Source organism: Nelumbo lutea, chromosome 8, assembly GCF_056320005.1.
Source record: "Nelumbo lutea isolate HS-2025 chromosome 8, American lotus-T2T, whole genome shotgun sequence".
Lineage (NCBI taxonomy): Eukaryota > Viridiplantae > Streptophyta > Magnoliopsida > Proteales > Nelumbonaceae > Nelumbo > Nelumbo lutea.
In genome coordinates this window covers 10,385,133-10,457,221 of record NC_142691.1, presented here as the reverse complement: position 1 = coordinate 10,457,221, position 72,089 = coordinate 10,385,133, and the positions used below count along the sequence as shown (strand labels likewise).

Here is a 72,089-nt window from a genome sequence, read left to right as displayed (position 1 = left end):
TGCAATTTAATAGAGTAACTGAGATGAGAGAGAAGTAGTGACATGAGTTATGGAAGGAGAGAGTTAATGGCATAATTAATGAACATATATTATTAAAAGAGTTAATGGGAGAGAGAGAAAAGAAAAGTTCCTTTTGAAATAGAAATGGTTGTTTATTGCAACACTCTTGCAGGTTTAGGATATTCTTCATAGACTTACTCAAGTCCTTGTGTGTCCAAGATATGGGTACCTGATATTTTTCCAAATCCAAATTTAGTTGTTCAATGATATGGACAGACGAACCCAGAAAAATGAGAAACCATTAGAAACATCTGCATATGCAAAAGTGGAACTTGAAGAAAGATACCCATTTATTCTAGAAGTTGGACGATAAATCTAGCCACTTGGATATTAAATCTTCACGCTCAATTATAAATGCCTCCTTTGATGGTTCCAAAATAAACATTGTAGTATTCACCAATGTACTACTCAATTTGTGCAATAACACAACGAAAATTGCGAAAAGCGGTTGTGTTGCTCAAAACACCCAAGCAATTTAGAAATATCAGTTGCAGATGAAAGATTTAATTCATTAAGCACATTTCCAGTGAGCTGGGCAAGTAACCTAACAATTGAAATTTTACCAGATGATGATGGACCAACCAAAATGCACAACCATTGATTTGATTTTATACACAGTGTAAAGTAGCTTCCAAGCTATTACAAATTCCAGCCAATATGAACAGGTGAAGTATTGAAAAGTATTGAAAGTAGAGTGGGGAGATATTTTGCCTTTGTTGAGAAGTATTGAAAGTAGAGTCGCAGAAAAGGGGGAGAGTAGACAAGGACAAGAGGTGGATGGGGTTGAAGGGGCAAAGGAAACGAGGGATGTAGAAGAGTTGTTGGGGAGCATAGGAGGAAAAGGCGATAAAGGTTCAGTAGAGGAGAATGGAGGGGAGAAAGAATTAGGGATTGAAGGAGGGGGGAAGCGAGGGTGAAGGAGGCAAGATTAGAGGTGAGGTTAGAACATATAAAAGGAAAAATATAGAACATTTCCTTTGTTGTCCATTTAGTTCGTGCAATATGGATGAGAAAATAGGAATATTTGTCAAATATTTCTATTTTCTCATGTTCGTTTTGAGAGATAAGATACGATGAGATGGGATTAGTATTCTCAAAATAAGGGACGTGGGGTCTCACCAAATAGGTGCAACCCCAGTGAGACACAAAAGTTGCATGACGAGTGAGAAAATTTTGTCAATGTTGGACTATTCTCATCTCCCACCTCTGCAACGGTCCGAACTCCAACCACTTTATCTTTCATCTCTAGTGAGATTTACGGCCTCCGGTAAATACTCACATCCCCTTTCAGGCTTTCATGTTATTTGGTGTTTTGTTCTACCAAAAATACCATTCTCTTCCTCCATCAACTTTGATCTTAGATCTCAGACAAGGAGATAGGATATTGTCTTTGCCTTCTCTAGCGAAGGTAACCTTGTCTTTGTCTTCTCAGACGGCAAGGAGACAGGATTCCATTTCACACATCATCCATGTTTTATTTTTGCATTTTTTTATCAAGAATGTTTTTCCTTCCATGTGTTTTAGGTGCTTAGCAGACAAGGAGCACAGGTTCGTCTCTGTAAATTGGAGTTCTCATCCTCATCTTCTACGAATGTTTGTTTTCATCCTCATCATCTTCTCATATCTTCTCCATTTGCTAACCCTTCGTAATTGGGTTGATCCTAATCTGATCCACTTTCTGGTCGGATCATATTATCCGATGTAAAGATTTGAATAGAGGTGAACCAAATTCAATCAAATAGGATCGAATTGGATCATGATCCGATCCATTTGCACCCCTAGTTATGTTACTGCACCATGCAGCCCCATGGCTTTCATCACCCTCCTCTCTTGGAAAATTTTCCCTTGAAAATCAGTAAAAAGTTTAAAATTTAATCTAGTTTGGTCCACATGAAGTTATAACAAATAGTTGGATGTAGGTTCTTCAAAATTGGTAACCTTTGTCAAATCTAACAATGGAATGTAAACGGTGTTAAGTTGGGTGTAGGTTCTTGAAATTGGTGACCCTTGAAAATTGGGTTTTAAAAAGTTACAACAATCACGTGCCAATGGAATGTAACAGTATTGATACAATTAGTCAATTGTTAGAATGTAAAGGCATTTTAAAGGATTTGGCAAACAATCGGGTGTATAACATATAAGTCTAATTCCTAAAACTTGGTTATAATTTAAGCCCATTTGGTGGAACCGAAGCCTATGTTTTCTAGACACGGTGATGGCTAAATATAAGTTATTTTAAACATGAAAATTGAGTAATTAACAATGGTAAATATCTTAGTTGGTAATGTTTGGATCAGTTCTTTTCAGACTCGAACCTGATACAAAACCAAAATCCTTGTCGGGTCATGGGTAAAATCTTTTGAGAATTATATTCATGTGTCAAGGGCGAATCTAGGATATGTGACTTCTGCCTAGGAGTTGATCTAGGCTAAAGTGTGGGCATGTTTGTTTCCTCTTAACTCTTATTTCTTAAGAGGATCCCCAGTCCCCTCTTGTTACTTGTTAGTTTGCTATACGATTTCATTTCCATGCTTGTAAACAAATTGATTATTGAGTGCAAATTCTGGTTTATTTTAGTTTTGAATTTCAGCATGAGTTAGTTTGTTTGCAGTATGGATCAATGAAAATAAAAGATGAAGCAAAGTAAAGAAAGAAATAGACTAGATTGCACTCAAATGAAACTACAATGAGAGAGTGACAAGAAAATGCAATATAAGCGTCCAATATTTTAACAATTTGCTGGAGTTCATCAATCTCACACTCAAATCGATAATTGATACGTCTTAAACTCGCCAAACCATAATCTTTATAGTTAGTAGTTAATACTTTTGTTTATTCATAAACGCCAACTGAGAATAAGCACGATCACTCAATGAATTTATACTAATTCTGCTCTTATTTCAACTTTCAAACACAAACACACTGATGAAATGCAAATGGGAAACAACTAAAGAAGAAGCTATGAAGACATGTCATCCTAACAGCAAACTTACCCGAGAAAATATAAGGGAAGAATAATGGTAGACTTATCATTGTACATACACACAAAAAGCTTATGATGTTAAGTACAACAAGGTAGTGCAAAACTGCAAATATAATTTTTGAAACGTTGGATGAAACTTGATCAGAGGCACTTTCTTTCTGTTTCTTCTTTTTAGTTATTTTTGATATAATGTTATGCCCCCAAAAAATAGGAAAATCATGAGGAATGCAATCAATACAACGATTATCTTAATCATCAGCCACTGGTTGGATGAGATACTATTGAGGTTGAATTCCCATCAATCCATGTTCTCATTTGCCAGTGTGTCATCCATGTTCTCTGATCAATCCCGTCAGGTTGAGTTCAAACAGAAGGTTAGATATCATCAACATATCCTTGACCACAGATTATGAATCACAGATTCCATTCTATATTTTAATGCAAGAAAAATAAAATAACCATCAAATCAACGTCATTAACATATCCAACTACTACTTCTGTATGGGATTTCTTAAGAATAAGAATGGATATTTAATGGTCAGACATTCAGACTGCCTACATATTTATGTGAAAGAACACAGTAATTTCTACCCACAGACTGGAGATTGTTCAATCTGGCCATGAATATATTTGCTAAGCATATAAACAAATCATTCTGGGGCCATAGTTTAGTTGAATTGCTAGCAAAACAGGGGGTGACGAGTTCTATGTTTTGGGGAATGCAACAAGGGGGATTTGTACTTAACAATGAACCTGAATTTGAAGGTTAGTTGAGGCTGACCATCCTTTCAATCTTTATTTACTTTCTCTCTACTCCATGTAATAAAATTATTCTTCGTTGCAGAGTTTCTATACTTTAAGTTTACACTTATGAAAATCATGGACAATTATCACAGAAATACAGTTGCTAGTTGCTATGGAACCTAGTGAGCTACCCTAGGATAATTTTTACTTAAAAAAAAATCACTTAGGCAACTGCAGATCAAGATACCAGAACAGTATTAATAAGTAATATTTCAGATTTAGGTGAAGGTCGTTAAATGATCCATAATACAATCTAAACAGTTCAACAATTTGAGATGTTTGTAGCAGTCTCGCAAATGTGCACACATATTGAATGGGACCAACTTGAGAGATTGGATGGGCTAATAATAAGCCAAGCCAACCTGTAACTATATAACTATATACATATTATTGGGTTCATTGGTCTGGTGGGAAAGAGCTCTACTGCAACTCAAAGGAAACTTGGAAATGCGTAGGTTGATTATAATATATGCAGTCTCCTATGAAACTATGGGACGCGTGGTGTATTAGGGTCCCAAACCATCTACAAGACTTAGAACATTTCAGTTGATAAGGTTAGAAATGAATAATAAATACACTAAAGGAAACAAATAGTTTGGTTTACTTTTGAGCAATAAATACCGTAAGTTCAAGAGTAGAAACGTAGAATATAAAACCTGATTGCAAGCTCTCCATGCTTGACCTCTAAAGTATGACCCATAGGCCAACACGGTACGACCCACCAAGCACATGCGAGGGCAAAGTCGTATCGTGCTGGCCCTACACAACCTGATTTACACCTCCATGCAAGAAATCAACTATATCACTAGCAGATCTTCCTTCTATACCTTGATCCCCCACAAGACTATACAATAACAAATCAACTACAAAAGGTTCAAATTCAATTGACCCAAAAAGGTTCATGTCAATGAGAATCGCCAAATATGTTTGATGTAGTCACTGGTTTCCTGTTTCTTGAAAATAGAATCATGTTCGATAGCAACCAATTTCTCGGAATCAATTCTCTAGATGACTGAAGCTACATTGTCATCAAATACATATGAAAAATGAGATAAGTCACATGTTCATGTCCAAGGGTCCCTTTGAAGGTTGAGGCCTCTACAACCATGTCCATAGGGTCCTTTGATGCTCATTATATACATAATGACAATTAGTAATTTTCTCCATACACAACTCAGCACCAACGCAGTTGGACCAATGAAAAGCTTTTATCATGTTTTGGCATATTCAACGAGTAGGGCTGTGACTTCTTCTACAGGTTTCTAAGGTGGTTGTCCAACCTCAGACTAGGAGTTGAAAGGTTGAAATTACAAAACTGAGAATTAAAGTAACTCTCTTATCCAACCTCCGAAGCTGTTGCCCAACCTTAGTAGTGGTGTTCATTACAAGTAACTACTTGTGGCTTCAATTGTATTCTCTCTCTCTCTTCAACACCTTAAACACCAAAGATCTACAACAATATCAAAAAAATTTACCCCAACATATTTAATACTAGAACCTTTATTGAATGCAAACAACGAATACCCAAAATTGACTTGATAAGCTACTAGCTTCCCACCACTCATTGTCTTGGCTTCCCACTTACAATGATTTATCAATGAACTAATTATGAATTTTTCCGTATTTGCCATTGAGTAATTGATCAACTTCACTCACAAACAACAGGAAAATTCACAACAAACCGCGTAGGACTACAAGTTTATGGTAATCAGAAGCCTGGCATACAAGGCCTCCCTGATATTCACAGCCAAATAAGAGAATATAAATATCTTAGAACACAACTCTGTATAGATCCTATAGAACTGAAAATTCAGATAAACTAAGTTTTGTGTGAAACGCCAATAATTTGGGATGAGCTTCTGAAATTTTGGCCAAACAAATTCACCCAATGTATCATGATCCATTGGAAAAATAAAATGTCATCAAACTAACATTTTTTAATTAACTGGTAAAAATTCTAGTTATAAAAAGCTATTTTGTACAGTAAATACTTGCAACTTGCAAGAGAATTCAGCTTCTAAAATTTACTACTCTAATGTCATCAAAGGGAAATTTACATCATAGACTGCTTGGATTGATATCCATTAGAAAGGGTGAAAAACCATTCACCTTGATGAGAGCTAACCAATTGTAGAAAGCTGTTAAATAGTTCACTATTTTATTTTCTTACATAGGTGTCTAAGAGTGTTTTGGCACCAAATAAAGATACACAGCATTTTTTGTACTTAGTTTTGTGCTAAAATACAGGAAATGAATAAAAGAAAACCGGTGACTTTTGAAGACATGATAGCTTCTAAGTGGTAGGAAAAACTAGTACTACCTAGTGTCTATGTCATCTAAGAGTGTTTTGGCACCAAATAAAGATACACAGCATTTTTTTACTTAGTTTTGTGCTAAAATACAGGAAATGAATAAAAGAAAATCGGTGACTTTTGAAGACATGATAGCTTCTAAGTGGTAGGAAAAACTAGTACTACCTAGTGTCTATGTCATCTAAGAGTGTTTTGGCACCAAATAAAGATACACAGCATTTTTTTACTTAGTTTTGTGCTAAAATACAGGAAATGAATAAAAGAAAATCGGTGACTTTTGAAGACATGATAGCTTCTAAGTGGTAGGAAAAACTAGTACTACCTAGTGTCTATGTCATCTACCTTCATGGAATTTAGTAATGGAAATAAAAGAGGTTAATCTCCATGTAGAATTCCATAACAATGGGTAACTTCTGAGTTTATGATTGTGCTACTTTTGCATTGCAGTTGGGAATATTTTCAGTATAATTTTGTACTTTTTTATGATTAACAAAGTATAGTTACGGACTTTACCCTTAATAAATTAGACAACTTGCAAAACTTATTAGTTCCCCTCATTTATTTTGTATCAATAGGTATCCTCATTTATGATTCATTAACCTCATTGAACAATAAAATGACTATTATGTATATGCATTGCATCAAGACTACATTTGCTAGGATCACATGCCAAATAAGCACAAGAACACAAATATCATCCCACAAATGTAGGAAAAACAAATATGCACAATTGCATCAATGTTGCATGGATTTTCCTAAATAGATGGCATACCCATGACAATCAGAGTCCAATAATCCTTTCTCAATGACACTTCAACGAAACATTCTATTTTTTATTTAACATAAATGTACAGACAATGTTCAAGATTACTATAATTTTTTTATATCAAATGTTGCATAGTAACAAAGTCAACATTTTTTGCTGGCATACAATGTCAGAATTCAGAAGAAAATAACTATTTTCTTCTGCTCGCTTAGTAAAGAAGTGAACTACTTTGATGATATATCATATATGAACTATTGTCGTGAGTCTATGTTTTCTCATCTTGCCAAGCCAGACTCTTGGACAAGCATTGGATTCTGACTCCCATATCCTTGTAATGCAACATCAGTTTGCCCTAAATAAACACACTCATTCTCTTGTCGTTTAGAGTTTTGGTATTTTGATACACTTAAATCACACTATCCATATCAGATCCGATTAGGAAATAGTGAAATGCGTTAAAGATACGTATTCATTGGAAGTGGGTTCGTTCAGCACTTACAACTGACGTATGCAAACAAGAAAACAGCCTTCTTCAGAGATATAACGACCACAAGCATCAATTTTTTCCATCCGTATCAGAAGTATCAATATTGAGTTCCAATCAGTATTGGATATCAAAATTATTTCTAGGAACAACATTTATAGAAGAATAAACAAGTAAACGTCCGTTTCTTCTGGTTCATTAACGAGTTGTTACAATGCAAACGTCTTTTACATAGACAAGTTCACGGCCACCCTTAACAGCATGCAAAATCACCACATAGAACGGGATAATTACTTGCATTAAAATATACATATCCAAATCAGATATTAGCATTGCATATTGTAAACAGACAAGAATTTGCAGATAAGGCTGAAGAAAAATCTTGACATAAGGTTTTTGAGATCAAAGAGTGACTGTTTCAACAGAAAATGAATCAATAATGTACCCCCATAACAAATCCGTCACAACAGTAAAACTGAATTAAACATCGCCCAGAAAGCATATCTCTGGAAGGAAACAGAAAGGTAAAAAGTTGATCGAACTACACGCCTCAACGGGAGCTGAACAATCCTTACTTTGTTGTGGTTGTGTTGAACCCCAAGCACTAGGCGGAGCTGTTGTTGCATAGTAATCGTCATCATCATCAACATCGGCCCAAGATTTAACCGTCAGAGGCGCCGGTCAGATTTCTTCGACGACCCATGCTCCTTGTCAGATTTCTTCTTTCTCCTAAGGCCTTCGAGAGAAGCAAAAACGTTCGTATTGCTTATCCCCAAGGGCCCATCGTCCATCCTGCTTCCACCTCCAACCATTTTCTAGCCCGATATCAAACAAGCCACAGCTGTGTTATTCTGTATTGGAGCAAAGGCCTCCGAAGACTAGAAGCATCAGTTCTATTTGCCAGATTGAAACTAAGATAACAAATATCTAGCCTTGCAAGGATTCAAGACTAGGGTTACAGAGTAACGTCCAAACCAATTAGATTTTCCTACAGAAAATAAATAGGGCTCAACAGACTGGGGCAAAAAACACCTAAGAAGGACTCGGTAACCTTGTAACCTCACCACACTCGATGTCGCAAAAAAAAAATACCAGAGTTCTGATGAAGAAATTAGGGTTTCGAAACAAATGAATCAAAAGAAACCCAGAGAAAATTAGAGTTCCCCCCGGAGCTATCAAAGCCGGTAAAGAGAGCTAGAGATTCAGAGGCCGTGATTTACAGATTACTAGCTACAGAATAGGGTTCTGAAAGGCTAGGGGGCATTCGAGCGAAAATGGAGACATTGATAGGATATGGAGTTAGGGTTTCCAGAGAGATGGTGTAGATGAGTTTTTTCCGTCTCTCAAAGGACTTCAGGACCTCTCTAGATAACGCAGGTGACGATCACGAGTTCCGTCCTTTTATACCAACAACAGACATGACGAAACCCTCTCCTTCCCTTTCCCTCTCGCCGAGATAATTTTAAGGTGTTTCCAACGTGTGACGATATCATACTACTTACGAACTTCCAAACTCTTCTATAATTACTCCAACGGCAAACAATTGCCTACAGCGTGGATTCCTGGGACCCACAAGAAGGTATCCTTTGTCTTCTTAACTTCATCTGGCCCGTTCATACCAGTTTTAATGTAAGGTGGGCCAGTGGAATAGTTGTTTGGTCCACAACCCAAGTCCACGTGTTTGAGTGCCGCTGTAAAGTCTGCTGATGGCGGTTACAGATACGTGGAATTTGAGGACACGTGGCTTGGAAGCATAGAATTTGGAGACGCGTCCTCTGAGAGATCAAGCAGGGATGCTGCCTACCGTCGGATCTGTTGACCAAACTACTCAGTAAAGTTTTTTCACGAGTTTGATGCATGCCACGTGTCCTTTCAACAGGTATTTCTATCAAGCATCATTGCAGCCGAGCTGCCTCGCGAGCACGCTTCAGACAAAGGTGGGCCCAACAGTGCTTTTAAAGGAAACTATGCATTGGTACTTGGTAGGCCTCGTCGCGCTATCTTTTTCTTTTTATATTCAAATAAAAAAATTCCTCTTCGCTTTTTCCTCTTTTTCCCTTTTCTGTAGCAGACCCGACTGAACAGTCAGGACTCGGGATAAGCAGGACAAGTAGTGATATGCTACCAACGAGTCTTTACTATTCCTGTCCCAACAGGCCACTGCAGCCCCACATTGGGAATATCTCTTTGTCATTCATTGAAGATGTTCCCGGTGTACGGTTGGAACTTTTTAGTACCGTGTATCGATAGCTGACCCGAAGTGCGAACCAATACTGGACGGTGATGGAAATGGGCTTTGATCAGACATTAAACAGAATCGTTGACCAGGCGATTCTCCCGTAAAAGGCAAAAAAACATAAAACGAAACCGTTTCGAGTTTCGACAACCAAATTTAGACACGGTTCACCAGTCGACTGATCATTCAAACCAGAAAGATCCCAAAACTGCTTGGCCTATTTTAGCCGACCACCTAAAAAATAATCTTGTAGGTTAGTTTGAAAGAGTATAAATACAATTTGCAAAGCCTTGTATTTTGTATATATTTGCATTGTATATATTTGTATTTATATTTTTCGAAGTTCAGAATAATACAAATAAAAATATATTCAATACAAAATTTTGTATATAATATTTATAAACCTTATATTTGCACGGTAAATATTGGTATTTACACTCTTTCCAAACTACGTCATAAGCAATACATGTATGCATTCTAGGGCTACCAACGGATCGAGTCCCGCTAGAATCAGAATCAACTTGACATGAAATATTAAGGACCCATGACTGAATTGGACCTGATAGAGTCTGTAGTTTTTAGACCTGAAACCGAACCAATTGGTTCTTAGAACAACCAGGTATCCCGATAAAACCAATTAATATATATTGAATTGGTCCCGGCCCATTGACAGTCCTACTGCATTATTTTCTTTTTTTTTTTAATGTTAGCAGTTTGAAATTAATCTATATCTATATCTAGGTGGCTTGTTTTACAGAATATTGTAGCTTCTAGGTGGCTTCGACTGATGTTAACTGCCAAGTGCCAAGTAACTGATGCTAAACTGTTAAGTGGCTTGTTTCTTTGGAGCTATTAATTCTGTTTTCTCAATAAGGTTGATCGCATGTCTTAGTTTGGGACTGATGCTAAACTGTTAAGTGACAAATATTATTCTGGTAATAGAAAACTTAAATGGAGGAATGGAGGATGTCAATCATGAGGAATTTGATAAAAAAAGATTGCTATGTTTCAAAAAACATATGTTTCATCCAAAAAAAAAAAAAAAAAAAGAAAAGTACAGAAAAATACAGAAATTAATACAAAAATAATAAATGTATATTTCATCCAAAAATAGCAGAAATTGCAAAAAGTACAGAAATTGATAAAAATAAAAAGAATGTATATTTGAGCCAAAAATATATTTCAGACAAAAAAAAAGCAGAAATTGTAGAAAATACAGGAATTGATAAAAAAAAATCACAAAATATGTTTCAGACAAAAAATAGAACCTTGGAAAAAACAGAGAAATTTATTAAAAATAAAAATATTACATTAAAAAAACAGAAATTCAAAATAAACAGAGGAATTTATAAAAACATTAAGAAATGCTAACATACTAACATACTATTTATTTACTTCCAAAACAAAATAGTGAAAATCTTTCTTTCTTAGCAAGAAGTCAGTAGCTAAGTACAAATTAAAGAATTGCAAAATATGAAAATTAATATTAAATTTGAAATATTTTTTCTAATAGAAAAAGAGAGAATTCAAGAAGTAGAATCAGATTTGTCTTGATACAAGATGCTATTGATATCTAGAAATTCAAAATTTATGCAAATACTTATAGTGATTCACCAAGTATATCCAATGTTCAAAATATTGGAAATGCTATGCATATCGGAAAGGCAAATTTAAAAGATGTATCGGGATACACCTTGGATACGCATGGATACGGACGAAAAATTAAGATACACATGGAAATGTTATAAATACTCCAATAAATCATAAATAAACATCAATATCACTAAATATAAGACATAAATGGGCTATTATGTATAAAATTAACATGCTTTAGTGGGTTTTATGAAAAAAATATATTATAATCATTATATGGGAACAAAAACATACTATTTAATAAAGTACTCAATTCAGTTCTAATGTGTTTGCTTGTTTTACTCTAAAAATTAAATTAAAATTAAGAAAAGTAAATATGTAATGGCAAAATTGAATGGATTTATGGACATAATATATCAAGTAATTATTTTGCATGTTTTTTTTTCTAATTTTCTAAAAACTAAATAATTATTTATGTTTATTCAAATAATTATTTTGGATGTTTTATTCAATTATTCTAAAAATTAAATTAAAATTAAGAAAAATAAACATGTAACAAAAAAATTGAATGGATTTATGGACATAATAGATCAAGTAGTTATTTTGCATGTTTCATTCTAATTTTTTAAAAACTGAACAATTAGTTGTTTTTATTCAAATAATTATTTTGGATGTTTTATTTTAAAAATTAAATTAAAAATAAGAAAAGTAAATATATAATATAAAAATTGAATGAATTTATGGACATAATAGATCAAGTAATTATTTTGCATGTTTCATTCTAATTTTCTAAATACTTTATAATTATTTATTTTTATTCAAATAATTATTTTGGATGTTTTATTCTAAATATTAAATTAAAATTAAGAAAAATAAATATCTAACAGAAAAATTGAATGGATTTATGGATATAATAGACCAAGTAAATATTTTGCATGTTTCATTCTAATTTTCTAAAATCCGAATAATTATTTATTTATATTCAAATAATTATTTTGGATGTTTTATTATAAATATCAAATTATAATTAAGAAAAGTAAATATGTAACAGAAAAATTGAATGGATTTATGGACATAATATATCATGTAATTATTTTGCATTTTCATTCTAATTTTCTAAAAACTGAATAGTTATTTATTTTTATATATTCAAATAATTATTCTGTTGTTTTATTCTAAAAATTAAATTAAAATTAGGAAAAGTAAATATGTAACAGAAAAAATGAATGGATTTATGAACATAATAGATCAAGTAATCATTTTGCATGTTTCATTCTAATTTCCTAGAAACTAAATAATTATTTATTTTTATTCACGTAATTATTTTTCATGTTTTATTCTAAAATTTAAATTAAAATTAAGAAAAGTAAATATGTAACAGAAAAAATGAATGAATTTGACCAATGGACATGGTAGATCATCCATAGATTTACAACATACTCAGCCTATAGCGTTAAATTACATAAAATTACAGAAATTATAAACATTTTTTATTATAAAAATTAAAAAATATGTATGTAAAATCAATTGTTTATAAAAAAATTCAATTGATCTATAGACATGGTAGATCATCCATAGATCTACAACATACTCATCCTATAGGGTTAGATCATATAAAATTAAAGAAATTATATATATTATTCCAAAAATAAAAAAAATCAATTATTTAGAAAAAAATTCATTTGATCTATGGACATGGTAGATCATCCATAAATCTACAACATAATCAGCCTATAGGGTTAGATCACATAAAATTAAAGAAATTATATATATATATTATTTTTTCTGAAAATTAAAAAATAAAAAAATCAATTATTTAGAAAAATTCAATTGATTTATGGATATGGTAGATCATCCATATATCTACAACATAATCAATTTCTAAAGGTAGATCAAAAGAAAAACCTAAAATTTTCAATTTTTTTCAGATTTTTTATTATTCTGGAATTTCTTCAAATGTTCACAAAGATTTACATATAGGAGCAAAATAAGTGGGATTTTTTGCACAAGAATAGAAGATCAACATATATAAAGATGCTTTCAAGAATCCAAATTAAAAAAAAAAAAAGAAAAAGAAAAACCCAAAAACATTGGTTGAAAATGTAAAAAATTTTGAAAAAAAAATCATATTTTCGCTATTTTTTAAGAAACATTGAAAAACTTGTTGAATATTTCAATTTTGTAGGTGCTTTGATGGGTTTTTTCTATATTTGAGTCTCTAGGAATGTAAAGAAAGTTTCTGGATGGGTTGGGGAAGAAAGAGGACTTCTGAAATGGGTTTAGAAGCCCTCTTTTGAAGGCTATTCTATTTGTAACAGTGAATTCGTCGCGTATCAGCCGAAACATACCGAAACGGGCCGATACCAGCCCGATACGTATCGACCGATACAGGCCGGTACGTGATGAAATTTTAAACCTTGAGTATATCTTCTAAACAATAATTGTTTTCTTAAACCAAAATACCAGATCCAAGAATTCTGGAAACAAAATGTTTTCTTAACTAATGAAAATTTTGGAATGTGTTAGTTGTTCATGAGGGTTACATTACATTTTTTGGAAGAGTAACTTATTGAACAATGTTGGTCTGTTGAATTTGAAAGGGGCTAAATAGAAAACCAATGGGCATATATATTTTACCAAGTTAGCTAGCTGACATCTTTAAGACTGATACCCAAAAATAAAATAAGTATAGGGTCCAGAAATCAAATAAGTAGCCAGCATAAGTCATTTTAACACCAATGAAGAAAATGGTGAAACACTGGATTGACTGTTGGAAGCCATAATTGATCAGTTGTTTTGTCTTGTTTGTCTGTCAAAACACTCGCATGATAGGTATTTTGTTAAATAAACTCAGATTTTTCTATTATCATAATTTTGATATATTATTTTTTTTTTCAAAGATTTTTTTCTTTTGCTTTAGTGGTTCATGCAATCTTTAGTTGTTTCATTCCTCTTGTTCCTTAATAATTAAAACCTTTGCTGACATTTTACTTTATTGTTTGTGTTTCTATAGGCACATGCTGCTTCAGCAGTCCTGAACTTCAGTGAAGTTTGTACAACAGATATCTTAACCCTTAATTGGAATTGTGAGAAAATTGCTTATGCTTGTACAGGTATATAATTGTCAAAATAATCATCCACATAGAAATCTTTTCATGCATAAATGTATAATAAAACCTGTATCCGGATGCATTTATATTGGTAGATGTATTTGTGTGCATGTATTTATATGTTATGTATATAAACTTTCCATATTCTCTAGTTTCTATAGGTTAGGGAATAGTTATTTATTTCTATGCCTCTTTTTCAGAATAGTAAGCAAATGGTGCAAGAGGGGGCACTGGCAACTTTGGTATAAGTTGTTGACTCATCACATTTACTTGAAGCCTTCTGTAATGTTTGATTACATATTTTTGTTTGAAATTATTTGATTTGACATGGCTTACATTTCTGTAGGACCACTTCCAAAAATATTATGATGTTTTTATGCCTTATTTGAAAGCTATATTGATGAATGCCACTGATCAATCTAACTCAGTTGGTCTGCTGTTGAATATTGATTGAAAAGATAAGAGAGCACTAAATTGATTCGATATTAATATGCCTATGTGGCAGATATCATGGTTGAACATGACTATTCATTAGATAAAAAAAGATGAACATGGACAAGGCAAGATATTTGATTATTTATGATTGCTAGTCTCATATGTGGTTTGTTATGTCTTGCAAGGTTATGGATGTCCTTATGACACTTCAAGGATCTCAGATGGAAACAGATGATCTGACAACAAGTTATATGCTGCAGGTGTGGTTTTGTTGTATCAACTATCTACATGATAACCCGTGCTTTCTATACAAATGTTTTCTAACTGATGGCACTATTGAACAATAAATGGTTAACTATATTGCAGGCACGGGCTAGACTCTACAAGTGCCTGGGGCAAAATGGTTGTACTAAACTTACCTGATTGTAAATGAATCTAGTCAAGGTTTGGAGTTGGTAAGACAAGTCAATCTAACAAGTTCTACCAATTAAAACATTTTGTATAATGAGATGATTCACCATAAAGCTATTAATTAATAAAAGAATACGAACATATATCATAATTTGCTGTAAACATGAAAAAAACCAATTATGTAGTTAGAGCTTCCTTAAATAGTTTCTAAGTTAATTTTATAGAAAGAAAACCAAAAAAAGAAAAAAAAAAACAGCTTTATTTAGTTCAACAACCATCTGACACATTGTATCACCAACTATATTGCAGGCATGAAGTTTAGAATATCTTGAACATATGAGATTACTTGTATTGGACTTGATTGAGTTCTATGAAAAAGCTTCAAATATCTTGAAATTTAGTGGGTTTTGATCACCATAAAAAACAGTTTTATCTTGGGTCCAGAGTCTAGACCCATGTAAGAAATTGATTAGGGAAGGAATCAGCTTGTATTGAAATGACTTATGTAAATGAAAGATTGAAGTTTATGAAAGAAATTAATTAGCTAATTAATTATTGATATTAATCCTTATATATTATTTTTTTGTTGAATTTGGCAGATTGAAGTTTATTACCCAAAACGAAGGTCTTGAGTATAATGCACGTGTATACAAGCAAATGTTCAGACGACGATGAAAAATTTGTCTTTTTTATTTTTTGTTTTAAAATGATTTGTGTAAATGTGAATATTGAACAAATACTACTATCGATATTTTTTTGTAAATGTGTAAAGGTTTTCTTTGTAAAGATCACTTTTACCATACAGATATAGGTGAAAGTAATCTTTCTTTAAAGTTGCAATGGCATTCATTAAATTTTAAAATGAAATAATAAAACTTTAGCGACGGTTTACGTAAATCGTTGCTAAAAGTATCATTCAAACAATACTGCGCCAACAGTTCATTATAGTTGTAATAGACTATACATTTAGCCACGGACGCACCCGTTGCTATATCAACTTGCAGCAACATTTCATATTAAAACCGTAGCAATAAATGTTACAATTAGCAACAGTATAAACCGTGGCTATATATACTTTTAGCCATGGTGTACAATATCCATTGCTATAAGTTTTAGCCACGCCAATATCCACCACAGACAAAATACTGTTGCTATAACTTTTAGCAACGGTTTTTTAATTTTTTGCAACAGTTTGGTCCGTTGCTAAAACTGATTTTTCTTATAATGAAAACAGTCAAAATAAAAAGGAAATAAATGAAATAGTAATAAAAGAGGACCAATAAGATGCATTATTGGATAAAAAAAGAGATGCATTATGTACATCACCGATTCTTACCATTTCAATGGAGAAAAAAATAGTGAGCAGCGAGCAGCTCAATGGTATCGGCAACAGAGTGGAGGAGGATGAAGCATCAACGGTGGAGCCGATTACTATATTAAGCGGAACAACAACTGAGAGAACCAATAGCCGATGACTTGATTAAGTGGAACAACAACTAAGAGGACCAATGCCGCACAACAAGATTATGGAGTGGAAGAGGAGAAACACAATGTGGTTTTTGGAGAAGTAGAATGGAGGAGGAGAAAAACGTAGTGGAGGAGAAGAAATGCAGAGCCGAGAGGTGAGAGGAGAAACGTAGAGCCGTGATCTGGGCTCATCTTGTGGGGGCAATTTTGAGATTTTACTTTTTATTTATTTACCCTCCACTCGGGAAACCAATTTATCCAAGTATCCCAAGTGTATCATTTACTCGGGGAACTGATACCCAGGAAAATAAAACTTTGTGTGGGTCCCACATAAATTTAAAATTCGAACACAGGTAAATTGGTCAATGGGATTCATAGTCCCATTGACCAAACTTTCCTCCCTCCACTTTACAAAAAACGAACATGGCTTTAGAGATACTGTCACATGTAAATGCATGTACATGTTTACTAGTTAATAAAAAAACCGAAAACAATGAAGATTAGAGAGAGAGAATGAGAGAGAGAGAGATAATAAGTAAGAACGAGGTGGTTACGTTTGGGATCATAGTTCAAAGTATTGTTGTGTATATTTTTTCAAACCCATGGATGTAAAAAAAAAAAAAAAACTTGTAACCAATCAACCAATATCATAAACATGTTGACCAATAGGATGGTATTTATCAAAATTAAGGGGAGCTTTGATTGGTCAAAGCTTTTTTGGTACATGTCTTTCCAGCATGAGTTACCAAAGGTCTGAAAACAATCAGCCCATTGAAACAGATCCCTTGGAGTTATGAAACCATGCTTTCCAGCAAAAACTTTGCTACTCTGGCGTTGCAACTGCAAGTTTTTCATAATTTCAACCATTTTTTCGCATAACTTTCAGGAATTTTGCACCTCCCATCTAGTATTGTGCTCAGTTCATCTTCAGGAATCTCATCAACATGTATTTCAACAATTTCCCCTTATCCAAGAAAGCATCATCACTCAATTTCCCCTTATCCAAGAAGTAAACAATCAAAGGGAACATTTGGAGGCATATTTCCACCTTACAAATATGATAGTATCATACTGTTCATAAACTTGAAACAAGGACTATCCAGTGCACAGTATAGAGACCTTAAACTGAACTGGGGCTTCTGATTAGCCTCTCTTCAGGTTCCTTCTTAGCTTCTTTGTAAAAACACACAATTTTATTTACCAATTCTCTATTGGGACTGCTGTAATCCATAAATTGTTTCACAAATGGAGTCAAATATTCATCATCTAACACATCATCAACAAAATACTATGTAAACCTGCTTCTCAACGAATATGGAAAGTCCCTCTTTCCAGCATCAGTAGCAGGATTCATACAAGCAAATATACGAAAATCAGGATGTCAATGAATATAATCAACATCTCCCCTTTCAGATAAACAAATTAAACTATCGTCTCCTTCCAAAACCCCTGTAATTCTCTGTAGCATCTCAGGAGGAGCCAAATTTATTTCATCAAGTAATATCCAATGACCATTTTTAATTGCTGTCACGAATGCTCTTTCCACAAACAAAAAAACCATAGCTGAAGAGCCAATCTGCCTACGTGCTGTCTCAAGTTTCATGGAAAAACGCTCCCAAGCTTGGATGAGTTCTTCACTCAAGTCGCTTTCGCTTTGTACCAGATAGAGATTTACCAACCTCACAAACTTGCTTCCTGGAAAAACCAAGGCCTTTCTGACATCCATTTAATACCATTTTCCAGTTCCTATCAGACACATGTTTTCTCAGACAAACAAGAAAATCCCCATTGTCCTGCATACAAGCACAGAAGAGTACTGTCATATTTTGCCTCTTATCAACAAAAAAAGAAGCTATAAAGAAAAAAAAATGCAATCAAGGTTATTATCATCCAATCATAGTGGAGGAATGGTGAAACGGGATTCATGTTGACCAATCCTATATAGTTGGCGTAAGGCTTGGATCATGATGATCATCATCCAATCATAGTGGAGGAAAGTTTCAATTATCAAACAAATTATCCAAAAAAAAGTTGCAATTATCAAACACCAAGTCCCTGATGGAAAAAATCAGGACACATATGATATCACCAGTCACAACAAGATAATGTTTATAGCTAACCAACTGATAAAAGATTGTAATAACAACAATAAGAAGACAACACTACAATTTCAGGATAGATGATCCTTAGTACAGTTGGCTCCTACCTTCCACATTATGGCAAATTGAAGTATAAGTACAAGCAGAAATTTAGAAAAGGAGATTGAGTTTGGGGATGGGAATAGATAAGCAAATTATAAACAGGTATTCATATAAATCTTGGATCTGTAGGCTTAAAGCCACCCAATAAGTCTGAAATGTCACTTTGTTGGCTTAAGTTCTGCAAGATAAGCAAATTAGCATTCAATTTCTAGTCCACATGATAAGAGTCCCGTACACAAAAGAACCATCATAATGACAAACTGCCTAGACAGAATACCAAGACTGTATGTGATTAACCAAGCCTCACTGCAAGATTCTGTACAAGAGTTGTTTTTCCAGTACCAGTTTCACCAACCAAAAGAATTGGCTCATTGCACTTAACAGAACATGCTACCCTCTCAAGAACATGTAGTGAACTACAGATATCCACAAAAGGTTTCTTTTAGTGATGTAACTGCAGAAAACACATCAAGAAAGTCAACCAATGTCAGAAAGTAAGCAACAAGTAATATAAAACAGAGTAAGTGCTTACATGTAATGCAGCTTCAGTGCATTTGAGGGTAACCCTTCCAACTCATAAATCTGATTGAAAATCCTGCAGGAAAAAAATTTTCAGATTTTTGTACTTGATGCTCATAGCACAAACGTATCAGACACAATGATTAGAAAAGACAGACACCTGAACTATGGGCTTATTAAGAGGATATAATGTTTCTGCTTCTTACATCGGTACTCCCCACATCTTTGCTATTTGTCTCATTATTAACAGTCGACTTTCAGAAGAAATTGAGGAAGATGCAAAAATAAATACAGACCCACAGTTTATTAAGTAACCAGTAGAAACAAGTCAATAGTCATCCATCACATTATCACAAGAAGGAATAAAAAGTGGAAATCAAATACAACCTCTTGACAAATGCTTTTACTTTCATAAGCTGATAAGCTAAGCCCCATAAAGTTAAAACCTTGACCTGTGATTCTTTTGCACCATTTCAGCAGATCCCTGTAAATATATAACAAAACATGAAAAATAATGACATCTGTTGGGGTCTTATTATGCACAGAGTTGCTAGAGAGGCACTATCTACCTTAAAGAGAACCTGCTTAAAACAGCAGAAGAAGCAGGAAAACCAACACATCCTCCAGGCTGGTAAGATGGAGAAGAGTTGATCTTTCCAAATGTCTCTGACACAACAGAAATCAATTTTGTAAGGATTATATTAGTCTTGAAAGCACCAGCATATAAGAACAGCAGAGAATACCTATAAGTTTCTCAGCAATAGCCTCCAAATTTGGATACCATGCATTCACTATATCAAACAGATCTTCACGGTTTGACAGTCCAATCATCACTCTTATCAAAAGGACACCAAAGGAGATATTGCCTGTTACTAAAAAGTACTCTTTGGTCAATAAACAAAATACTAATGTACTAAGTGTTAACTAGCAACCATTGCTTTAATCTATCATCATAAGTTGAGCAAACTACAAACATTCAGACCCAAATAAAAGAACTGTAACAAACATGGAGTTAAAATATTTGACTCTCATTTCTAAGGATAGTGGCTCTGTGTTATCATAGAAGTTAAAACAACAGACCTAATAGTTCCAGATAGTCTTGCATTTTTCAAAATGTATATACTACCAAATATTTTAAAAAGTAGGTTTATTGTCAAATTACAGGCTAAAAGTATAGCTGTCAATTGTAATCAGGTGTTATCAGGTCAGACCCAATAGTCCCAATTAATAATTACATAGGTTCTGGGTTTGTTACCACAGACACATATGGAGCCCGATTTCAAACTGGTTCTGCACATTTACAATACTAAGTCAGGTCAAGCCTGACCAAAACCAAATCCAACCCCATTGACAGAGCACCAAGTCATATCCATTTGTCCAGGCAAAGGACACTAATAAGACTGCTAGTGGAGAAATTTCTAATTCCACAGCACTCATATTGCTTTCACAAAATAGAAAACTGGAATAAAGCTACTCAGAGTAATGAAACTGATTAAGTGTTTTGTGTTTACTGTATGAAACCAAAATAGGTTATAGTTGTTAAAATCCTGTCTCTAATAAATGTTTTGTTACCAGGGATTTGTCCTTTTTGAGTCTCGCCTTTCTATGCTACTTCCATCTCTCTTCAGGAGGAGATTTTACACTAAGAGAGAGGAGTGCTTATTTCTACCTACTCTAGTACCTATGTCCAACAACTCACTTTCTACTAGTCCACTTCCTACTTACGGCTCTGACTCTAGCTCTAATATGCAGCGAAAAGATTTGCAGGTGCACAGTTGTCACCAGAAAGTAGTCCCCAAAATTGATCTATGACAACCATCAAATACCTTGACCCAAAGTGACTCAGGTGCTTCCCTTACTGCTCCAAGACCTCCTTCTAATCATGTTGTTCCTTTTGATATCTACTTACCTGTGTTTGGTTCGACAGAAAATAGGAGAGAAATAAAAAGTTCAAATTTCCTTATGAAATTTCCCTCAATCCAACTTTAAGGATACCATGAATCAGAAAATGAAGACACTAATAAATAATAAGACAAGGATATCATCAATCTTCCTCAGGATAAAAAACCAGTCAGCTCTAAGTGGAACATTATTGTGAAGTATAAAGCTAATGGATCCATAGAGATATACAAAGCAAGGCTGATTGCGAAGGGGTATAAATAGATCTATGAGGTTTACTATCAAGACATGCTCACACTAGTGACATAAATAAACTTGATCCATATTCTGCTTCCTCTAGCTGCTTATTATTATTTTTCCTCTAGCAACTACATGTCAAAAATGCATTATTGAATGGAGCTATCCCAAAAGTCCCAAAACAGGTGTATGTATAGTTACCTCCAGGAGTTGAACTAGTTGAACAAGGATTACAAGAAAAAAGTGTGCATGCTAAAGAAGTCAATATATGGGCTGAAGCAATTGTTGGTAAAGAGGGGTGATGACTCCTAAACAATCATGATTAGAATAATGACGGCATTCTGGTTACATGGAAACATCCTACTAAGATAGACAACTTAAGGGAAGCCCTGGCTTCTAAATTTGAAATTAAGGATCTAGGCATAGTTGTCAAGAGAAGACATCGCATTCCCTATCCTGAACACCTTGATTTTCTTTCTTGAGTATATAAATTTTTACCAAAAACAATAAGGACAAAATACAACGCCGGATGAAGAAATATCACTGAGGCAAGAAGAACCCAAAGAGAACCCAACTTAAGCACCCTCACCACTCACTACCCTGCCACCTACCAAAAAGTAAGATGTAGAAGTACAACGATCACCCAACAAAACCCCCACCCACCTTTATCCTTGTGCCCAACTGATCAGTCACACGACTCACACCACCTTGCACATTCAAACACCTCTTAACACCACTGACCACCTCCCAATAAGACTTCACAACCCTCCATTAATAACCAAATCCCTTTTTAAACATCTCCAAATCCAAACCTGTATTACCTTTTTTTCTTCTTTCTCCCTTTCTCTTATAGCTCCAAGAAAGTTGTCCTTGCAGAGTCTTCACCTCCTACAAAGTACAAACACAGTCTCCTACTCATGTCTACTGCTTTCACAGTTACCCTATTGAACACCACTTTCTCATTTCTTGAACACCTTATCAATAAGTATGGTATCAACCCCATACTCAATACCCTCCTTCTCTAACCTAACCACATCACCCACACAACCTCTGATGCACATTCATGAACTCGTCAATTAATCTTGTTACATACTTAAATTTTTAAGAGTCTTCTCTTCCTCTCCCTTTCAACACCTCAACCTCTTTCCTTTGACCTCCACCCACCTCTACCTTTTCTTCCATAGTGTAAGTATCAACCCCCCCCCACCCCAAATCATCTCTGTAAATTCATGTTACCCCATCCAATACACCCCTTTCTTGCCCATAACTGATTCCATTTTCATACACATGACCATCCTTTTCACTTCTTGATATTATCGATTTGTCAAATAACTGGAATTTAAAGCACAATCTTTTTAATTGGAAATGGTAATGTTCATTTAATGATTAATAAAAAATACAGAAAAAGCACCCCATTTTATGGATGCTACCCTACAAAGACATCCACTATCACGGTGCTGCCCAAAAAAGTTCCCTGGTTGACCCTTGTTTGACTAATCCATCAATTTCCTTTACTTTTTGTTTTTTGTTTTTCTTTTTTTGATAATATCCCTTGTTAGACACCAAATTTCAGGCATGGCGTCTATGGATCCAGATTCCTAGACTTCCTTCCTGCATCTAGCCTATCACAAGCTTTTGAGTACCCCTCCACTTCAATTTGATGGAGTCCCAATTGTTTAAAATTCTCAACCCTTGAAGGAGGGCCAACACCTTAACTCTAATCAAGTATCCCATGCCTATTGGTCCCAAGTATAGATCAATGATTTTTTCAGGCATGGCTTGTCTATGGATCCAGATTCCTAGACTTCCTTCCTGCATCTAGCCTATCACCAGCTTTGAGTACCCCTCCACTTCAATTTGATGGAATCCCAATTGTTTAACCAATCTCAACCCTTGAAGGAGGGCCAACACCTTAACTCTTAACAAGTATCCCATGCCTATTGGTCCCAAGTATAGAGCAATGGTTTTTTCCTTCTTCATCTCTTAAAGCTCCCCTATACCTAATTACGCCAGATTGCCAAATGAACTCCCATCAAAATTCAGTTTAAACCTTCGTTGTGTCGATGGTGCCCAAGTTTCTTGGATAATACGCTTGGAATGTGAAGAATTTGCTATTGTGTTCCATCCCCTGATTACTATCATCAACTGGGAACACCTTAAACAAATCAATAATTTCTACCCAATGAACCACTTTAATGTTAATGCAATCTAACTATTCCTCAGATTTTCCTCGCCCTTGAACAATCTGATTATTCCTTTCTTCCCATACCACCCATATTGTTGCTCTTGAAGTTCTCCATAAAGTTCTTCCCCTTGCCTTCATTTGCCTAAAGAAACTTCCTTCAAAGAGTCCGCCAACAACCAAAGAAAGAAGAAAACCACTCCCAAATACAAGTGACAAAAGGGCAGGAATAATCAGATTTTTCCTTGCCCTTGAAAAATCTGATTATTCCTTTCTTCCCATACCACCCATAGTATTGTTGCTCTTGAAGCTCTCCATAAAGTTCTTCCCCTTGCCTTCATTTGCCTAAAGAAACTTCCTTCAAAGAGTCCACCAGCAACCAAAGAAAGAAGAAAACCACTCCCAAATACAAGTGACAAAAGGGCAGGAAATAAGTAGGTGCTTAACTCTCTCACCACAACTAAAACACGTGAAGCAAATATTGGGCAAAAGGCACCATTTTTTTTTATCAATAAAAGGAAAATTCATTAAGAAAAAAGGAAATATTACAGATTATAAGTAGCCTCAGCTACCCCACTAGAATTTAAAGATGCAAACTATCAACTTTGACTTATCAGCCTTACAACTGAGCTCAGAAACAATGTCACCTGTTAGCCCCTCGTTTAGCTAGCTGGTCTGCAAATCCATTTGCCACTCTTGGAGTCCACTGAATTAATAGCTGCATGTCCTTGGATAGGCTTTTAATCTTCTCAAAAGGCACCAGTTTGGCCTTCTTCTTTGAAGCACATCACAAGTGAGATGTAATTTCTTTTCCACCCAGCGAGCTTCTTTCTAAACCTTTCCAAGACCAGGTAGCCAAAACTCTCCAAATTTGGGTTCTCCCCAAGATGTAGGCCCAAATAATTCTAAGGCCAACCACTAACCTCACAGCCCAAAACTCTAGCTAGGCTAGTGACTTCCTCCTCTAGGCCAGTGACTTTTACACCAATTTACATTTAAGTTGGAGATCTTTCCAGATTGATTGATAAGATTTTTAAGGTTATTTAATTATTCCATCTCTCCATCACAAAAACTATGATATCATCCTCAAATTGTAAATGAGTAACCACTATCCCTTCTCTTCCAAATTCCTACTCTCCAACCATTTAATAGGGTGCTAGCATCAGCACTTGAAATCAATCCACTCAAAACATCTGATACTAGTGTCAACAGGAATGGGGAGATAGGATCTCCTTGTCAAAGGACTCTTTTTGCTAGAAAGAAAACCCTAGCATACCATTAACCAAGATGGAATAATGACATGTCAAAATACATCCTTTAATCCATTTACACCACTTTTCACCAAAACCTTTCCTCCTTAAGATAGAACAATGCCATCTCGAATTTAAAGCATAATCTTTGGAACTAAAAATCACTTTCTTGAGCATTTTCCCTGCGCCCTTGTTGGCAGAACAGAATGTCTCCTCTTCTGAACAACTTCACTCATATCAAAAGGCACTCATCTAGGAAAGTAGGTGCCAGCCTAGGCAACAAAAATCATAAGGTAGGTGCCTTATGATAATGTTATTAACCATGGCTGCATGGCTGCATATCATTGTTTTTTATCATCAGAAAATATATTTTATTTTATTATATTTGATTAAAGTTGTGGCTAGTACAACTTGGTGACAAGAATGTCATCCCCAAATTTCAAACCCAAGTTACATAGAAGCACAAAACGGTTGTTGCCACATAACCCCTTGTTTGGCAAGGGAATCAGCAAACCCATTTGTACTCCTTATCCACTTAAATTCAGCCTCCATATCCTTTGCAATCTTTTCCACTTCCCTAAACACATGTTTAAGAGTCCAAGGAGTATGTATATTGCAATTTTCCCATGAAATAACAACTTTTGAATCCCCTTCCACCTCAAGCATCCTAAAACCCAGCTGCTTTGCTAACCGGAGACCTTGTAGCAGAGCCAATAGTTCAGCCTTCAAAGTGTTTCCCATACCAATTAGCCCTGAAAATAAAGCCAAACCCTCCTCTTAGAATTCCTGATTACCCCTCCTATTCCTACCATATCCTGGTTTCCAAGGGAACTTCCACCAAAATTCAACTTGACATTGTTGCCTTCTGGGGATTTCCAATCCACTTTAAATCTATCTTTTTTCTCTCGAGGATTGTGCTATTTCGGTCCTGGCTCTTAAAATGCCAATGATTGAGAAGATTTGGAAGCTATCCAAGGTCTTTACCCACAGCACTACCTTCAATTTTATGTTGTCTATAACCTCCTCCAAAGTCCTGCTTTTTTCAAAGAAGATCTTATTATTCCTTTCTTCCCACACTACTCAACTAATTGCTGCCTTAGTGGCTCTCCAGAGCACTTTCCCTCTTTTATTTATTGCCTCAAGAAGTCAATATTGAAAATGCCCATCACATCTTAAGGAGGGACCCACTTGCATCCAAAAAGAGCAGAAAAACTCCCAGATTCAATGTACAAAGAAACAGGAGATTAATAAATGAGATAGGGTCTCACCAGTCACCACTACCCTACATATGAAACACATGCGAGGAGAAAGGCAAGCATAAGGCTTTCTTCTCTGCAGCATATCATAAGTATTTACATTACTAAGGAAGATTTCCCAACAGAAAGATGAACTTTTAGGTGGAATAGGCTTAATCCAAATTTCTTTCACTAGGATTAGGCAAACAAAGACTTTGAAAAAAGAGGAGAATGTGCAAAGACCATCTGGTGAGACTAACCAAATTCTAGAGTCCTCAAGGGAAGGGTCCAAAAACAACTTGCCCTAAAATATCAACTAGGTGGATCAGGGAAGAACATTCATTTTCCCTTCAGCCTATTCTGAAGCCCAAGCTCTATTAATCAGGGGAAAAGAAGCAGGAGAGAGAGAGAGAGAGGGAGAGAGAGAGAGAGAGAGAGAGAGAGAGAGAGGACCTGAGTAAGAGAACCAGGTTGCCATCTGAATTCACCGGGTTGCTCCGTACAGATATAACTCCCAATCAATGTTTTACCATCCATTTGTTCATCCATGTGAATTAACAGAACTGAGAGAATGAAAAAGAACCATTTTTGCTAAAATTAGATATAAATGATATTTTTATTAATCGTCTTCTTAATGGAAACAAAACTATTGCAAGAAAGAAAAAGTGTTGATGTTTCAACAAGTCGTAGTCAGTAAAGATGCAAAACTAGAATCACCATGATTAGTTCCATAACTTTAACTATATAGAACCAGGTCTCACAAAAATACCAAAATATCCTTTCTTTCCCCATACTTGTATTTTAGAATCTCTTTACAACCAATGGCCAGTCACTTACTAATGCGTATATATTCTCACAGATTCTCGATAAGATTTCAAAGATTCTTGTTTCATCCTTTTTAGATGCCTCAGAAAATCACTTGCTTCAAAAGGAAACATGACAAAGATTGCATGAACTCTTGAAGCCAAGTTCATAGAGCCAGCTACAATGAAGAAACAAGCATTGCCATATTTCTCCTCTTTCTTGCACATAAGACATTTATTTTACCCAATTGAATTCTCTTTCCTTGATCAAGCGTTCAAGGCAAATTTTCAAGCATCAGGAACTAATTAAATGACCACCTTAGGAAGTATCAGATTACCACAAATTCTTCCCACTCAAGGATGTTTTAGTGAACCCCCACTCCAAGATGAATTTGCAAAACAAGAAACCAATTGGTAAAATACTCTATAGTCCAGAAACTCAATCATTTCTATGTAGAATAGTTACCTTAATGTATCATGGTTAGTTCCCCATGTCGGCTTTAGTTCACCAAACCACGATTAAGGAACTTAACCATGAAAAACAAAGGGCTCAAGAATTTGCATTATTGGTTACTGGTTTCCATCATATTGTGGTTAAACAGCCACTATATATGGATTAATTGAATTTCGAGTCAAAACGTGATTATATTATCATAGCTTCCACTCTGTGATTAGCATGGAATACATACATACAGTAAGTTTTGGTATATCTAATTTTAGTTTTTCAATACTAGTGTTTAAAAGCACAAGGCTCAGGGGCCAATTTGCACCCGAGGCCCATTGCACAATGCGAGGCGTGCACCTTTTTAAAGAAAAGAGCAAAAATACAAAAATAAAAAGCTAAAAATAAAAAATTCAGAAAATACAAAAAAAGATGAACATAATATTAATAAAAGTATAAACTTAAATTAAAAAAATCTATTATCTAAAATTAAAATACATAAACATAACATGTAATGCATATTCAAATGAAGATTTAAAAATAAAATCAAACATATAAAACATTTTCAAACATGTAAAACCCACGATCCTTTTTTTTCTCAATTGCATTACTTAAAGCAGCTAATGTGATGTAAAACATATTATATTCTTGATTCTATGAGCCGCTTTTGTGTCATGCTCCTCAAGGCAAGCCCAAACAAGTCCATGTTAGGGTCTTAAAATCTTAATTTTCACACAAAAAAGTAATGATTTTATAATTTTAACCACCTTTTAAAAATATATTTTATTAAGATGAATGAATGAACAACATTAGCAAATAGGGAGTTTTTGGAGCTTTGGTGAGCAAATGAAGCAAGTAAATAAAATCATATGAGAGAATCATACGCCACAATAGCAAAAGTTTGAACATTGAGTATGGGTTGGAAAGGTCCTGACGTAGAAGAACAGATCCTAATGGAAAAGAAAAAGAGATACCAACCTTGCTGAAGCACTAGCCTTCCCATCTTCTGTATTCTTGAAAGGGTTGTCAACGATTTGGGTTTACTCGATGGGCCTGGACAGATAGAGTCAATTGTAAAGGTTCTGGTTCCATTCGGAATTAATAATTGGATCAGTTCCGTTTCTTACCCCTTCTGAAATCAATTATTTTGTTAGGCATATATAATATTTCCTTTGTTTTCTTATAATTTTTATCATACTATAGGTTTAAAGTGTCAAATATGATAAATAGATAGGCATAGGTGTTTAACCTTTTATATATAAATAATTTAAAAAATTTCTATCAATTTTATTAATGTTTTATGATCAAAATTTAAATTTTAGAATAGCATTTAAATAAGAAAAGTGGTTTTAAGTTTATTTGGTTCAGTTTTTAACCAATGTTATTGTTTAAACCTAAATTTTAAGTTAAAAATGATGGTTTTGGGTCTATGGTTTTGTCCCAATTAATGATCAGTTTGGGAGTGCTTCTACCTATTGCAGACTCAGACCCCACCTATTGACAGTCATATCTTGAATGGCGGCCAATGTCCATTGAGCCACTACTTAGAGCTTGATGAGCAACAGTCAACCACTTATCCTATGGAATAAAAAGAAAATGAAAGATCATTAAACATGGGATGTGTCATATACTTACATTGCATTGAAATCGGAAACAATGGTAAGGCACAAGAGTCGACAAGCCCCTCCCTAAAGGAACAAGACATCGAGCAATGTGCAACTACACTAAACATATAATCCAAGCAAATTAGTAACCCACACAAAGATGGATGAATGGAAAAACAAGAAAGAATATGATCAGGAATGAAGCCATACATAAAAATATAGGAGTAGCTCCAATATGTGATAAATTGAGAGAGAGTATATTAAAATGGTTTGATCACATGCATAAAAGACTAACAACAGCTCCTAGTAGAAGAATTGATTTGTTGCAAGTGGAAAGGATTAAAAGAGCTAGAAATAGACCAAAAATGACATAGGTAGAAGTAGTAAGAAATGGTTTAAGAACTAATAATTTAACCATGTATATGGCTTTAAATAAAACATATTAGTGAAACATAATTAATGTAGCTGATCCCATATAATTGGGATCAGGTGTGGATGATGATGAAATTGCTAAACTTTATGACTTATTTCTTTATCTTTTATAACATTCAAGGGCAAGCAACCTACCCCACTTCCGTTTCAGCCATTAAGGAGTCCTTGACCTCCTTAAAAATCTTATTCCCCAAAAGACAAAACAATAGGCTTTTTAGTTCAGCAACTTCATTTGTTATCAAACAACCCCTAAGTTGGTAGGTGGGAATATAACTGAATCACTTGTCACCAAATCCATTTAGTCCATGAGTTGTTAATTTACGAAAAAACATTGACTTAACCAAATGACCTAGTGTTCCATCTTGTTGAAACATTGAGCTGTTTTATTTAGTTAGTAGGTTATAAAGTTAAATACTAACTCTTTTTTTTTTGTACTTTTTATCTATTTCTATCATCAATAACAATAATTTTCATTTACCACACATTTGTTTTTGTTTAATATGATGAATATATAATATAAAAGGTATGGTAGATTTTTTTTTTTGTAATTTTTTTGTATTTTTATATTCTTTATTATATGATTTATCACACCATGTACCCAAGTAATTTAACTATTTCTTTATAACTGGGCTGGCTTGTGGTGCATTTAGATGGAAAACTTATCCCAAATGAAACAGTCAATAACTGCTGTTGAACTTGGTATTTTCTTTCAGAAATCCAGAAATTCTGTTTGTGCGCTTATAGTCTTTGCCAGATGATCTCTATCTATCGTGTGTTTTATGAATTTACAATGAAGAGCTGTTAGAATTCCAGAAATTCTATTTCTGGTGATTGTTTTCAGAAGATCATACAAATTGCATTCTCTGTGAGTACATTTCTGGTGCCAAATCCAACAGTCATCGTTTACCTTCTAAATTCTTAGAGGGAAACCAGAAGTTCAGCATTGAATCTCCCCGTGAAACTTGAGTTTGTGGCTAAAATCGTTATACCAACAAAAGAGTGCTTCTTTTCTATTTTGCAAATTCTGAAACCCAAGTCATTCTCTTCTGGATATTTCATTGTGGGGCCATAAGTTTCAATGAGGCCCCCACAAAGCCGAAGTTTGTTGGGAAGTACAAGAAGCAAGATGGCTATGGTGCTAAATTTCAATCTAAGATACAGAATGTATGTGAATTTGATATTAGGCTGCTGTGTTTGGTTTGAAGGAAAAGGGAGAAGAAGGTAAGAAAACCTTTACAAAACTTGTATAGGTTTTCTTACATTTCCCTTCCTCTCCCTACTTCTTCCTTCAAACCAAACATAACCTTAGTGTTAGCCTTATAAAGTATCAAATACACTTGACATGTTCAAATACCTAAATAGACTCTCTCCATCTTTCTATCTTACATGGTCTTCCCTCCTCGATTGCATTTCCTTCTCTCTCTCTCTCTCTCTCTCTCTCTCTCTCTCTCTCTCTCGTTGCCTTTATTTCTAAATCTAGCATGGTTTTCAAAACTGGACCAGACCAGATGGTTGGACCAAAAAAACTGGGAACCGGTGACTGGCTCCTTTTTTCCCAAAAACCAGATTCCCCCCCCAAAACCATTGATTTTGGTCAGCGAACTACTGAACCAGGCAATTAACCGTTCGAACTGTTTTGACCATTTTTTATTTTTTTTGAATTTTTTATTTTCTTGTCAGAACAGGCTGGGCATTCAATTCGAACGGTCGGACCATTCGACCTGGTAACCGGACTCTTGACCGATTCAATCACCGGGTCGGTTTTAAAAACCATAAAATCTAGAACCAGCAAACTACAGTGGCCTGATCCCTCATCGAAGGATATGTAAACAACCCTTCGGGGTTCAGCCAAAATTTCCTTTCCCCTCTCTTCTTGCCCTGATTTCCAACTTCAATGTATTATTCTTTCCTTGTATTTTTGGAGGTCCAACTATCACCGTATTCATAGAGCTGACATTCCTTACCCTACTAAAAGCCTAGTAAAAGGAGTGTTTCTACTTTGATTTGTCTTATGTGTCTTAAACAACAATAACAATAAACAATTATACATTTTGTGTAAAAATGTTGAGAACAATGTTTTCAAAATTGGACCGGATTGGACGGTCATCAGAAAAATTGAGAATTGATCACCGTTTCACCCAAAAACTGCCTTTTGGCCAAAAACCATTGATTGATCAGTGAACCTCTAACCCAGGTGGTCAAACTGTTGACTCAGACAACAATTTTTAGCCTTTTTTGTTTTTTCAATTTTTTATTTTTTATCAGAATGAATTATTCATTCAAACCAAATAGTTGACCGTTCAACCCAAGAACTAAAATCCGGTTTTAAAAACCTTTTATTGATATATAAAATACAACATGGCAAACATTCATTGAGATATTGTACCAGTACACCAGAGCCATTTATTTTTGTTATACACCAAACATTATGAGTATGTTTGGTTTGAAAGAAAAGATGGAAAAAGGTAGAAAAACCTTCGTAAAGGTACGGACATGCCCATTTATAAAAAGCGTTTCCTTACCTTAACACAATTAACATCCACAGTTAACTCAATGATCACCCGCTTGGCATTTAATTTTCTTGTTTTCTTTCTCTTCATATTTCTTCGGTGTCAGATCCATCAGTTAACTCAATGATCACGCACTTGCAATTTAATTTCCTTTTTGTCTTTCTCTTCATATTTCTTCGGTTCACACGCTTTCTTATCGTTATCATTTCTATATCCCACTCGTTCCATCAACTAAATGTTTATTTAATTTAAATCAAGTCTGACTGATAACGTGAAAGACTTGGAGCTTTTTAAGCATTATTAAAACAATATTTTTAATAATAATACAGCACATGATTTCAGCGTTATTACATTACTAGTCAACAAATAGATGGAGATCTTGAAAGACAGTGCCAACCAACAATCGGTAAGGTTTAAAATTTTGATACAATCTGCTGTGGCACAGCACATGTATCAGGCATATCATATTGATACTTTGAACCATGCTAACTGACTCAATTGATAAGGTTTTGACAGATTGAGGTGGAGGCTTGGGAATCGAATCTAGATGACACCAAGGTCATTTATCCCTCTTTGAATCGAATCGAAGATTCAATACATTCTCATGATTTATCATTTCATTATTCCAGCTGGCACCTTGCGGCAAGCAGAGTAAAATAGAATGAATTATACATGTAACATGTGTATTAATTAACATATATAATATGTTATATTATATATTAATGGTTTGGATATATTTATATAAACAATATAATCATTTGGACTTCTTAATCATATACTATATTTTTATAGGACACATTCTATAAGAAATTAATGGTAAGAGGTAACATACCCTGAGTTTGGTTCAGATTCAGTCCTCACAAAATGGTTTTCACAGCTCTTTGCACCTGTGCATTAGAAATATCTTCCCATATATAGATAAAAATATACAAGTGTGAAGATGTTCTCAATGCATGGCAGCAAAAGGCTGTGAGGGTGATTTTATGAGGACTAAATCTACATTTTCATAAATATCAAATGGAATAAGATTTATAGAAACCTCGATGCACTTATTAAAAGTATTTTTTTCTCTCTCTCTCTTCCTTCCTTTCATGTTTCTTCTTCTTCTTTTTCTTACCTAAAAGGGTAAAATAAGATTTTAAAAAATTTAAATGAATTCAAATGTGACATTTCATTGATGGAGAGTATATTTAAGTTCAATGGAGTCGGCCCAAAAGATATATTTAAATCAGTTTGAAAATTCAGGGTTCGTTAAGTTGATTTATGAAAATTAATTCTGGGTATGCTTTTAAGACTTTTACCCAAAAATTAAATATAAATGGTTGCTTTATTTTAGCATAAAGACCACCTTTCCAAATAAATTGTAAACAAGTTCAAATTTCAAAGTATCTATATTAATGCATATTAATTATATGATATGTATTGATTTTTGAAGCCCAAAACTCGTTTTCTACTGAGTTTTGAAGGGTGTCTATATGTTCAAACATAAGAACACAGGAAGGAAGAAAAAAAGGTCTTTTCTCAAATCTCGACTATCAAATAAAAGTATAAAACACAAATAATCAAAGCCGCCCAATTGTCAATGGCTCTTCGCTAGACTCTAAATTCAACCAGATAAATAAGATTATTTTTAAGGCCCAGATTATTTAATTATATTCTGTTACCATTTCTGACTAAGAACATATTAGGATGCAGTACAGAAGTAAATGTTTTATTAAGATTTGCATGTTAGTTAGAGAGTATATTTTTTTTCAAATATACTTTCATTCTTCTTTTTTATTTAATTGTGGGTTTAAGGCAAATAATATTATTCCAGCCTGTGCACATGGGTTGAGGGATGGGCTACCCCCGGTGGGAAGGCAGATCCAAGAAGAGCGCTCTGTCTATATTTTTATAGATAGAGCATGCTGAAATTATGCATTATTAATTATTTTTTTATTGACCTCGAATTCATTGTCAACGTACAATAATATCAACAAGGAATTTAATATATGGACATATGGTTTGCACCCAAAAAAAAAAGCATATAGTCATTACCTAGTTGAGTTGGTCGTTTGGCATCCCTCCTTTTCAGGAGGTGTGGGCTGCCTAACTTATATAGTAAGTAACACGTACCCAACTACGCTTAGGCTGCATTTGGGAGTCCTTCTCCAATGGGTTTCTGTTTTACTTTTTTATTTTGTTTTTTATGTTGATGGACATAGAAAAACTCGTTAAAAACCGTTTGGTGAGTAACTGAGCTTTCATTTTTAAAAAGTCCAAATCCAAGTCTTATCCCAAGTCCTAATTATATGGGTCGGCTACAAGGATCCTGTACGTTCCATCGTTATATACATTATTAATTTATTAATGCTTAAATAAATTTTTAATATTTTAAAGTTTGAACCATGTCATTTTTAGCCTATCCTTACGCTTTCAGCCCTTCTAACTAGAGGTGTCAATGGTATTCAAAAATCAGAGATTTTGGATTTGAGATTCAGCATAAGCAAATCGAAATCAAATGATTTGAATATCATAATTAGTCAATTTCGGATATTTTATTCACATCGTTTAACTAATCAAATCGAATCTGGATATGACCCATTTCGATTTAATAAATATTTGAATTTGACTAATTATTTAATTATTATATATAATATTTAAATATTTTTGTATAATGTATATAATAATTAAATTATATAAGTAACTTATATATTTATATAATTACCCAAAATAATTAGTTGGTTGAATTCAAATCAAATATCGAATCAGATTCGGATATCAAATTTTCTAATCGAATTCGTTGGATATTGCCTGATTCAATTTGGGTTAGAACCATTTACACCCCTACTTCTAGCCCCTTCAACTTGCAAGAAGTTGTTTTGATTCTTTTGAACAAAAAGCCAATGCAAAAAAAAAAATATATTATTTTTTTCAAAAAGTAGCTTTTCTATAAGTTTGTTAAAATTGAAAAGGACTCTCAAACACACCATAATCCCCTTGACCTTTGACCTAGTCTAGCTTATGATAGCTAGGAATGACAACAAGGCGGGGTGGGGACGGGGAGCCTCTCCCCATCCCCATGCCCACAAAAATTCCCATCCCCATCCCCGTCCCCGCTAACGGGGAAAAGCTTATCCCCATCCCCGTCCCCACGGGGATCCCCACTCCCCATATTTTTTATAATGTTAAATATTTTGTTTTTTATTTTATTTAAAAAAATAAAAATAAAATAATTAAAATTTACAATTCTTTTAGGAAAGATTCAAACATATTCAACAATATTTTTAAAAACATTAATATATAGACACATGTACATATATGTGTCATATATATTAGTGGGGATCCCATGGGGTGGGGAGTGCTATCCCCGTCCCCGCTAACGGGGATGAAAATTTCCCCATCCCCATCCCTGCCCCATTCGGGACAGATCCCCATGGGAAAAATTGCCATCCCTAATGATAGCTTGCTTTTATTGGGGGCAAAAATTGCATTTGCATGATAAATAAATAAAGGGAAAATTACAGTAATACTTTCTACGGGACCATTTGATAACCGTTGAAGTTGCTAAATTGTGACATGCAAATTTAGTAATAATAAGAGTACTAATTAGGATACACTAGGATTTGAGATCAATAGATAACTCAATGGTTCAATAATTCATAGGGAGAGATTGAGGATGTGACCAAAGAATTAGAATAGATAATGAAGGGTGAATTTAGATTTTTGTGTGATAGGAGAATGCCACTTAGATTAAAAGGAAAATTCTATAAAACAATTATAAGGCCAACTATCTTGAATGGGGCAAAGTGTTGGGTCGTATAAAAAAAACATGTTTATAAAATGAGTGTGGTAGAAATGCAAATTAATGCTGAGATGGGTGAATAGAAAACTAGAAAGAATAGAATAAGGAATGAAACCATCCATAGAAACATAGGAGTAGCTCCAATAAGTGATAAAATGAGAGTGAATAGACAAAGATGATTTAGTCACATGCATAGAAGACTACCAACAACTCATATTAAAAAAATTGATTTATTACAAGTAGAAGGAATTAGAAGAGATAATGATAGACCAAAAAAGACATAGGTAGAAGTAATAAGAAATAATTTAAGCACTAATTATTTAACGTGGATATGACTTTAAATAGAATGGATTAGTGAAACATAACTAACGCAGTTGATCCCATGTAATGGGGATAAATTGTGAATGATGATGATGAAGTTACTAAACTTAATGACTTATTTCTTTGTCTTTTTTTTTGTATTTTTATCCATTTCCGTCATTAATAACAATAACTTTCATTTATTTTTATGTTCTTTATTATATGATTTATGACATCATGTACTCAAGTAATCTAATTATTTCCCAACCATGGGTCAAGACATTTAAACTGATGACATGGAGCCAATCCCTTTTTTTTTTATAAAAAAATATAGATTAGTGCTATGCCGACCATTTATTTGAATTATTTTTTTTTCTTTTCTTTTGATGAGAAGAAATTTAATTAAGGCCCTGTTCATTTTTCGGTAAACTACTTACCTGTGTAAATGCATTCACCCATGTTCTTTAACGACCATTTTAACCATAAAAGTAGGAGATGCGTACCACTTACCTAGGTAAATGATGCCGAGGAAAATATTTTCTTGATCCCTACAATCAAATATCGATGTATAACGGGGAAGGGGGGGGGGGAGGGGGGGGAAGTTCAGTCTAAGTCCTACAATGGGTAATGATGAAGGATGATTTGATCCAACTAATGAAATGGTGACACGTAGACATTGTCTCAGCGTAAGCGACAGTTCAACATTATGGCCCAGTACAACCAAGTAACGGGCCCATAAAACAGTTCGCTACATCGTAGCACACAAAAGGAGGAGCTCGCCACAACACGAGCTCCGAGTCCCCTGAGCTACCTCTAAAGGGATATTCTGAGGCAACTTCAGCTTGCAGTGAGAGGTTGCGCATCTTGCCCGCACGTCGAGCATTCTTCATGCCTGCACCCATAAGAACCAAGGATATTATGGCCACCTCCACAACCGGTAAATATTTTCTTCTAAAAATTTTAAAATTTAGGGATGCACACATTCGACAACAATCACATACCGGTGCCGCTTCCGAATCCGTATCACTTTCGAGTCTCCTTTCTGCGCACACGCCATTCACCTGTCAAGAATTTCTAATCAGAAACAGGTGGAGAAGAAAAAGTCTAAGAGAGAATAAAAGGGGAATGGGTTAAAGTGGCTCATTCTGGACTCTAGCGTAAAAGAGGCTTTGGCTGATCACTGCTACAATTCGAACGCTTGAATCAGCTCCGCAGACGCAATCCCCTGAAAGTGGCAATGCATGAAGGTGTCAGTCATGAGGATTATTAATAAATTAAGAAAAATTACAAGCAAAACAACGGCAATTGAGCAGTTAGTAACCCACACACCCACAACATCCAGGTAGAAATTCTTGACAGGTGAATGGCGTGTGCGCGGAAAGGAGACTCGAAAGTGATACGGATTCGTTAGCGGCATCGGTATGTGATTGTTGTCAAATGTGTGCATCCCTAAATTTTAAAATTTTTAGAAGAAAATGCTTGTCGGTTGTGGAGGTGACAATAATATCGTTGGTTCTTATGGGTGCAGGCACGAAAATTGCTCGACGTGCGGGCAAGATGCGCAACCTCTCGCCGCAATACTATAAGGAAGCTGGTCAACTCTTTGATGTAAATTTCTCAAATCTCGGGTTCATTCGGTGTTCTCTTGTGGTTGTTTTGGTTCCTAATTTGCTTGGGTTATATGTGCAGTTTTAGATTGCTCGAGGCGTTGCGCATTTTGGGGATGGGCTTGCCGGCTTCTGTGCCTTACCATTGATTCCGATTTTCGATATCAATGTAAGTATACAAAACATCTCTAGCTTAATTGACTTATTTTATCTTTTAATTTCGTAGGATAAGTGACTGGATGTTTCTTGTGGGTGTGAGGGTTACTAACTGCTCTGTTCCGGTAGTTGTGCATGCAACATTTCTTAATTTTTTTAATACTCCTCTTGACTGGAAAATTCAGGCATTGCCGCTTTCAGGAAGTTGCGTCCGCGGAGCTGATTCAAGCATTTGAATTGTTGCAGCAACCAGCCACAGCCTCGCATATGCTGGAGTCCAGAATAAGCCACTCCAACCCTTTTTTTCTATATACACTCTTAAACCTTTTCTTCTCCACCTATTTCTGATTAGGTATTCTTGACAGGTGAATGGCGTGGGCACGGAAAGGAGACTCGGAAGTGAATATAGAAGAAATGGTTTAGAAGTGAATATAGAAGAAATGGGTTAGAAAGGCTTATTCAGGACTCCAGTGTATGCAATGCCTCGACGGACTACTACTCCGATTCGAACGCTTGAATCAGCTCCAATGATGCAATCTCATGGAAGTGGCAATGCCTGTAGAAGCCAAGCGGAGTATCAGAAAATTAAAAAAAGATACAAGCACAAAAACGGAAACAAAGCAATAGGAGCTTGCCACAACGCGAGCTACGGATCCCCCGAGCTACCTCTAAAGGGATATTCCGAGGCAACTTTAGCTTGCGAACTAAGAAAACCAGCTCGCCCGAGCTCCCAAGCAGACAAATCATTCCAAGGACCAATTATACTAAGGGTACTCCTGAAGTATTCCGAGCTTGCTGCAAAGTAGCTCGCGAATGGGTCGCACGAGAATTCCTCAGGAAGCTTCTATCTGACAGGTCGTACCGATCAGACTGCGCCACGTCCCTTACTAACGGCACAGTCCCTGTCCTTTCGACAGTCTGCACCCACGTCTCTCAGCAGGCAGAGGCGTGCCTATCACTTTGGAGACGTGTCACTCACCCGGGCGAGGAGTACGCCCCAACGACCACCTGTGCAGCCCTAGCAGATAACGACTGTGGTAGGGGCCCAGTGGCGGTTATGCTCGATCTCACATGAGCGTCCCTATAAAAACCCTCAGGACAGAAGAGAAGATTCTTCTTGACACCTCTAATCTCTCGATTATAGTGATAAAGTGTGACCTACACTCTTAGCCTTCGTTTTCCCTTTGCTTCCTGTACACAATACTAGCTTAAGCATCGGAGTATTCCCATCGGGTAAAATCCTCGGGAATCCTTCTTTTCATCTTCTCAAGTGCCATCTATTGCCAACAAGGAGGCAGTTAGCAACCAACTAGGAGTGACCGGATTGCACTACATCATTTGGCACCATCTGTGGGAAACGCTTCAAAAGGCCTTTCTCTCTAAACTTTCTCAGTTCTTATCTTCCTGAAACAATCCAATGCTCATGGCTTCCTCTAGCAACGTTGGACGAAGCACGGAAATGGACAACTCTAGAGAACTACCCCAGCTTCCTACTGTCTGTATCGGACAGTTCACCGTTCCCCTCTCTGGGGACGGAATCCCCAGCTTGAATGTGCTTCTCACATTGGCACCTGTCGTTGCCCCACTCCCTGCTACAGTCGGAGCGACGTTCATCGAACCTTTGGACGTGCCCCCAGCTGCCAGTTCAAACCAACTGGAGGACTTGATGCAGTGCATGTGGGCCATGCAGGCCCAAATGCAACAGTTCCAGCAACTTCAGCTCTATCAACAACACGTACTGCACCAAGTCTCAAGTGGCACATGGTTGTCAACCAACCTGCGACCATAACCGAGTTTCTGAAGCTTGCGGACAAGTTCATAGCCACCGAAGAGGAGATCAACCAAAAGGGCAAGGGCGCACTCTAAAAAAGAAAGAGAGAAGGAGAGCCTTCTAGTCAAGGGGACAGCCGAAGAAAAAAGGAAATGATTCAGGGGGCAAAGACGGGTCAATTGTTCCGGGCTCCTGTAGCGAACCGAGCTGATTACACCCCACTGAATGCGAAGCGGGCCGAGATCCTGATGGCGATCAAGGATGCCCCGTTCGTGAAGTGGCCACCCCATCTGAAGGGGAATCCCAATGAAAGAAATAAGAGTCTGTATTGCAGTTTTCACAAAGATCACGGTCACCGTACCGAGAGTTGTAAAAACCTTCGCAACGAGATAGAGGAGCTCATTCGTCGCGGATATTTGAGAAACTTTGTACAAAATAATAATCGCAATAATAATAGAATAGGTCGACAAGGGGAGCACGGTAAAGATGCCCCCGAGTCCAACAGCAGGCCGGCCGAACAATCGCAGAGGCAGCCCCCAGAGGAGAGGCCAGTTTGGGGGACCATCCACATGATAGTGGGAGGTTCGATCATTGCGGGTTGCACTTCAGCAGCAGCTCGGACGTCGTTCGTGAGGCCACCTGGGAGGAGCAGAACCCCCCAAAGCGGCCGAGAACAAAAGAGCCAATTTTCTTCACAGAAGATGATGCGCGAGGAGTCCACTACCCCCACGATGACGCGCTCGTGATAAAGCTAAGAATCAATGACTTTGAGGTCAAGCACGTACTCGTGGACTCAGGCAGCTCAACCGACATCCTTTTCAAAATTGCGTTCGACCAGCTTCAATTGCAGAGAAGCGACCTGAAGCCTACAGACACCCCTTTAGTGGGCTTCAGCGGAAAAGAAGTCTGCCCCCTTGGGAAAGTAGCAGTACCTGTAGAGATCGACACATGGCCTTGTGTGGTCAGATTCAAACACAACTTCCTGGTAGTAGCGACCCCCTCCCCCTACAATGCCATAATAGGTCAACCGATCACCCATGTCCTACGGGTGGTGGTCTCCACTTACCACTTGGCTATGAAATTCCCAACAGACTTCGGTGTGGGAGTAGCGTGGGGCGACCAACTCGAATCCCATAAGTGCTATGTTGCCGCCCTGAAGGGGAAAACCAAGGTGGCCGATGACCTCGAATTGGAGCGACCCACGGAGCAAGGCGAAGAGCGAGCTGCACTCACGGAAGAAACAGTCGCGGTCCCAACCTCAGCAGCAGACCCGACTCGGACACTTCAGATCGGCGCTTCCATCCAGAAGCCCCTACGATCCGAATTGGTAAGCTTTTTACTTCAAAATTTAGACATTTTTGCATGGTCCGCGACAGAGAGACCCGGTATAAACCCCAAACCCATAACTCACAAGCTGAACACTGAACTTGTAGTGAGGCCCATTAGATAGAAGAAAGGCAACCTACCCTCGGAGTGATGGAAAGCGGTCGACGAGGAGGTCGAGAAGCTTTTCACAACTGACTTCATAAGAGAAGTCCATTACCCGAGCTGGGTAGCCATCCCCGTTCTGGTAAAGAAGGCTAATGGCAAGTGGTGCATGTGCGTCAACTACACCGACCTAAACCGAGCCTGCCCGAAAGACTGCTTCCCGCTCCCCAGAAATGACCGTTTGGTGGATGCGACCTCAGGGCACGAGTTGCTGAGTTTCTTAGATGCCTATTCAGGCTATAACCAAATAACGATAGACCCGGCGGACGAAGAAAAGACTGCCTTCATCACGGAATTCGGTTTATACTGTTACAAGGTTATGCCCTTCGGGTTGAAAAACGTAGGGGCAGCCTTTCAAAGGTTTGTAAATAAGTTGTTTGTGTCGTTAATCGGCAGAAAAGTAGAATGCTATGTAGATGACATGGTCGTCAAAACTCGATTCTCACATGAATTAATACAAGACTTGCATTCTGTTTTTGAAAATTTGCGTAAGTTTAATATGAGAACGAACCCAAGAAAGTATGTGTTTGGTGTGAGATCGGGCAAGTTCCTAGGATACATCGTTAACCGGCGCAGCATGAGGCCAACCCGGATAAAGTTAAGGCCATTTTAGATATGAAACCACCCCAAAAGCTGAAGGAGGTTCAGAGGTTGAATGGCCGCATAGCTGCCCTGAGCCATTTCATGTCTAAATCGGTGGACTGATGTCTATCATTCGTTAAGGCAATCAAGAGCAAAGGGTTCGAGTGGACCCAAGACTGTCATCTCGTGTTTGATGAGCTCAAGAAATACCTCGCTAGTGTGCCGACCTTAACCCGGCCCGAGGAGGGCAATGTTTTAGAACTGTACCTCTCGGCGAGTGACGAAGTGGTCAGTTCGGTACTAATAAAGAAAGTAGATTGGGTCCAATGACCCATCTATTATGTTAGTAAAGTATTGCAGGGAGCAGAAACGAGATACCCGGAGATGGAAAAGCTAGCAAACGCACTGATAATCGCAACTCGGAAACTCTGCCCGTACTTCCAAGCTCATACTGTTATCGTCCTCACTGACAGACCCCTGAGGCAAGTATTGCTTAAGCCCGAGGTCTCTGGTCGGTTGACGAAGTGGGCCATTGAGCTCAACGAGTACAACTTTCAGTACAAGCCGCGAACTGCCATTAAGGCCCAAGCCTTAGCAGATTTCATTGCCAAGTGCACGTTCAGCTCTGAAGCCCCTAGGCTGGTTGAGCGCGAGGTCCCCAGTTCGGGTGAGCTCGAAGCTCCCAGGCCGGTTCAGTTTGAGCCCCATGAGGTAGCAGCCAGTGTGGCATCTCTCCTAGTTAGGCCAAGCGCGAGCTGGGATGAGGAGCCATGGATCCTTCATGTAGATGGCTCCTCAAACCAACAGGGCAACGAGGCAGAATAGTCCAGCACGGCTCAAGTGACATGAAACTGGAGTACGCGCTACGCTTCGAGTTCGCAACGTCTAACAATGAAGCGGAGTACGAGGCATTGCTAGCTGGACTAACCTTAGCCAGAGAAGTAAAAGCCAAGCACATTGTTATCTGCAATGACTCCCAGCTCATGGTTAACCAGGTCACCGGCCAGTATGAAGCTCGTGAGCCAACCATGATTGCCTACTTGACCAAAGCTAGAGAGGCCCTACTCGACTTCCAGTCACACTTCATCAGATAGATCCCTAGGTCAAAGAATGTTGAGGTCGACGCCCTGTCCAAGTTAGCCAGCACTAGCGACATCACCACGAGAACCGTGTACATAGAGGACTTGTCTCGATCTAGCATTCTCAGGGGGGCAGAGGAGGTCACTCCCATCGTTCAAGCAGAGCCGAGCTGGATTGACCCGCTCGCGAGCTTCTTGCTACACAGGACCCTCCCTACAAATTGCAATGCAGCTAGAAGGGTGCAGCACCAGGCAGCCAAATACGTCATGATAGATGAGCGACTGTACAGGAGATCCTACACGCTCCCCTATCTACATTGCTTGCAGCCTACCGAAGCCAAACTCATACTCCGCGACACTCATGAGGGGTTGTGCGGCGGGCACTTGGGGGCAGAGCTCTTGCTCAGAAAGCGCTTCAACAAGGGTATTATTGGCCAACAATGAAGGCAGATGCCATTGAACTCGTTACAAAATGTGACAAATGCCAGAGACATGCCAACATTCACCACCAACCCGCTACCGACCTCAAGTATCTCACTAGTCCGTGACCCTTTGCACAATGGGGCATCGATCTACTCGGGCCATTCCCGCCATCAACGGGTGGAAGGAAGTTCTTAGTGGTAGTAGTGGACTATTTTACCAAGTGGGTAGAAGTCGAACCCCTCGTAATGATAACTGCCCGAAACGTCCAAAACTTCTTTTGGAAAAACATTGTATGCCGCTTCGGATTACCTCGGGTATTGATTTTCAACAACGGCAAACAGTTCAATGACATCAAATTCCAAGACTGGTGTCAAGACATGAGAATCCGACAGAACTTTACTTCAGTCGCACACCCTCAGGCAAACGGTCAAGCAGAAGTAACGAATAGAGCCATCCTCCGCGGATTGAAGGCACAGTTGGACCGAGCTAAAGGATTGTGGGAAGATGAACTACCCAGTGTTCTATGGGCATACCAAACCATAGAAAAGACTGCCACGGGAGAAACACCCTTCAATCTCACATACGACATCGAAGTAGTGATCCCCGTAGAGATCGAAGTACCTACGTTGTGCCTAGAAACATACAGTGATCAAACAAACGAAGATGAGCTACGTACCAACCTCGATCTACTTGACGAAATAAGAGACCTCGCATACATTAGGACCGCAGCCTACCAGCAGAGAGTAGCTCGGTACTATAACGCCAAGGTTAAGAAGCGAAACCTCCGCGTTGGCGACCTGGCCCTTTGAAAAGTTATGGTGCCTGAGCATGGCGCTGGCAAGCTCAGGTCCAACTGGGAAGGTCCTTACCAAGTGAAATGAGTGCTCGGTGAAGGAAGACACGAGCTCGAGACCCTCAAAGGGAAACAAGTACCTCAAGCATGGAATATTGTCAACCTAAGGCAATATTATCTGTAAGAATCGAGTAGGCCACGAGCCACTCCCAAAGCCTAAGGGCCAGAATATAGAGCTATTATGAGATCGACACAATAGGACTCAGTCGCCCCTATGGCATGGGCAGACTCCGAGAGTGGGCCACGAGCCACTCCTTTAGCCCAAGGGCCAAAACACCGAGCTAACAAAGACCTCGACGTGAAGAAAGACCTAGCCACTTCAATGGCGAAGGCAAGGTATGAAAAATCAAAGGCGTAAGCATTTCGGGTTTAAACCCTACGAAGCATAACTCGTCTCAATACGTTGGTTGAACTGAGGAATAACCAACCAATGCATAGTTCGGGCATACATAGTAATCACTTCGCAGTATGCCATAGAGGCCTTAAACGTTAAAGGATAAATTGGGATAACAACCACCGAAAAGTCCTACTTCGGGCATGTAGCTTTAATAGCTCAAATGATGAGATCACTTTGACAAAAATAAAGGGAGTTCATCATACTTAGAAGAAGGAAAAAACTTTCATTGTCAAAAAAAAAAAGAAGAAGAAAAGAAAAATAACAAGTGCAGAAACCGAGCTAAACAACTCGGGAAATGTTTGATTATCACAGGGCACAACTGCCCAACCGAAAACTTGTGAAAGACCAGATTTACGGCACCCGAAAGCCACCGGAAGCCTAGAGAAATGCCGCTTCAAGGATCCGCCTCCTATTCCTCTAGAGAGTCAGGCTCCTCTTCCTCCGCTTGGTCCTCCGTCTCAGGAGATAGATCCTTTATAGTAATGCCGTCGAGGTTGAGTCTGGAGAACATCTTTTGAACCAGCCACCGACAAAGCTTAAACCCCGAGCGGTACGAACCGTACTTCGTATGGAGGTCCTGAAATTCCTAGGAGTCTTTAAAATCCCATACTGCTTTCTCTCGCTCAGCCTCCACCATCTGATCAAAGTTTCAAGTCCAATTTTGAAGAGTGGATTCCAAGTCCTGCACCTGCTGCCTAAGGAGCTCCCTCTCCGCCGCCATCCTCGATGATTCCTCCCTGTAACGTGTGCTCTCTTCAGAAAGCCGGGCGATTTGAGCCTCCTGGACATGGACGAGTAGCTCCTGAGACTCACTCCCCTTGCGGGTGTGATGGAGCTCACCCTGGATCCGGTCGAGCTCGCTCCCCCGGCGCGATGGATGTGCGTCTGGAGAGCCATGGCATGGATGGCGGAATTCACCTGCTGATGGAAAAGAAGATCAGAAGACGCGGAAAAGGGCAAAATGAGAGAGAAAAAAGGGAAAAAGGTCACTTACCACCATGCAATGAGCAGAGGCGAACGTGGAGAGGTCCCCGGGCTCCATGTTTCCCCACTAAGCGATCTCGTCATTAGTGATCGCCTTCTGGCTCCTCTGGCGAGCCACCAGATAATCATTTACCCCTTCCCAGTTTACCACTAGGAACCGGGGGTAAGGACGGGACTGAAGGGGATTACGGGGAGCCTCCCCCGACTGAGGGAGCTCGTTTCCCCCAGGGCTAATCCCGCTAGCCCCCTCAGGTGGGGGCATCGGAACCTCGGGCGAAGAAGAGGGTAGAACCGCCTCAGCAGACCCGAACTTAGTACTTCCCAAAGGAGGGGTCCGGTCGGGGCGCGTCCTCTTCGCATGGCATCTTTGGCTGCCTGAGAGAAGATGGCGCGAATTGGCACTAAACATGATGGCTGCTAAAAGACTACAAGATATTAGTTCGACAAAAAACAAAATACATGTGTACACAATATTGTCACAAGGCACTACACGACCTAAAAGGTCGACCTACTCGGGCTCAAGCCTGCCTGCACGAGCTTCTTCTCAGTCAAGTAGTCCAAGCAAAGGAAGACTACTGACGCCCAAAACAGCATCATTTTCCGAGTCTTAGGGTCCAGCTCGGCCCCAAGGTCCTAAATGGCGCCCCTCCAAGTAGTGGGGAAGGGTCACCCCTCGGGGTTACAAACCACAAAGTAATCCTGCTTCTAGGCGGGAATCTTATTCAGCAACTCGTACAAGAGCTTATAGCCGCGACGGGAAGAGAGGTAATAAAAGCGCCTCTCTGGAGGAACCCCAGGAGCCGCGTTCTTTATACAAAGTATAGAGACAAAAATATCAAGGTCTAAAGGAAGGCAGTACTCATGACATAGGGATATAAATGTCACCAAAGGCCTCTTGAGCCTCCGGGATCTGCTCCCAGGCTCCCCCCGAGCTCGAGGGAGCATCATCATCCTGGCTATCGCCCCTGTGATAGGTATGGTATGGGTACCCAGACATGGCAAGCAGTGATTGGGACTCACCAGAATAGACGGAACAGAGTAGACTGAGGAACTCAGGTAGACTAGGTGAAGCGCACGACTTCAGAATCCAAAGACAACAAGATGACGTGAGAGAAAATAGGGCCCGAGGGGCCCCCCTATTTATAGTTTCCACCCTTTCAAATTGACGGCCCAGATCAAAGCAAATCCAACGGTCAGTGGGCACCCTAACTGCACGCCTTCTGAAAACCGAAGGCGATTGGCAGCACGTCTTCCATAATTAAGGTAGTCGCAGCCACACGACGTTCGGAGTTAAAGGCCACCTCAGCACGTTTTTGGAATCCGAAAAGTCAGGGAAGTCAGAAGATCTCTTGATTCCCGCAAATGCATTTAATGAGGATAGTCAATCAAGTTTGAATTTCAGTCAAATCAGTCCATTGCACTTTATAAACTCCCCGCGCTAAGGTGGTACTCTTAGCTCGAGGAGTGGGGGGCAATTGATGAAAGATGATTTGACCCAACCTATGAAACGGTGACACGTAGACACTGACTCAGCGTAAGCGACAACTCAACATTGTGGCCCAGTACAACCAAGTAACAGGCCCATAAAATAGTTCGCTACATTGTAGCGCGAAAAAGGAGGAGCTCACCACAATGCAAGCTCCGGATCCCCCGAGCTACCTCCAAAGGGATATTCCGAGGCAATTTTAGCTTGCGAGCTAAGAAAACCAGCTCGCCTGAGCTCCCAAGCAGACAAATCATTATGAGGACCAATTCTACTAAGGGTACTCTTGAAGTATTCCGAGCTTGCTACAAAGTAGCTCGCGAATGGGTCGCACGAGCATTCCTCAAGAAGCTTCTATCTGACAAACCATACCGATTAGACTACGCCACGTCCCTTACTAACGGCACAGTCCCTGTCCTTTTGATAGTCTGCACCCACGTCTCTCAGCAGGCGGAGGTGTGCCTGTCACTTTGGAGACGTGTCACTCACCCGTGCGAGGAGTACGCCACAACGGCCACCTGCGCAGGCCTGACAGGTAACGACTGTGGCAAGGGCCCAGTGGCGGTTATGCCCGATCTCACAAGAGCGCCCCTATAAAAGCCCTCAGGGCAGAAGAGAAACTTCTTCTTGAGACCTCTAATCTCTCGAGTATAGTGATAAAGCGCGACCTACACTCTTAGTGTTCGTTTTCCCTTTGCTTCCTATACACAATACTAACTTAAGCATCAGAGTATTCTCACCACGTAAAATCCCCGGGAGTCATTCTTTTCATCTTCTCAAGTGCCGTCCATTGCCGACAAGAAACCAGTCAGCAGCCAGTTAGGAGTGACCGGATTGCGCTACATCAAATAATAACCCAAAAGACTTGAATTTGTCAATTTGATGTTTTTAGTATCCTACTTGTACAGGCCTATACATAACAAAAAAACACAAAGCATTACCATGGTTTGAAAAACCTTCCATCCACAGATTATGAACAACCAAGATCCAAACAAAGTAGACTATAACCAAACTGAGGGACTCGAACGAGTTCAGATTAGTGGTATATTAAGCATGCCCCACATGCACATTTCACTCTGCTTTGACAACATCTCTCGTGCTTGTTATGGGGAGATGTTTCTAATACATAATCGAGATGTGTTGTAGCGCCGCATGGGTGCACTTTGTGGGGTGTCCATGCGAATTTACCTCAACCACTCGAATGAGCTGAACGATTAACCCCACAAATTGGAACTTGAAAGAGAACAACCAACGTATATAGCTATCATTTAAAAGTGGCCAAACTACTATAGTAGGCAAAATATGAAAGAGGGTCACATTCTATTACCACAAATTAACAAAACTTAGATCCGTGGCAGCTAGAGACTCCTGTACCTCAGCCCTCACCTCTATTTTGTAGACAATAGAGACCACTTAGGTTAGGTTAGGTTAGGTTGGGGTTCTGTACATGGAAGCCTTGGAATGGACGAAAAGAGCTCCACCTGTTGCATTATTTGGAATTTGGAAATTGAAGTTTATTTATATATTAAGGCTGGGTTTGGTTGTAATGTAAATAAATTTGTACTAATGTAATACTATAGCTGTGCAAATGATTTGAGTGTATATTGTGACTTATTTTATTTCAAAAATTTTGTTTATTTTGTCACATTGCAGTACAAATGAAGTAAATTAAGACTTGAAACAGAAGAAAGTAAAACCCAAAACAAAATTAAATGAGAATTTACATTTTTTTTTTCATTTGTAGTAACATGCATTTGCATTAGTGCACATAAAACTGCATTGCAACTGAACATAGCTTAAGGGAAAATTCTCAAATAGTACCCTGTACTTTGGGACTAGTGACACTTTGATCCCTAAAGTTTAAAATGTGATAATTTAGTACTCGAACTTTCAAAAAGTGCTAATATAACACTTGTTATTAACCAGCGAGAAGTTTTCACAAACCTTAAAAGTTTAAGAGGAAACCATAAGGGCCTAATTGGGAGGGCCTCTGCTTTGATTGAGCCAATTGGAATTGGAAGAAGATATCTAAAAGGGAGAATGAATGATCAGTTCAGGTCAGAATTTTCTAGCCCCATCGTACTAGAGGTGTAAAGTGGGTGGCCCGTGCAAAGTGTGGGCCTTGCTGTGCTGGCCCGTGGGCTGTCACTAGCTATACCGCCCTCCCAATTAAAAGTTTGGGGGTCGGCTCCGCACGACCCATGGCCCAAGGGCCAAGCCTTGGCCCAAGCCAGGCCATGGACCGGGCCAAAACTATTTTTGCCTATTTATTTAAAAATTTGAAAAAACTTAAATTTTAATTATATATGAATTTTGATATATACAATTGATTATATATACAATGATTAAACAAATTAGTATAATACAATTGAAAACAATTGTTTATTTTATTAATATATTATATACTATATATTATTATATATTTATATATTTATAATTTATATTATATATTTATATATTATATATAAAATATATAAATATATTTAAAAAATATATAAATAGTATATATGGGCCGTGTCGGCCCAGCACGACATGGCCCGATTTACACCTCTACATCATACAAAGGGGGATGAGTCCTCACCGCGAAACTCTGTATTGAGGGCTGTAATTCAGTGTAGTAGGGGGCTACTAATAGACTATGGGGGGTTGTAATTCAAAATTCTGCATTGGGTTGCCATGTCCTTAACCCTAGGGAGAATGACTGACCATGACTGACCAGTGCAGTTAAGAAGTTAATTTTCTAGCCCTGGTCCCTATCTAGTTTCACTCTAAAACTAATTTTCTCAATTTTCATCTCATGTAAATTTATTTTCGACTTTTTTGGGTTATTTCCAAGCTTATTAATTCCTCCCAAATGAGCACTTAAAAGTAAGGAAGATGAGATAATTTCGGAAATATTTATGACATGCAGAATGACATAATTTAATGTTTTATTTCTCATATATATTTTTTTTATTGAACGAGGAAGAGGGGATGCATGAGAAAGGGGTTCCCTACATGATCTACATGAGCCAGAGTAGTCGTTTTTAATGGTCCAATGCTATGCTTTCAAAAGCCAGTTTCGTAGAAGCACAGTGGGTCTTGGCGGGTTAGAGGAATGAAGCAGGATAAAAGAAAGGGTTTTTAGCACATAAGGGCAACTCTTTGTCTTAAATATCAATAAAAAATAATATTTTTACAAAATAATTAAAATAAGATAACATTTTTGAAAAGATACCAAAAAAGGGCAGTAGTATTGTTCATAGTCTTCCTCTGCCTTCTTTGTATTCATGCCAGCCATTTCAACGGGTCAACGGGTTCCGACAGTCCATCCCGCGTGCTCAAAGCTTCAGAAGTTCTCTCTCTGGGTTTGCAAACCCATCACCTAGTCATTTCCTGCAACCCTCCAGAAGTTATTTCTCTGGATTTGCAGAGAAAAATGATTTCAGATACCCAAATAAAACACTCCCAAACAGTGGGAGAGAGAGGCAAGAGAGATGATTTCAGATCCGTGGATCTTTCTCCGTTGTTTTCTTTCGTTTTATCTCTCCTCTCTCCTTGACAGACGTAGGGATATGTACTCAAATCAGAACTATAAAAACACCACTAAATAAAAATAAATTAATATTAAATAGTAAAAAATGGGTCTGCAGCTGACCTATAACACTGCATAAACGATCGTCACGTTAGTCAATGGCCATTTTCTTCTTCAAACTTTAAAGTTCAAAAACCTTTTATTTTAAGCGACCTTGCAAACCCAGAGAGATAACTTCTGGAGCCTCCGGCATGCGGGCCGTTGACCTGTTGAAATGGCTGATATGAATACAAAGGAAGAAAGAGGAAGACGATGAATAGTGCCACTGCTCCTTTTTTATATTTTTCCAAAAAAATTATCTTATTTTAACTATTTTATAAAGATATTATTTCTTATTGATATTAAGGGCAAAAAGTTGCCCTTATCTGCTAAAAGAAAGACCATTTCAATTTTCAGACGTACCTGATCTCCGTAGTGATCGTTATTGATCGTTGATTGATTTAACATATAATACAAAGCCAGCCATAGCCAAAAAACTCAGAATATAATATTCATCTCTCTCTCTCTGTCAAAGATCATTGGATCCGATATGGGTGGCTGCCAAAGACATACATACAAATCAGCAGCAGCTTTCAGCCTAAACACAATAACTGATGACTGGGACCAGGCCATCCTACTACCACAACTATTAAGGAATTCTCTAGACTCCAGCCTAGTTGGATTGCTAGCTAGACCCAAACAACAACCAAACCAGAGGAAGCTTCTCTCACTGCCGGGTCCCGCTCTATTTCGTCCAATTTCCCAAAACAATAAAACCCAATGAAGAAGGGAAGCTTCTTCTACTTCTAGTCCTGGAATATGTATCATAAACAGAGTTTGCCAGTGTCCAAATCCAAAATGAAGAAGCTACCATGAAACTTGCTTGGTCCGTGGCGTCCAAAACAAAAACGAAAAATTTAAAGGAAAAAAAAAAGGAAGCTTCATAATTCTTAAGTACACAACCCACTTAGATCCTGGACTGTTTTTGAAGATGCTACACCTGCAATAGCAATTCAAGTGTGGCTTGTGGGTCCAAATCCAATGACCAATGTGAAGTCGGCGTGAGGCGAGCTATGTGAGGAGCAGATCTGGCCTCGCGCTTATCACTTATAAGATGGTGGTCGTCGGTCGGTGGCAGAAAAAGACAACGCCAAAGCCGAATACACGCGGGCGGATACAGCCAGGGGCAGGGATAAGTCCGGGCGACCCTTTTCCTACTTGGGTTTTTTCTTTAATTTCCGTTTGAATTTGAACCAAACTAAGGATGATATTTTATCGGAGTAGTGCTTGGGCCTTAGACTATTCAGATAAGATCGAGCCGCTCTGGCTTTGCCTTTTCTCATTTTAGTTGCCCGATCATCTGGAATTCTTCCTCCTCTCCAACTGAGCATAAGTTTGATTTTATCCCTTTGTAAACGAAGGGATGTTGACTGTTGAGTTGAATGGCGACGGCCAATCACCGAATCACGTGTCGTTGAAGTTACCGTTTGTTTTGTCTTAATAAATTAATTTAAGAGATGATGATGAAGGAAAGAAAGAGGAGCAAATGTGTTGGTGTTACTTGCCAAATTCCATGCTAACTCTCTTAAGACCACTCCTTTTCTTGATTTTGACCGTTATTTTCAGAAAAAAAAAAAAAAAAAAAATCCCTAACTCTGTGTTTGTGTTTGGTTTGAAAGAAAAGGTAGGGGCCAAACCAAACACAGCCTTATTGCTTCTTCAGCTTGGTTGAAATACTTACTCCAATCTTTACGCAATCAATCGTGGGAAATCTTGTTTCGTATATGCATTCATCTTCTCTCGCCTTTGCAAAAGGCGCCGTACATGTCGATGGGTCCCGCACAATATTCCAGATGTAAGAAGGATCCGTAAGTGGGTATTATTTGCATTCCTGTGCTCCTACGGGAATTTGATTGTGATTTTATGGAATCCATCGATTTGAAAACCGGTTGTTTCATATACGCGTTTCAACAAATGCCCATATATCTCACTGTTAGTTGAGATGATTATTAAAAAGTTGGGTATACTTCGAAAATCGAAACTCACTGATGCATGAAAAACGGTGTGTATCGGTGGGTGAACTGTTTCTCTTAATGGTTGACTGATGTGTATCCTATGTGGTGTTTACCTGTCAGCACATACATGAAAAGCAGTGATAAAATTCACCTTACCAAACAATATAGTGTTGTTCATTGCCTACGTGGCAAAAGCTTTTTCTTTTTGTGAAAAATGGGTCTTTGAAGCATGAATTTTTTTCTTTAAAACCTGTCTCAACAAGTGCCTATACTTCCAAACACCATGTGATTGTGATTTTATAGAATCGATTTTATGGGTGTTTAGGTCCGGTTTGAAGAATATCCCAAGGCAAATTAATAAATTATAGTTTGAAATTTTTTTATGGTTTACGGTTTGGTTTTTAAACTTTAGAAAACCAGACTAAACCAAAAAAATGTGTTATGATTGGTGGAGGAGCATAGAGAGTGATCCTTTACATTTTAGTTCAGGTTTTGGGGGATCAATGACCCAATTTATTATGTTTTTTACCATGCTCCCACTTAGGCTGAGTTTGGAAGGAGTACAAATACAAATATGTAAAGTGCAAAACATTTTTATTTTGTATTGTTTTGTATTTAATATTTACACTGTACATATTTGTATTTATATTCCTTCTAAACTGAGCCGTAATTATATAAACAATGGTCTTTAACAAAAAGGTTTTTTTTTGGGGTGGGAGAGGGGGGAAACCGTCAATATACTTGCCTCCACCTCTCCACATAATGAACACCCCTACTAACCATCTTATTAATATACACTATCATATAAGTCTATGCAATGCATGGTTACATTAGTTTGGGTCAAATCGTCTAGACCAACCAATGTCCAGGTTTAATTAGGTCTTAAGTTGAACTTAACTCGATCCGGTCCATCTAATTGATATTGCTATTTGATTAGAGAGAGAGAGTTAAAAAGGGGTTTAAAAAATTTAAGAAAAAAAAATTATTCAATGGAGAAAAAGGAGGGGAATTAAGAGAGATTTTTCTTTTTTTGATAGAAACAAAAGTTGTTATACAAGATGAGGGATAACACGCCCCACAAAATCACCAAAACAAATAGAAGCTAAATATAATCATTAAGAAGGATACAAAGATCAAGAGAAACAATACCATTAGACAAAGAATGACGCTTGTTCACCAGCCAATCTGTTGCTTAGTTCGCCTCCCGATATACACGGAAAAGTAATTCCGTGTGAGCATTGAGGAGAGAGAACTTTTGACCTTCCTCATTACTCTATAATAAAAACATGGATTCTCTGCATCAAGATTCAAGAGTCCTTTGTTGATGATACGGGTGCTCATAGATTGGTTAATCAAACTGTGGGACATATTTTGGAACTAAACCAATATTATCGATTTATCGGTTTTTCAGTTTTTAAATTTTATAATATATATTATAAAAATATATAATAAAATATAAATATATAAAAATTATATTTTAAATATATATATATTATATATATATTTATATATAATATTTATAATTTATAATATATAAAAATATATATTATATTGGTCGGTTCAATTAACTGCCGATTTTTTATATTAATTAATGAAACATAACCGATACCTTCAAATTTTTAAAAACACCAAACAAAAACCGAAACGATCAATTTGATTAACCGATTTTTCAGTTTCATTTAGATCGGTTCGATTTTTTTGTTCACCCCTGTTTGACGAGCAAGCGATTAGTTGAAAGGTTGGAATCATGCATATATCTCACACTTCAACTTTGTGATTATGATGATGACGTGGCCCACGAGGGTGCAGACTTGTCTTGTACTACTAATTAATCATGGCGACTAATATTGGCAGTAACCAAGGGACCTTCTCACTGGGGACAATATACAGGCAAACGGCCATGCAAAATTCACAGCCCTCACGACAAAATTAAAATTATTTAATGGACCTAACATGTCATTGATGGTGACTCTACAATTACTCCAAACTACATTAAATAATTGAAATTGATTAATTTAATGGGTATTTTATAGTGTGGATAATAAATTGATGAATGTGGATTAGTTTATATATGTGAAATGGATTAATTTATATCATTAGGGGTGGTAATGAGTCGAACTTTTCATCAATTGTTCAAACTCGGTTCAGCTCAATTTCAACCAAACTTGAGCCTAATAGAATTTGGCTCGTGAGGCTCGTGAGTCGAGCTCGAATATATGATATAATAAAATTATAAAAAATAATATATATAATAAAAATATTATAATTCTTAAATTTTAAATATCAAATAAAAATGTTTTTATATATAATTTTTTATTTTTATAAAATATTTTTCCTCAAATCGAGTTTGAATTGAGCCGAACTCAAACTTATGAATTTTTTACTCGAGCCGAATTCGAGCCTTGTACAACCTTGGCGAACTAAGCTTGAGCCTCATACTATTCAACTCGGCTAAGCTCGAATCCACCCCTACACACCACGCCATAGTCCATAGTTGTAATGAAATGTGGATAAATTGTGTGGATTGGACCAATCCACACCCACAATGGGATTCTATAGGTGTGGTATGGACGGTCCACACCAAACTTTTTGATTCCATATATCTCATGTACATTTTACGAATGATCTACAAAGTTAATTATAAATATCTAACTTTTGCATTTTATATGATAAATATATTGAAAAAAGCATCAATGAATTAATATTAACCAACAAAAATTAGTTTTTTATATAAAAATAGTAAAATAATAAAAAATTATAAAATATTTTTTAAATATTTAAAAAATATTATTTTATTAATAAAAACATTAAAATTTAAATAAAATAATTAATAATTTATTGATAAAAAAATTAAAATGTGAAACACACAATAAATCTCAGCCTTTTAGGAAGAATGTAGAGCAAGAAGATAAAAAAATTCACTATGAAAAGACCTTATCCACAATTTTTTTTACTGTTGATGAAAAATGGGAATTTTGTCCCGTCCACAGCCGACCAAAGTGGCGTTGTTCAGTGGACAGGACTGACATCCACGAGATGAACGCAATGGCAACATCGCCTTAATTAACATGTACTATGCACGTGTGTAAATATATCTAATACAAATGCCCAAGGCAAATGTTTATTTTATAAAAGGCCTATATATAATAGTATAGTAATATTTTATATTAAAAAATAAATATTTGTATTTCTAATCCTTACTTTTAAAATCCATAGTATTCATGTATTTTACACATTTATGAAAAGTTTGTCCAACACATGAGAGGCATGGGAGCCATTCGCCCATGCCTTAGAATGCCAAGGATCCTCATTTATATCCCATTTATATTTTGGCTCTTTTATTTGTTAACATTTCAGTCCCCAAAGAAAAAAAATCTTGGTTTCATCTCGTGTATTATATCACTTGAGATCTGTTGCCCATAAATTATTCTATATTAAAAACATATTTCTATCAATGATGGGGGAGATATTCCTGATACACAGCTGTAATGTTGTAACGTTTTATAGGTAGAGATGTAGAAACAGCTAGTGGATAATAGATTCGAGCTCGTGTCATTTACCTATTTATTTATTTATTTTTGTTTGATTTTTACTGATATTAATAAACAAATAAGAAAAAAATACCTATATAATTGATTTGCATTGGATTGGAAAGGATTACAATAAACTAATAAAGAATGGCTGCTGAGTAAGACTCTGTACGTGAACGGATGATGACTGATGTGGCACATTGTTGACCCATTATAGCTTTAGCTGTTGGGGCCCAACAGAATAGGCTCTTGAGACAGTTTCTGGGCAGTTCATCTATTCATGCCAATGATTTTGTATTTAGTCAAAATAAATTGAGGTGGTAATGTGACATTTTCAAAAACTGTCTCAACAACCTATATTGTTGGCCCCCAACAGTTAAAGCTTTTTTGGCCTGACCTACTCCAACTAAGCCAAAGTGGGCCGGACAACAAATTCTTTTAGACTTCAACCATATGCACCAACCACAATAACCCAACAAAAATAAATTATTGGAAATTGTCTAAAACTTACCATTAGTTTTTATCATTTTTCTTAAATTCACTACAACTTTTCAAAATGTTTAAAGCTCATCATGTCACTAACTTGACTTTAAACGGACTAATGGGTGTTAATATATTATCATTTTAACCTTCATAAAAAATATAAAATATATACAAAATAAATTAACGAGTGTTAATATATTATCATTTTAATATTTAGACATAAAAAAGGAAAAGGTTCAACAATATTTTCAAATATAAAATACATAAAAACATAGAAATTATAAAAAATATAAAAAGTTATAGAAATTGCAAACAAAATAAAAAATTATATTCAAATTATAGACACTATAGAAATTGAAAAACAAAATCAAAAATAAAAATTGTAGAAAAAACCAAAAATTATAGAAAAACATAGAAATTACAAATAAATAATAAAAATACAGGAAAATTTATAGATTATAGAAAATAGAAAATGCAAAAAAAAATTGAAAATTATAACAAAACACTAAAAATGCAAAAAAAAATTGAAAACTGAAAAATATCATTTTCCTCTAACTCGCCATTCAAGGGTAATTTGGTCATTAAAATTATTATTTATGCTGATATGGACACCTCTATTACAAAGTATTAACGGTGTACTAACAGAAGGTGAATTTTGAAAAATAAAAACTTATTGACATAGTGAGTTTTAGACATTTTAAAAAGTTGTGGTGAGTTTACACAATTTCCCATTATTATGTGTTTGATATAGCTTCCCTTTATTAAATAAATGTTTTGTATTGAATTTGTTTTCAAAACTAAGAAAAAAATACTTGATAAACAATTTATTGACAACTAGATGCTGCTAAGTGTTATTAGGCGCAATTAAGCACCAAATTACCACAACATTGAAAAAATGCTAAGCCCTTTTATCAAATATCCATGCATAAATGTTAATTTGGTGATGACAAACTACTACTTATCAAATAAACGAAAATTATACCAAACACCGCCCTAATTGGCATTGAACAATTATTGTGTCACATGGTTGATTTCATATTCCCCAAAAACCCAGGCAAAGTAGAAATCGGCTTCAGTCAGTGCAAATCACATTCGAACAGCCTTGCATCGAGAACATCTCGGAGCTTTGTCTCCGCATTTTTCTGTAGAAGATATTTCCAAATTCCAATGCAAGGATATAATGGGTATTCGAACGGATTTGCACTGACTGAATCCCGTTCGAACACGTTGCATCGGCGTGGCGTGGTAGATGCGAAGATTCCCTGATCAGTGCAGTGGCAGATCATCTGCTGCCTTTAGAAAATTGGAAGTAGAACTGTTTGAGGTAAGAGTTAAGGCTATGTTTGGTAAGAATGTTATACACCGCTTCAGTTTTTGTAACTATTTGGCAAATTCATTTTTTTATGACGTTTTTGCATTTAAAATGAGAGCACTGTTTGAGGTAAGAGTTAAGGCTACGTTTGGTAAGAATGTTATACACCGGTTCAGTTTTTGTAACTATTTGGCAAATTCATTTTTTTATGACATTTTTGCATTTAAAATGAGAGCAGCAGCAGCAAACTGACGAAACAGGTGAGGAACGGAGCGAGGCAAATGTGTGTATATAAACGAGCACTGGTTAAGTGATTAGTCCCCCCTAACCTGAAAACGGGTCCTGGACCAACTGCAATCTCGTTTTTACATTTTCTTCAATCCAGTCGAACTTGCTTTCTTCTGCTCTTGCTCTTTGCATTTCTTCTCGTCCTGTTTTTCCAGCTTGATCTCTTAAGCACCTCCCCGTCCCGGCCCGGATTGCCGATTACGGTAGCACGTCACGAAATCCATAAAATCCGGCCGGGGAAACGGAGAGAGAAGGACCACGTCAGTGACTGGCCCAGCTCTGACCTTCTTCTCTAGTTCCGGCTCTGCCTGCGACTCTGGTTTCTGGGGTCACGGGTTCCAGCGCAGTTTGGTCTAGATTCGGGTCGGAACTGCGGAGAGCAGACGGTTGTAGTGGGAAGAGGCCGTGACTACCACCTCTGGGAGTTGGAACTCAAGTTTGAATTCTGTTTCTGTTTCTTCACTTCCACGTCAGACATTCGCTCCCGTGTAGTTTAAGAACCGTGATTCGGTTTGCTGGACTGGAGTGGTTGATTTTAATAAAGAAGAGCAGCTGCAGATAGCTGGATTGCGCTGTGGAATTGAAAATTTTCCTTCCTTTTTCGTTTAAAGAAGACGTTTGAGTAAATTTGAGCAGCTTAGTTTGATCTAGAGGTGGTAGTCAGAGGAAAAGAGTGGAAAGTTTGTACTCTGTTATCGTACGATGGCTGAAGCTGGAGCAAAATGGCAAGGCTTGAGATCGGTAGCGATGGTTGCTCTCAGCTTCCTCCTAGCTTCTGTGTTTGTTTCTGCAGAGCGCAGTCTGAAACATGGGGCCTCAGGAAACAATGGAACTCGGGATGGTGAATCGGACTATCTTCTGAAAATTATAAATTTCCTGTGGCAGTCGGGTGAATCAGGTTACCAACATGTTTGGCCTGTAAGTAAAATCTCATTCTATTTGCAACCAGTAGTTAAAAGAAAAGAAAATAGTTGAATTGCTTTTCTTTCTTCTCTAACTTATAAAGATCTGCTTTAAATGTGTTTTCGTTTTCCTTTTCCTTTGCAGGAAATGAAATTCGGCTGGAAAGTTATCGTGGGTACGATAATTGGGTTCTGTGGTGCAGCGTTTGGTAGTGTCGGAGGAGTTGGTGGTGGCGGGATTTTCGTTCCTATGCTTACTCTGATTATTGGGTTTGATGCGAAATCATCAACAGCAATATCCAAGTGTAAGACATAGCCGTTGCAGCTTTTCTCCTCCTAATTTTAACCTGTTTGGAAACTTCGTAGCCAAATGAAGAATTGAACCAGCAAATATGCTCTGCCACCGGTGAATCAGAAATTCATCTCGTACTTGGGATAAAACCAGCAGAACAGTCACTTTTTATGAATTTCCAATGACTGGTTCATTTTTCACCAACTGGATCTCATGGGCTCCATACAACCCAGACTCAGTTGCCACCTTGGCTTGACCCAGAAGGCCATCTTGGGATGTGATTGAATTTTGAGCTTGGAATATGGAAGCCATTGATTGACTAAGCTTGTTTCCCAGAGTTTTTACTTCACATTTTCACCCTGCTATGCTCTATTAATCCACCTTAAAGTAAATACTAAGATTATGGTCCCGTTTGTTATGCCAGGTATGATCATGGGTGCAGCAGCTTCAACTGTTTACTACAATCTTAAGCTAAGGCATCCAACTCTTGATATGCCCATTATTGACTATGACTTGGCTTTGCTCTTCCAACCTATGCTTATGCTGGGGATCAGTATTGGAGTCGCTTTCAATGTGATTTTTGCAGACTGGATGGTTACTGTATTGCTAATTATACTCTTTATAGGTAATGACTGTTTGAACACAATTTTTCCTTGCTGTCTTCAAGCTCTAAAGCATCTTTGATTAATTACAATGGATCATCCTGGATTGATTATGGTAATCTGCAGGCACATCAACTAAGGCATTCTTAAAGGGTGTTGAAACCTGGAAAAAAGAAACCATAGTAAAAAAGGTAGTCTATGAATTACTATCTCTCTGTTGTAGATGTTACATCAGCTAATTGATCTTAATCTGGATCTGTCCTTGCTCCTGAAACCTTCTTGTTTATTATTTCAGGAAGCTGCTAAGCGCCTGGAGTCGGATGGTTAGTCCATTCATCCTATATATTTATACCTTGTTTTGAAGAACTAAATAGAATTTTCCTCCTACTTTGCAGATACCTATTGCTGTTGTTGTGAGTGGATACGAGGCAATTAGCTTATACAGAGGACGGAGAGTGATTGCATCAAAGGGAGATGCAGGCACAAACTGGAAAGTGCACCAGCTGATTTTGTATTGTTCCTGTGGTGTACTGGCTGGTATGGTCGGCGGGCTGCTTGGTCTAGGTGGAGGGTTTATTTTAGGTCCTCTTTTCTTGGAATTGGGAATCCCTCCCCAGGTGTGTTCTGTTCTCTAGTTTCCTTGGATGTCTATATGATCTAGTAGTAGCACCCAATTCTTGTGTGATTGCTCAAATTGGTTTCCTTTTAAAACTTGAATTTCCCTCATGTTGGTATAATTTGCACTTCTTTAACATGGCAACCTAATAAGCTGTTCCTTTGATTGGTAAACTTGGATCGAACTCATGAACTCAAAGTTGATAGAGTACTGTCTGAACTATGGACAGTTAATTGATGGTGTTGGTGCATTTGATGTTACTGACTGTGAAGGAATTTGGGGAGACTTTTCCTGGAATTTATTAAATTTTCCAAGTGTCACTGTATGCACAATGTGTACAAGTGAAAAGAATTGGCCTATCATGCATTCATTCTGAATCTTTGTGGATGAAGACAACAAACACAACTTCTCTGTTTTCACCATTTCATGGAAAGTTAAAATTTTCTTCTAGTATAACTCGAATGCGGGGGTCTGACTCTAGAGAACTTGATTGTGTAGGTTTCAAGTGCTACGGCCACTTTTGCCATGACTTTCTCCTCATCCATGTCAGTTGTAGAATATTACCTTCTGAAACGTTTTCCAGTTCCATATGGTAAGTGAATCCAATGTAAAAGTATACCATGCATGATTCCTTTTATATTTTTGTCTGAATCTAGATGTAAACAACATGAAGATGGTTTCTGGTGAATTCGGATTTGCTCCTCAGTACATCGCAGCACTGCATTGGGAACATCTTCACATGAATGACAAAATCAAGTACGGGAGATGTTCTCAATGCACAGCTGGAAGCGCTGTGAGGAGCAAATCCGATTTTGTTTCTGGTTCAATACTTAACATTGATTTATTTTGGCAGCTCTCTACTTTGTGGCTGTGGCAACTGTTGCTGCATTCGTAGGGCAACATGTGGTCAGAAAGCTGATCATCATATTGGGGAGGGCATCTCTCATCATCTTCATTCTGTCACTCACAATCTTTGTGAGCGCAGTCTCACTAGGTGAGCATCATTTGGAGAAATGCAGCTGCTTTTTTTTTTTTCAAAGATTGTTTAAACTGTTGGCTACTTTCTTTCAGCCTAAAAAATGGTCTTCTTTAGAACTAATGGCTTACTATTCTAACAGGTGGAGTTGGCATTTCAAATATGATTGGGAAGATCCAGCGGCATGAGTACATGGGATTTGAGAACCTCTGCAAATATTCTGCTTAGCACCATTTGTTTTGGTCTTTTTCTCCTTAATTTCCCCATTAATTTAGTGGTCTCCTTCAGTTTAGAGGCCTAAAGTCTGGGCTTGTGCTTCTGTACCAATTTTGGGATTGCTAGGATTAAAACAATTATTGCCTTTTCTTCTTGCTATTTCTATGTTTAAGCTCCCGGCTGCAGGTATATGCTTTACAATTATTTTACTTGATTGTTTGTGCACAAGCATAAAAAATCAGAGTTAGTCGAACACCAGATGTATGAGCTTTTTCTTGGCAACTGTTATTACATTAATCTTTTATTAATTGTCAAGTTCTAGACTCAGAACCTCTCGACTTTTAAAAGAAAAAGCAAATAAATCATGGAATTTGTGGTGAGCTTTTGGGCTATAAAATCCATTGGGTTGAAGTGTGGATAAATGCACCCATATCTTGCACTAAATTTAATTACTTACAAGGGTAAATTTCATATTAGCACCCTGTACTTTAGAGGTAGTCTCAATTTAATATCCAAACTTTAAAATGTGCCACCTGAACTCCCCAAAACTGTTAGTTTAATCTAAATTCGTTAAGTGGCGTTAAGTGGTATGTGAAAAGACCAAAATACACTTCAGATGTCATCTAATTTTCTTTATCTATCACTCCCACATAAAAGTTTACTATAGTAGAGAGTAAATAAAGAAAGAAATAATGAAATGCAAATAGAAACTCAGACACCCAGAGAAGAAAACAAAGGAACCAGAGAAGGAAAAAACATCAAATGGCAAGCATTAGAGTAAAAAAAAAAACTGGAACAGCACCCTTTTAAAGTGAGTGAAGTTTTATGTCGATAATCGATGTAAAACTTTATCAACTCAAAAACTATATCACCGAATTAGTATAATCAATAATCGATGTAAAACTATATCACCTAATTATATCATCAATAATCGATGTAAAGTTAGTGGATGAAAAGTTTTACATAGACACATCGCTACAACTATGTAAGCATTTGGAAAGATGATGTAATTATTATCAACATAAAATTATACTCTGGTTTAGTTTTGCGTGCATTTGGACGGAGTGAAGTTTTACGTCGATAATTGATGGACGTAAAACTTTATCAACTCTAAAACTATATCACCTAATTAGTATAACCAATAATCGATGTAAAACTATATCACCTAATTATATCATCAATAATCGATGTAAAGTTAGTCGATGAAAAGTTTTACATAGACACATCGCTACAACTATATCACCTAACTAGTAACTTAACCTTCTGCTTTGTCTTCTCAACCATTTTCACTCAAACTGAACAATCCCTATCTTGCTGCAAAAGTGTTTCTAATAGTTAATGAAAAGTATTTGAATTTGATTATTGAAGCTTCAAATCCAAATCTACCTTGAGTTCAATTTGAATTTAATACAATGTCTATTTTAGTTCAGTCTAAAGGTAGAAGATAATGAACTGTGTCTTTCCAATAATAATTTTAACATTCTTAAAAGTTTTAAGTTGCATATATCATTAGGTAAACTGATGGGCTGCTAATGGCATAGACTAAATTGACAATTTTTGAGAATTCAAATACTATAGTGCAAGTTTTGAAATTTGGGTACTAAAGTGAGAGTATTCCTAAAATATAGAGTATTAAGCTAGAATTTACTCTTAATTATAAGGGTAATATACAAAAACCTTCCCTGAAGTTTCTGACAATAATAAAAACCTCTCCTATAGTTTCATTTTAACAAATACCTCCCCTGAATTTTTGAGAAACTCAACAAAAACCTCTCTTCTGTCACCGTCCCAGACGGAAAACGTTAGATTGATGCACCAGTTTTTTTTTCCAAATATTCATTCTACCCTTTTATAAATTATTTTACATACAAAATTATGGAAATAACCCCAATTTAATTCAACAAAAACCTCTTTTAACGATCATTTCAGTAATTTTACATACAAAAGTATTGAAATATGTTTTTTTGCTGAGTTAAAATGAGATTATTTCAGTAATTTTTTATGTAAGATAATTTATAAAAGGGTAAAACGGATATTTGGAAAAAATCGGTGCATCAATCTAACGTTTTCCATCTGGGACAATAACGGAAGGGAGGTTTTTATTGAATTTCTCAAAAATTCAGGAAAAGTATTTATTAAAATGAAACTATAAAAAAGGGTTTTTTGATTGTCAGAAATTTGAGAAAAGGTTTTTGTATTTTACCCTAATTATAATGAAAAAAATAAAGATAAGGTACGTGAGTGGATTTTTATTCTCTAACAAGGTAATTTTTAAGTATGTCTAAGGTTTGAGACGGTAATTTATTCTCTAACAGGGTAATTAAAGCATTCTTGAAGTTTTCAAATTTGATTTATTTCTCCTCTGTTGACTGTGCTCCGAATCTCTCTTGGTCTCACTTTGGATTAAGGTGCATAATTTGTTGATCCCTTGCATTGAATACGCTCTGTTTGTTCCTGAGCTGCTTAACAAGTAAACAAGTAAGAATGTATCCCTAGTTTGGACTTTTTGACCTTATTTCACACAAATGTCCATCCGTGGTGAATCTTGAATTCTGACTGCATTGTTTGGTCGATCGAAGCTGGTTTAAATCTGGATCAATATAATACCGTACAGTATCGCAAATTCGTTAGTAATATGCTGATGATTTCGATGCTTTCATTCAGAAAACAAAAGAAAATCTTTTTTTTTTTCTCTCTCCCTTTTACTATGCTTGGAATCGGAATCCATGGCTGCCTCCATGCAATTCAAAAGGCGATGATTATAAATAAAGAAAATAAAAATCTGCAACCCAGGGATGATGCCGGCCTGAAGAGGTTGATAATGGCAAAGCTGTAGAGATCTCAATTGCGATTTCTGTAGAGAGGCTGCAATCGATTGCGATCATTGCTGTCTAGTTGTCAATTTCAGCGTTAACAATGGAATCCGCATAAGCTAATCTAGTTTTCTTCTTGTCAAGCAACCTCAGAGAAAAAAGATTGATATCATAAATGCCAGGGGTCGCTGCCTCATGGCCACGGGTCTTTCTCTGAGGGGCCTTTTGCTCTTTTTGATTATGGATTTCCTGCACATGGAGTCCTCCATAACTTTAGGGTGCCATGTCAGTACTGCAGATTTCCCATGCGCGAGTAGAATTAACCAACGTTTCCAACATTTTTATCTTATTTTTAATTTATAAAAAAGTTATTATAATAGATGAAATATCAAAAATAGAGAAATTCCTAGGGTTTTTAAAAAATAAGGTTTATTCTTCTTTCATTCGCTCAAAGCTTTTTACCACTTAACTGACTACGCTTAACCAGCAACAGATCACCGAAGAAGATATTTGAAATGAACAATAAAGTTATTCTGTTTCGCCTTTTCTCTTTATTTTGTTAAGCAAACAAGTAATGGGAATCTTAGAATATAAAATTGCCTTCTATCTTAAATTTATCATATAGAAGGTGAGGTGTATGAGAGTTTGTCTTATCAAGCTGCAACAACGGTAGAGTTTAAGGATAAATAGACAATACTCTACCTCACAGGAATCTGAAATTACAGTCTCCTCCTAATCTACATCCTACCCATAGATTTGTCATCAATCTACGGTAAAATTCATCCCGCTTGTACGATGGAGCTAAGATTTCTAGGGGTGGATTGAACAGTAAAAATCCTTGGAGTTTAACCAAATGCCCATGGTTTTTCAAAATGTTTATAGACTTTGGGTGATGTAAAAATTTGCATTGTTTGAATCTGTATATTTTGTACATCAAATGTAGAAATCTGTGACTAGACATATATCCCCTCTATTTTGAGATTCTCGTTACTATTCTAATTAATGAAATTCAGAGAATGGTCAAACTAAATTCCTATATTGATTGTCTCAGATGTGCAATTCTCTGTCCATGGTTGGCTAGTGCTCAGGCATGTTGTTTAGTGGAGAAAAGCCTTGAGCAAGAAGAAAAAATAGTGTCATAGAAACCCTTTTTGTCTTTTGATAGGCATAGGAACTAGGGGTGCTCACGGTTTGGTTAACCAAATCATGGGACATTTTTTGAACCGAACCAGTAGTACCGGTTTTTGGAAAACCAATAATCGGAATTAAACTGAAATCAGTCAGTTAACTGGTTCGGTTCATCGTTTTTTAGTTTTTAAAATATATAAATATATAATAAAATTTATAAATATATATAATATTATATTTTAAATAATAAATAATAAATAATATATTATATATATTTATATACAATGCATATTTATTAATTTATAATATATAAAAAAAATATAATATATATAAAATATATAGAAATATATGTATACCAGTCGGTTTGGTTAACCGTCTGTTTTTTATATTAATTAACCAAAACCGAACTAGTACCTTCGATTTTTTAAAAACATCGAACTGAAACCGAACCGATTGATTCGGTTAACCAATTTTTCAATTCGGTTTCAGTCAATTTGATTTTTTTTGCACACCCCTAATAGAAACCCTTATCTAATCTCTATTTTTTATTTCATTTAAAATTTAATATAATATTTCTTATTTTTAAGATGCAGGAAAATTTTAAACGTCTACTCGTACATGGAAAATCCGCATGTGATGCCAATGCTGACATGGCGCCCTGCAATTGAGGGTGTAGGAAATTATGCAGGACGCCTTGTGCAGGAGATCCGGTCTCCTTTTTTTTTAACCTCTGAAATTACTTGAATTGAAGATTTCTTTTTTAGTTGTAAAAATAAATTTTTAAGAATATGGTGATTTACCCTATATATAAAGAACTCAGATAGCAGAACAAACACAGCAAATAAACAACAGGAAAGAAAGCAAACAAAACAGAAAGAAAGAAACACAATCAAATACACACAGTCAGACTCCAATTAAGGTGGTTCCCAACCATCTGGGCTTGAAACCGCTCCATCATCTTTCAACAGAGGGACTAACCAAACTGAAGGGCTTCTCCAAGCTGAAATGCAACCCGACCTTCCTTCTTGAGCTAGTTTATGCGCAGCACCATTTTTAGATCTACTGAAATTCTTAAAAGAGATATTAAGGGTTCGTTTGGTTTGTAAGAATATGGGTCTAGAATCAGAATCGAAATGGCTTATTTCGATTCCAACTGTTTGGTTGGGCGGAATCGGAATCTCATTTCCATTCCTGCTGGAATGACCATTTACTGCCCTTCCCTTGAGAATGAAATCCCATTCTTGTTGATTTTAATTCCCATTCTCATTCCTGTCTGAACCAAACAGACTATGGGAATAAATCGTTCCCATTCTGACTCCAAAGAATTTCAATTCTGATTCCGATTCCGATTCCAATTCTAACTATAAACCAAACGGACCCTAAAATCTAAGAAGGAATATAATTCTTGTAAAAGATGCCAAACCAGAGGAGAACAGTAAATAATCTCTGATTTAATACTGAAATTAGGCCAACTGAGTTCACTTTCAATGCATAAATGTGATAGAGCCCAATTTTTTTTCAGAAATAACACAGTTTAAGATAGCTGGCAATTCTGAATAATTAGCAGAAACCCACTAGGGCCAAAACCATCACAAATCCAAAACCCAAATACACTAGGGCCAAAACGACAGAATTCAGTTTAGCATATTCAACTGTTATTGGCATGGCACTTTAAGGGAGTGATTGGTTTTATTTAAAAAAAAAAAAACCGCCACATTAGGATCAGACTCTTCTCCAAAGTTCTCTTGCTTTGGGGACATTTTCATTCCTTATTGAAGGACTTCATAAGCAGCAGATAATATTAGAAGTCGGCTGTGAGGGCAAAATCATGTTTTTGAAAATTTAAAAGTGTCATGTGATGTTTAGGGGTGTAAATGGATTGGATCATAATAGGATCCAGTCCTAGATCCAATCTTATTTGGTCGAATTTTTGGATTGAATCAAATCCTATGATCCGATCAGGAATCGGATTGAATTCGAAGCACCCCCTATCCGATCCGAAGTGATATATTTTATAAATATATATATATATATGTTATTTATTTATTTATATTGTATTTTTATAAATTTGTTATCCGATGTATTATATATTTATAAATATAAACAGGGGTGGAGCTAGAAGTGGCGGAGGGGAGCCATGGCCCCCCTATGCCTTCAAAGTCCCCTTTAAATTTATTTTAAGTTTCACTTGTATTTTAGCCCCTTTACTCATGCTTCCTAACTTTTGGCCCCCCTATTCATGTTTTCTAGGTTCTGGCCCCCCTCAATAAAAAATCTTAGCTCTGCCCTTGAATATATATGTTATTTATTTATTTATAAATTATTATTTATATTGTATTTTTATAAATTTATTATATTATTCATTTTTTATAAAACATGTATATATATGATGAAAATAATTAAAAAATACTTGTATTTTTTGTTTTTTAATTGGTAAATTTTATTTTATTTTTAATAATTTATTAATCTTTAAAGAAAATAAGTTGGATCATTCAAATTTAGATCAAGTACTTTCAGATCTGATCCGATTGAATCCCACATAAACAATGTCATATTGGATTTGAATATACCCTGATTTAAATCCTAATCAATCGGTTTGCATCCCTAGTGATGTTACAAGCCAAATGGAATGTCAGTATGTCACCAACTAACATAGGGTAGTGTCACCAACTAACAAAGGGTAGTGTTTGTTTGTCATTTCATGTTATACCAAAGGGTACTTTAAATTATTATTATTATTATTATTATTGGAATTGCACTAATTAATTAATTGAGATAGGTACTTTTGAAAAGAAAGGGAGGACAGGACATGGCACAAATTTTTATTTACACACTCAATATGGTTATTTAATATCTTATCATTCTTTTTACCTAGGGTTGCCTTATCAAGTGTAGGCAAGTCAATACTAATGAAGATGAAAGGATTGTTTATTGTTAAAGGTTCATATGATATTCGCATGAATGAACATGATATTCCTAGTTCGTAAATTGGGTAGATATCAAGCCTATTCTTCTTCTATCTTCAGTGATGGTTGATATTGCAAACCTCAGGACGTCATTGGGTTGACGAGAGCCTTCTCTCTTGACTGAGTAATTAAGTGAAAGAGTAGAAAACAAGCGAATGTGGCTTTAGTCAACGACAATGATGTTTCTCTTTTATTTATTGCAATTCACGAACCACTATCAACGGTCCAATCATCTAAATCAGCAGTTTTGACCATTTCAATGTTTTTTCTTAAAAAACATTGTCCACTTGAGCACGAACCACTATCAACGGTCCAATGGGTATGAACACTCGGAGTCCGGATAAAACAATATCAGTGACCTTGTCCACTTGAGCATCAGCTCTCCTTTCGTGCAAGCGATAAATATACTACTAGGGGTGTGGATTCGAGCCAAGCCGAGTTCAGCTCACCAAGGCAGTATGAGGTTCGGGTTTGAGTTCGGTTTGAACTAGAATTTTGAGCTCGAGTTCGGCTCAGCTTAACCTTGATTTAAGAAAAATGTTTTATAAAAATAAAAAATTATATATAAAAATGTTTTTTATTTAATATTTAAATAAACATCAACACTAAAATTTTATCGTTGTTGCATCCTACCTTATTCCTAGACAGATAATCCTCTTCGTATCTCTATTCTCTTTCATTGTTTAAAGTAAGGTTCAAAGTATCGACACATATCGGCTCATATTGACCGATACGTATTGTTCCGAGACCCCACCAATACGCCCCTATAGTGGGTGTATTAGGGGTCTAGCTGGTTTAGGGGGTAGAGGAGACCTAAATTAACCTCCCTGAACGGGTTTCAGAAAAAAATAAAAAAAAAAGTAAAAAAAATAGTATCGATTTGCCCGAAACACCCATACCGACGTATCAGGCGTATCGACATTTTGAACCTTGGTTTAAAGTGGAGGCCACTTCATTTTACTGCTAACAAATAAACAAGACAAAATCAAATACATGCATATATAAGAAGTTTTATGTTATTTCCTAATAAACAAAATATAGTACCATGAAGAATAATTTTACAAATAAAAAGAAATTACAAATAAATGCAAATGTAATCTGATGGTGTGCGATATGGTGCTCCCTATTAGAGGACAGCTCGGACGTCGGGCTAGCAAGGTCACCTACTCAAGCTGCAAAAAAAGGATGTTAGAGTGTCTGGGGTGCTTTACCCGGTGTGGGCACTCCGATGCTTAAGTTAACAATTTGAAGGTTTTTGAGAGAGCTAAAAGATATGGTTGCTAGAGAATTTGAGAGAGTTGAGTTGCGCGTACCTTGTGAGACTGAAGGCATGGCCTTTATATAGGTGAGTTGCCATGGGCCTCACAATGTGTGTCCGGTATCATCGATTCGTCTAGTTTGGAGTTGGTTTCGCATCTAAAGATTGACTCCACGTAAATTGATAAGGCTTATCCAGGTCCATCTGAATCGGGCGGGGAGAAGATAAACTCCACTAACGTGGTGTTGTGATACCGAGGAGATCGAAGAAGACAGTTGGCTTGCTTCTAGTAATAACGATCTTTCCTTCAATACTCATAAAGAGGTTCAGAAAAGAATTAACGTGTCATGTTGTCTTATATTCGGTGGAGAATGAGGAAGCAGTTCATGGGTCAAGGGATGAATCATGAGATTCGAGGGCCATTCAAAATTTTAGTAGACCACAAGAGTCAGAGTAGGGGGCATAGGACATAAGATTTAATGGTGATCCAAATTTTGGTGGGTCTTCATTTTACATCTTCACTTTATCCTGATGAAATTATTCACATGTTGTTTTAAAGGATGGGCACTTTTTGGGACCGATTTTCAAGAAAAAACGCATATGTTTCTAAGATCTGCTTTTCAAAAAAAAAAACACTTTTGTCACATAGGCAGTGAGTAACACTATGCTGTTTGGTAATGTGATTTTCATCACCATTTTTCATGTATATGCTGACAGGCAAGCACCACATAGGATATACATCAGTCAACCGTTGGGGAAACAGTTGGTTGATGCATGAAACACCAAATTTGGCATTTCATGCATCGGTGGAGTCCCGATTTTTGAGGCATTGCCCATTTTTTTAATAATTAACTGAACTAAACAATAAGATACATGGGCATGTGGATCCGATGTGGCACCATTTTTTTGAAAAACGGCCACGATTCCAAACATCCCCTCAGTTGAACCGAGAGTCGTTGCCTATTACATAGAATAAGCCATTGGTTTGCAAGTGAAGCACATGCCCAATTGCCCAGTCTCAACCCTATTATTGTGTTGGTGCCTTGAATTTCAATTATGATTACTCTCCATGATCCAATGGGATAAAGTTGCAGAAGGCTTGGATTGTTAGGGTTTAAGAACTGAATAATGTAAATCTGTGTGTGTCTGAATTGTTCTATTTCAATTGTTTTTGTTACCAAGGTTCTAAATATTAATATAGGGCATATTGGCCTATATTAGTGTTTTTTTTTTTGTGTTTTATTTATTTATTTATATTAAAACTGGTTCAGAAGAATCGTTTTAAGTCTCATCTACTTTCTGAACCATGGCCTGACCCGATACACTCTTATAGGGGTATATTAGAAAGGCGCAAATACAATATGTATCGCCGATACATAACAATACTTTTAACCTTATTTGTTACTAATGCTTAGTAACTTCTGGAATACTCTCTCTCTCTTATTCCCTTAAGAACTCATTTGTCTTTTTCTTTTTAATGTTTGTATCATGTATAAACTTACAACTAACATATTTAAAATAGAAAGTATTTAGCTGTTTAGTGTTGGTTCTCCAATTTTTTCCCCTTCTTATGGATAGAAAGAGAAAGAGATAACTCGTTGAGAATAAACCAAACATGCCTGGGCGCTGATGTGAGCTCTGGTTCGACTGCATTTGTCGTCTGCAACTATAATTCCAATTTTTTTTTTTTTTTCTGAAATTAACACTTACTAGCTAAAAGTAGAAAAGCGAATATGTTTGAGCAGAGAAGAAAAGTTATTTTTGTTGGTAGAAGTAACTTGCAAAACCGTGTTAGAAGATTGGTCCAAGAAGATGTTTGTGGGTTTTCCAATCCCAGGATTAAGTAATCTTGACTTCTTGTTTTTTTAATCTTTTGTAATGGGTTGGGTTGAGTAACAATGTTTTCAATTTGCCATTGATTCGGCTGATCAAACTGTTTGAATCATCATCTAGTTAGGATTTTGAGTCCGGTTCATTTAAGACCTGTCAGATGGTTAAAAGTCATTGACTTTGTCAAGAATCATTAACCTGTTTAGTTCAATTGTTGATCCATTTGACTTCGTCGCCAGGTCGTGGATTGCATACTCCAATTGAGTTTTTTTTTTTTTTTTATAACATTTCGAGACCTTGCGTCCCAAGGTGGCTTGCCCCGCTATTTTTGCAAAAAATCCCTTTTTATAAATAAAAAAATTAAAAACTAAATTAAAAAACATAAATAAAATATAAAATGAAATATATAACCTACCTAAAATATATT

The 72,089-nt window shown here is 36.8% G+C and overlaps 2 protein-coding genes and 1 long non-coding RNA gene across 5 annotated transcripts; 1 reads left to right on the top strand and 2 right to left on the bottom strand.

Moving 5' to 3' along the window:
* Positions 1 to 17,229: 17,229 nt before the first annotated feature.
* Positions 17,230 to 26,903, bottom strand: LOC148842662 (midasin-like). Of its 3 annotated transcripts, XR_016103765.1 has the most exons (7): positions 26,638 to 26,903; positions 20,125 to 20,247; positions 19,951 to 20,047; positions 19,769 to 19,865; positions 19,395 to 19,457; positions 19,205 to 19,316; positions 17,230 to 18,454 (listed from the first exon to the last, which is right to left on the bottom strand). XR_016103765.1 is itself a non-coding variant. In XM_088959715.1 (6 exons), the coding sequence occupies exons 1-5, from the start codon at positions 26,660 to 26,662 to the stop codon at positions 19,437 to 19,439; spliced, it is 363 nt and encodes a 120-aa protein (XP_088815841.1). In that variant the 5' UTR covers positions 26,663 to 26,767; the 3' UTR covers positions 17,896 to 19,316; positions 19,395 to 19,436. The 3 variants fall into 3 exon arrangements, 2 of the variants coding, with proteins under 2 accessions (XP_088815841.1, XP_088815840.1); XM_088959715.1 differs by having other exon boundaries at positions 17,896 to 19,316; positions 26,638 to 26,767; XM_088959714.1 differs by lacking the exons at positions 17,230 to 18,454; positions 19,205 to 19,316; positions 19,395 to 19,457 and having other exon boundaries at positions 19,627 to 19,865; positions 26,638 to 26,767.
* Positions 26,904 to 50,010: 23,107 nt separating this feature from the next.
* Positions 50,011 to 51,010, bottom strand: LOC148842661 (uncharacterized). The gene is made up of 3 exons (XR_016103845.1): positions 50,859 to 51,010; positions 50,520 to 50,662; positions 50,011 to 50,257 (listed from the first exon to the last, which is right to left on the bottom strand). It is a non-coding gene; the product is annotated as an uncharacterized LOC148842661 (long non-coding RNA).
* Positions 51,011 to 58,025: 7,015 nt separating this feature from the next.
* On the top strand, positions 58,026 to 61,826 carry LOC148842660 (sulfite exporter TauE/SafE family protein 3-like). Its single transcript, XM_088957882.1, has 9 exons — positions 58,026 to 58,981; positions 59,111 to 59,270; positions 59,682 to 59,882; positions 59,986 to 60,050; positions 60,155 to 60,182; positions 60,235 to 60,476; positions 60,974 to 61,067; positions 61,329 to 61,469; positions 61,594 to 61,826. Exons 1-9 carry the CDS (start codon positions 58,766 to 58,768, stop codon positions 61,677 to 61,679), a joined length of 1,233 nt encoding a protein of 410 aa, XP_088814008.1. The 5' UTR covers positions 58,026 to 58,765; the 3' UTR covers positions 61,680 to 61,826.
* The last annotated feature ends 10,263 nt before the right edge of the window (positions 61,827 to 72,089 follow it).

Bases quoted from the DNA above. Each gene is read 5' to 3' on its own strand.
- LOC148842662 (XM_088959714.1), bottom strand. From the start codon at position 26,662: ATGGCAACCTGGTTCTCTTACTCAG. The intron at 20,248-26,637 runs GTCCTCTCTCTC...TTTTAGTAACAG, and splicing joins AACCTGGTTCTCTTACTCAG to GCAATATCTCCTTTGGTGTC. The intron at 19,866-19,950 runs GTAGATAGTGCC...ATATATTTACAG, and splicing joins TTAAGCAGGTTCTCTTTAAG to GGATCTGCTGAAATGGTGCA.
- LOC148842660 (XM_088957882.1), top strand. From the start codon at position 58,766: ATGGCTGAAGCTGGAGCAAAATGGCAAGGCTTGAGATCGGTAGCGATG. The intron at 58,982-59,110 runs GTAAGTAAAATC...TTTCCTTTGCAG, and splicing joins GTTACCAACATGTTTGGCCT to GAAATGAAATTCGGCTGGAA. The intron at 59,271-59,681 runs GTAAGACATAGC...TTGTTATGCCAG, and splicing joins ATCAACAGCAATATCCAAGT to GTATGATCATGGGTGCAGCA.